This window comes from Myotis daubentonii, chromosome 3, assembly GCF_963259705.1.
Source record: "Myotis daubentonii chromosome 3, mMyoDau2.1, whole genome shotgun sequence".
NCBI classification, from domain to species: domain Eukaryota; kingdom Metazoa; phylum Chordata; class Mammalia; order Chiroptera; family Vespertilionidae; genus Myotis; species Myotis daubentonii.
In genome coordinates, this window is record NC_081842.1 from 68,015,712 (window position 1) to 68,081,713 (window position 66,002).

Sequence of the window (66,002 nt, forward strand, 5' to 3'; positions counted from 1 at the left end):
CTGGGAACTTTGCAGAACTGACCTAGAGCCCTGGTATATGTGTGGATATATGGGCCTACCGAAGAAAAGACTACTTCCTCATCTTTAGAAAAGAAACTTCTGTTTTTTCATTTAAATTGATGCAATTATTTTAGAAAACTCCATTTCGAAAGTCCATTTTTATTTTTTCTATAGTTGACATTTCAGTATCATAAACTCCCATTGCAGATGTCTCTTTCATGGGGGCCCTTGCTGTAAAAGTGCCTGGCAACAAATTTGACATGACATTATAAAGGCCATAATAGAAGACATGAGATGATAAACTTTCAATAGTTTTTCTTTCTTTCTTTTTTAAATTTAGGTTCACATACAAATTTTGCACTGCAAGAATAGCCACAAATACAGAAATTTCTACAAAAGATTATGTGTGATGTCAGTTTTGGATCACATTTTGAGAGTAATGGTTTTATCCAAAGACAATTAGATGTTGCTAATCTGCCATGTTTTTAAAAGCTTTCTTTAAGCACATAACACAATGATAGAAACATGCTGTCGCTACCACGCAGGGCTCATGGGAATGGTAATAGAACACAGAGCTTTGGTCTTAAGGTCTTTTGTTTTGATGTAATTCACTGTGTGAATTACAGGCTTACCAGTAGTTTAGTAATTGAGATCTGCACAAAAACAAAGAAAGACACATTGTACTTAAAGGCAGAGTAAATATTAAAGATGCAAATTAGTTAAAGGGTAGTAAAGGTAGATTAACAGAGATTTGTAACATTTAAATAAACTGAACTTCCTCTTAAAAATCAAGGTAGTTGAAACACAGTACCTTTCAAAAGAAGTGTTTCAGACTTGGCTTCCCAAATGTATGCTGAAAAGAAGTAAAGGAAATATGTTAATCTCGTGACAAAAGGAAAACGAACATATTATATTATAAGAATAATATTTAGAGACTATTTAATTCTTATTTTTGCATGCTTGTGCTAACCAAACACAAATTTCAAGCTTAATGACTTGACCCCATTATTAAAAACACTATGAAAGAAGACTCAGAATCTAAAGTTTCTCCTTTTAACTTTGGAAATAAAAAATGTTAAACCAGAAAAAAAATATTGCACCAAATTCCAAATAAAGAAAAAGCAGATTTGTACAATTCAATGATAAATTAAAATTTAATTTTAATAGATATCAAAATAAATCATGCTTAGAAATAAAAGCAATGATGTCTTCCCTTGTAAAATAAATATGATAATAATTCCTGCCTTATCAGATGATTCACTTAAAGTCCTGGCATGAAGAGATTGCTCAATATATGTTTGTTTCCTCTCTTCAAAGACAATGACCAAAATTTAACTATAAATATTCTGAAGTGTGGTAGTAATCATCTCAGGTAGAAACTGCAGTTTAACGTTAGCCCTGCTGTTTGGCTTCTGTACTTATTTGCTTTTTTTAACAATAAAAAAGTTACTTTGATTTTCTGAACTTATGTATGCTATCCCATTGATTGTGATCTTACTGGTTTTAGAAAGCACATTCTTCTGTACCTGGGAACCAGGACAGCACAATTACTCTAAATTGCCTCAGTGGCTATAGATAATGCGTTCCAGTGGACTCAGTGGTCCCAAGACCAGGACTGCACAATTACTCTAAATTGCCTCAGTGGCTCCAGGTAATGTGTTTCTGTTGATTCAGTGATGTGGAGACACAAAATTATAATTTAACTAACTTGCTCAATTCCGCTTCTGTAACTGCTTTGTGCAAATCAGGTTCCTCATTCCAAACCCAAAGATGTAATCGATACCTTTGCAATATTTGCCTATTTAAGTGTGAGGTTGACACCGTTTTGGGACTGGGAGATTCGGAGCCATAACTCCCTCTCAGTCGCCGGCTTGTTAAATGACTCATTAATCTGGTCTTGCATCCTGAGTATTTACTCTCGGGGTACATTACAACAATTCCTCCTGGTCACTTAGGACAAAATAAATTATGATGGGAATTTATTTTTTAGTCTTAGATCAAAAGCAGAGAACTGCAGTAGAGATACAGAAATCTTTAGAAAATTACTTCCTGCCTTCCAAGAATGCACTCCCATCTCCTCTCACAAAATGACACTATTGGACTTGGCAATAGTGACTAATATCCTACCCACTATTTTGATACTTTGATGTCAATAATTAACAGAGTTAAATATTTAAAATTTATAGTAACTCTTGAAAATTTCATTATTTTTACAGAATTATAAATCAATTAAGGGTGAAAAAAACAACAACAAAAGAAAGATAACATAAAGGCACTTCATGGGAAGCTAATCATGTGATGTAAAACACAAGATCTCTATAATTATAAGATCTGGGTTTCAATTCCAGCCACACACATAAGTGCTGTGTGTCCTTACCTGTGAAATGGAGATGATACCTGCTGCGATTACAACAGTGAATGCAGTACATTCACGGCTTGTCTCTCAGTATTCACTCATTTATTCATTCATTTAGCAAATATTTCATGAGATTTTACACTATGTCTGGCAATGAGTTAGGCACTGGAAACAACAGTGAACAAGTAGACATGGTTTCTGAGCTCCAGCTTAACATGGCAGAAGAGGCAGACTTGTAGAATGACATAAACAATAGCTTGATAAATAGATGAAAGTTATTTCTGACTAAAAATTAGTTCCCTTTCTCTTCTCCTCAGTTGTAATAAAGGGAACACCTGTTCTTTCTACTTCCACTAATGAGAATTATTAATGAATGTGAATCCACTTTGGAAATTCTGAAGCTCTCTACGAATGTCCATTGCTGTATCTGTAACACAAATTTATCAAGTATGTGCTAATTGCAAGGCCCTAGGCCTAGGGAATGTACACAAATGAGTTGGACACAAGTTCTGCCTGCCCCTGCTGGGGAAGGTAGGGCAACTGGGCACTGTGAGCTATTATTCCAGGCAGAAAGTACTGAGAGGTGCTTTAAGAGAGAGCGAGAAAGTAATTGCTTATTTGGAGGAGGCAGAAACAGGCTCAGGTGGGAGTGCTCAGGGAAGACTTTATGAAGCAGGTGCGTAAGAACTGGCCTTGACAAATGGAGCTTTTGGACTTGAGATCAGGAAACAGAAGAGCCAAAGTACAGAAGTCGAGGAACAAGGGGCAACAAAGAAACAATATGTGGTGCATTTTGGTTAAATTAAACGAGGCATTAATGGCAGTATTGGGCGATAAGACTGTGGCCGAAAGGGGCCACATGCTAACCTGACAAGCTCAGGGAAGGCCTGTATGGCAGTCTTGCAAACTCAGAGACCTAAAGTAACCACAAAGGATGGTCTGAAGTTAAACTTTAAAAGCAGTTATGGTGGGTAGTTACATCCTAAGCCGGTATCTTCCCTGACAAGGTCAACCTTTACCTTAATTGAGCCTATCTGTCCTTTTGTATCTACATACACTTGAAATGTCTGGGTAACTTGTAACTTCCCTATTTTTGGACCCCTAGGAGCACAGCCTAATGTGCCTGGGTGCCAGGACAGATACCACAAATTCCTTCATTATTATCATGTTAATTGTTCCTGCACCCACCTACATCCCTTCCTTTGATTGCAATATATAAATATAGATGTAACCCACCATTCTCCAGAGCATTATCTCAATTCATTGAGGTTCTGTTTCCTGGCATATGTAGACAGTTTGGCTCAAATAAAGTCACAAAAATTCTTTACAGGTTTCAATGTTTTTTTTTTACCTTAACAAGAGCTTGGACAAGTAGTTTGAGATCAAATCCTAAAGGACTTTGAATACCAGGTTAAAGCGTATGACCTGTCTTTTTGACAGCTGAAAGCCACATAAGAAATTTGAGCAAGGGAGTCAGGAGAGGAGCAATCATCCTACAACAGTGTGTCGAATGGATCATTGTGACTATTGATATAACCTTGCTGAAGGGTACCAGAGAGATCTTTTGAAGTTTTGTATTTTGGTCATCTTAAAATCCAGGGTCCTGAAGCTCTCAGAGTTGGAATGGTCTTGGGAACTTGAAGTATTTTTATATTTGGTAGAAAATTAACCAAATATAAAATTATATTGATGCAGGTAGAAAATTAACTTCTTCTTTGAATACTACGAATTTCATAATATAGGTCCAAAGAAATCACAGTTCTTTGGTGAATCTAAAGCACTCTTTGTAAACACATCTTTCTTTTGTCTTCGTAGGGGTCACATTTTCTACAATCTCATATCATAGAAATAGGGGAGACACCAGGAGATAAAAACAATTGTTTGAAAAACTAAGCTGCTATGACTCACCATTCTCAAAGGTACATGCCAGACTGCCTGCCTGCCTCATATCCCTCATATCAGGGCTATAACTAGCCGTCAGTAATAACAGATCTGAGCCGCTTAATGAAATATCCCTGCTTCTGGAACTCCCATAGGCCATGTGCACAGAACAAGCTGACCCTGACCGCCTCCCTCCACACCCATGAGCCTCTCAGAGCCAAAACAGATGTGAGCGGTGAGTGGTACACCCATGAGCCTCTCCCAGCCAGAACAACTGTGGGAGGTGAGTAGTGGCTGGTCAGCCAATCAATACGCAGCTGACAGAGACAGGCTCCATTTGTGACTCTACAGAAGTGGTGGAGGAAGCCAAGTTGCCCTGCCCAGTTGGGTTCAGACACTTTGGACCGAAAGAGAATAACAGATGTTCATTTAAGGAAAAAACACACACCAAAAACAAAACCCAAATACAAACCCCAAACATAATTTTACTACACAATCACATGCCAGTGAATAGTTGAAGAATAAGAACATTTTTTGCCAGCCCTCACAGGGCGTCTGGAAGACAGACACAGAGAAGGGTCTGCATATTTCTCATCTCTGTCACATTTCCATGATGAACTCCAGAGAGTGTGAGACACTGTCTTGGTATGCTCCGCAGAGGAGCTCTCAAGGCTTGTACTGGGTTTGTTCAGAGCCAGAGGCAAATATGGGACTGGCCTTCCTATTCCCAAGGCAAGGAGAACTAATTATGTAGGAGCAAGATAGGTAGCTAAAGATTTTGTCAATATTACTTCATGAAAAAGTCATCATGTTAAATAAACACATTTGGCATGAATTTACCAACATAGAGGAAAGTGATATCAAGTCATCCAGATAAGCTGTTAAAGAATTCAAAGTCCAGAACTTAAAATTCTCTTCATCCAAATAAGCAACCAGCAACTAGGGTTGGGCCCTCAGTCCTGAGCTGATTGTGTAAGAAGAGGAGGCAGCCAGAGGCTAAGCTCTTTCTCCAAATGATGATCAAGTAAGTGAGAAACTCCCATAGAGAGGGGTCTATCTCAGGGCCTGTGCTTTAGAAGCGTCACCTTGCTGCCTTGGTTCAAAGGCCAGCATACTCCTTGCTGAGGTGTGACATGAGCTCTGTAAGGCCACGGAAGGTGCCAGAAAGGTCTTGAAAGGCTGTTTGGGCTGGTCTTTGGGCTCTAGTCTATACTTGTGACTCTCTCTTATCTGAAACTGCCTCCAAAGCCTTCCTAGTTCAATTCTGAGAAGACCTAAATTTCTACCTCAGTGCCAGGATTTCCTGACCACCCAAATCTCCCCTGGAACATTACTCTGTACTGAGGAAAGGGCCAAATTGGGTTCCAGAGTAAGCTGGAGGTTATGCCTGTCCAAGGCAGACTTTCTTAGTAATTCACTGTTAAGGTAGAAGAACCATGGGGTAGATTCTTAAATTTACTTTAAGAATCTTAGGTGATACCTGTGAGGATATAGGAATAGTAATGGACTCCAATAGGCACTCAGACTGATGTGCTGGACCTTAAAACACTAGCGGTAGGTCAAGAGGCCCAGGGTTCATAAAACAGGGGTCATAGGCAGAGCTAGGACAGATCTAGTTTAGGCATAGATACCTGAGTCTAGGTATATTGAATCGCCTAAAACTATGATCCATGGGTACCCTTAATTACTTTCAGTGACTGCCATCCCAGGGGATGCTTCCCACTTTGTGATACACTGTGTTCAGTATAATTAATTAATGAAATTATCTTGGATTTCTGAAGATGCTTCTTGACACAACAGACTTAGACTTTTCCCTTTGAGGTAGACATACATACACGTGTTGTTTCTGCTGCCAATTTGCACAGGGTGGGAAAGATTAAATTTTTTAAATTATTGATACAATGCATCTTACTTTACATGTCTCTTTTCAGATTGTTTTAAGGACCTCCCCTTGAAGGTTTTTGTTATTCAATAAAAATTTAATCCTGAGAGAAGGCCACCAAAATTAATCTATCTCAACAGGTACTAAATGTCACAACAAATCATTTAAATTTTGTTTGCAACATTATTTTGAAATCTGAGAGGAAAAATGTGAAGTTTATTTTATTTTAAACTTGGAAAATTTAGTTGTAATGACAAGTGTACACTAAATTCTTAGAATGATGAAAGAGAGTCAGCTATTGATTTGAGAGGTAATTAAATTTTTCCAACAAATCCCAACAAAATTGCATAACATAATCTAGTATCCATCACTTCACAGTTAGACTTTTACAGCACAGTCCCAATAAGGATCACGTTTTTAAGCCTATTCAATGGATTTTCAATGGCTTAATTGATTTTCTGAGAGACTTATTTTAATCTATTGATATCCAAATAATTTTCATTTGAAGTACCCATCATTTTTTTTTTTATTTTTGTTGGCCTTCTCTTCTGTCAGCTTATTTTTTAATACCTTTGCATGTAATTTCAATATTTCTTCACCATTTCTTGCTAAAGGTACTAATTGATGGACAACATTGTTATACAGAGAAGAATGTTTGGTAATCAACATTGTTAGTGGACAACTCCACTATTTTTGTGTTATGATGACATGTGATTCCTATGCTGTACCATTATATGACAACTCTGACATCTCTGGTTTTTCATATAAATTTTTCTTTGCTCAAAAGGAGTAAAAATTTATTGCATCAACTCATGCATAGTAATTATAAAAACCATAGACTCCTAGGATTTTCAAGGCAAAACATTCAACTGGATTAACCACTCACCTAATGCTTAAATTCTCTGCTAAGGAATACCTATTTTAACATTTAATCCAACAAGGGGCTTACTGCCTTTCCAGGCATCTCTCTTCATCTTTGAACAGCTCTTACATTTATAACATTTTCTTTATTAGTAAACTGAAACGTTATCTAGTATTTGGACATAAGAAAGAATATGCTGGAAAAGCACAGTGAGGAAAAGCGAGGGGAAAAAATCAACCGGATTGTTTTTCCCATTGAGGTAAATTGAGTTTGAATAGTTGGGAGAACATTTAACTAGCACTATTACACAGGAAAGAAATTGGTTCTTTTAAATATGTCAGGTTGTCACACACTAAACATCTATAGAACAATTAGTTTCAAATTTCTCTCTAAGCACTTGTGATATTTCAATAAACTGGGTGAATATTATTCATTTACACATGATAAAGTATGTTTTTAAAAAAACACTTTAAACATAATCTCTGGATTTAAAATATTGTTTTATGTTATATTTCTATCTATAATCACTCACTCATAAAGAAATCTTGATAATTTAGACATACTAGCTCAGTATGAATAGGTGGGCATGGGTCATGTTTTAATGTTCATCTATTTTGAGACAACATTCAATTAAAAACTAAAATTAAAGCCACACTCTTTTAAAAATAAAATAAGTTATTTTATTTCTAAAAATATAATTAAAACCACAATCTTCTTCCTGCCTTATTCTTTATTTTAAGTTTTAAACTTTGGCCAAGTTAATTTAGGTCCAACATGGTAAAAACAAATTCTTTCCATCTAATTCCAAATTTATATGTAGGAAAAAGTTTCTTTAACCAAGTTGTTAAAATCCTTAATGAAATCACTGCTCCTCAATTTCTAAATTACGCAATTCTGCTGTTCTTTAATTGGAAGCAGAGGCTCCAAGCCTCTGATTTCCTCTCATATATGATTCATTGTTCCATGTACAGTGTGAGATGTACCTAGGGTGTCTCATAGTTCCAGTGCATTTTGTGCAACTCGAACTCAAACCATCAAGTGGTTTTCTCCTGAAGACCATAGCCTTGAGAACATGTATTTCTTTTGCTCCTCTAGGGCATCTTCTATATCAAACTCATCTCTGTTGGTTTGGTTAGAGTTCAAAACCTTTGCGGGAGGCGATTTCAGGGTGCCAAGCTCCACTCAGGTATTATGTTGCAGGCATGCATTCTCATTACACCTTTCAGCTTGTTCTAACTTTAATCATCACCAGGTTTCCGTAGTTACCACTGGGATCAGTGTCTGTTTCCTAGCTCACTTCTAGGCCACGGGAGCCTTGAGTTTTCTCTTGGAAATTCTCTGCTCCCTGTTGAGGAATTTGAAGCAGGAATGAAACATTGATGCTTTAGGAAAAATACAATAATGGCCATTCGGGGGATGGATTGGAGAGGGTGAGTCTGGTGGTGAGATGACCAGTTGGAAGACTTTCACAGCCATGGAGGTGAGAGCCAACTGGAGATATAAAGTGTAAACACAGTTCTGGCTTCTGATTTCATGACAGGAAATACTTCATAGGTACATCTCCTTCCAATGTTTGACCATTTATCTTTGTACTTGGTGTTTAGCTCCTCTATCTGACCCTTTAGTTCCTTCCCAAGTTGTCTCACTAGCCTTAGGCTGAGAGTCTTAGTTTATGACTGCTCTTGTGCAGGCACCATTTCCACCACAATTAGCTGAGTATTAGCTTTGTGGTTGGAAAATTTCATAAATTAAAAATAACCATTCACACCCCAGTTTATAGAAACAAATATAATATAGTAATTACCAGGATCAGAGGAAAGGGGGAAACAGGGAGTTATTGTTTCACAGGTACATAGTTTCAATATGAGAAGATAAAGAATTTCTGGAGATGGACAGTGGTGATGGTTGCATAACAATGTGAATGCACTTAATGCTGCTGAACTACACATTTAAAAATTGTTAAAATGGTAAATGTCATGTTATGTATATTTTACAATAACAACAAAAGATTGAGAACTTCTCGACAAAATCAACCCAGAAGCTTGGCCCACTTTGGCACATTTTATTTGTGTGAGATGACAAATTCTCTGTTGTTTATAGTAGTTAGCTGTGAATTTTCTGTTATTTGTAATTAACCTTATTATTTATATAAAAAAAATTAACCATTCCAATTTTTATAGATGAAGAAACTGAGGCTAGGGGAAGTTAACAGCTTGCCAAAGTCACACAACTAGTGAGCAACAAACCTGGGATTTCAATCTAAGTTTTGTTTGTGAATTTCATGCTGCCTTCTTATAGGCAAACCAAATCTTATTCAATGAATGAATGAAATGTCCAAATATGGGATTGTTCTCCAACCAGGATTTTTTCCCCTCAATCTAAATTGTTTCTCTCATGTTTGATGCAGTTACTTACTAATATTTATTTGTACTGCGTCTGAATTTTCCCAAAGGCTTTTGCCAAAATCCAACATCACAAATTATTTGTAAAGGGACCACATGTCTTTATTTTCCATACTTAACTTTTATATAAAAATAACATTTAGGACTTTGGAATGTTACTTTTTAACATATTGAGAGTGAATTCTGCTTTGAACTTTTTAACTCACTTTGAAATCCACATTGTATTTGATCTTTAGTCTGGAATATTTGCAACAGACTTTGGTTAAAAACATGTAAGTTATAACAATATAGTTTTTTAAACAGAGCTTTCTAATAAGATGTGATTACAAACCAATGTGACTGTTTTTTTAAAAAAACCCAGCAGGGTTCAAACTAATATCATTGACTTCAAAGCAGATTTCTTAAGACTTCTTAAGAAACTAGATAGTGATGGTTCAATTATTCAAACATAGGATGAGTACTTATTCTATGCCAGACACTCAGAGAATTTTTGAAATTTCTTTTTCATATTTCCCCAAAAACCAGTTAATGAACCTTGCAGGAAATATACTTTGTAGTCATCTATTATTTTGGCCTCACCAGAATTATACAATTGATCATCTACCTCATTCAATAAACTTGGCTCCTAGAGACATCAGACTATGACTAAAACACAACTCCAACTTCAAAGGTTGAAAAATTGACAAAATTTAAGATATGCCAAAAGTTTCTTAAATGCAGCATATAACTACTTTGACAAGGCTAGCCCTTGGTAATATCTGATCACCGCATCTTAAATAGTGAGATTTTTCCTTCATTTACTATTACTTTTTTCTACATTGATTTTCTTTAGGGTACATATCTCTAACTAATAGAATGTGAATTCCATAAGAGCACAGATTTTTATCTGTTGCTTTATGCCCAACACCCAAAAGGTGCTCCATAAACAGTTTTATAATAAATAAATTAATAAGATTCTTAATTCTTTATATAAAACTAGAGGCCCAGCCCACTCTCACCACTCCTGTTCGACATAGTACTGGAAGTATTAGCCATTGCAATTAGATAAGAAGAAGAAATAAAAGGCATCCAAATTGGAAAAGAAGAAGTAAAACTGTCCCTATTCACAGATGACATGATATTGTACATAAAAAACCCTAAAGACTCCATCAAAAAACTATTAGACTTAATAAATGAATTTGGCAATGTAGCAGGATACAAAATTAACGCCAAGAAATCTATGGCATTTCTATACACCAATAGTGAACTTAAAAAAAGAGACTAAAAAAGCAATCCCATTTACCATCACACCAAAAAAATTAAGATACCTAGGAATAAACTTAACTAAAGAGGTAAAAGACCTCTACTCAGAAAACTATAGGACATTTAAAAAAGAGATAGCGGAGGACATAAACAGATGGAAGAACATACCATGTTCATGGATTGGTAGAATCAACATCATTAAAATGTCCATACTACCCAAAGCAATCTATAAATTCAATGCACTCCCCATTAAAATACCAATGGCATATTTCACAGATCTAGAACGAACTCTCCAAAAATTCATCTGGAATAAAAAAAAGACCCCGAATAGCTGCAGCAATCCTGAGAAAGAAGAACAAAGTAGGTGGGATCTCAATATCAGATATCAAGATGTATTACAAAGCCACTGTTCTCAAAACTGCCTGGTACTGACACAAGAACAGACATATAGATCAATGGAATAGAATAGAGAACCCAGAAATCGACCCGAGCCAATATGCTCAATTAATATTTGACAAAGGAGGCAAGAACATACAATGGAGTCAAGAGAGTCTCTTCAAAAAATGGTGTTGGGAAAATTGGACAGATACATGCAAAAAAAATGAAACTAGACCACCAACTTACACCATATACAAAAATAAACTCAAAACGAATAAAGGACTTAAATGTAAGACTGGAAACCATAAAAATACTAGAGGAATCCAAAGGCAACAAAATCTCAGACATATGTCAAAGCAATTTCTTTACTGATACTGCTCCTAGGACATTGAAAACTAAAGAGAAAATAAACAAATGGGACTACATCAAAATAAAAAGCTTCTGCACAGCAAAAGAAACCATCAACAAAACAACAAAAAAGCCCACTGCATGGGAGAACATATTTGCCAATGTTATCACCAATAAGGGTTTAATCTCCAAAATTTATAGGGAACTCATATAACTTAACAAAAGGAAGATAAACAATCCAATCAAAAAATGGGCAAAGGACCTAAATAGATACTTTTCAAAAGAGGACATTCAGAAAGCCAAGAGACATATAAAAACATGCCCAAAGTCACTAATCATCTGAGAGATGCAAATCAAAACAACAATGAGGTACCATCTCACACCTATCAGAATGGCTATCATCAACAAATCAACAAACGACAAGTGCTGGAGAGGATGTGGAGAAAAGGGAACACTCGTGCACTGCTGTGGGAATGCAGACTGGTGCAGCCACAATGGAAGACAGTATGGAGTTTCCTCAAAAAGTTAAAAATGGAACTCCCATTTGACCCATGATCCCACTTCTAGGACTATATCCCAAGAAACCAGAAACACCAATCAGAAAGGATATATGTATCCCTATGTTCATAGCAGCACAATTCACCATAGCCAAGATTTGGAAACAGCCTAAGTGCCCATCAGCAGGTGAGTGGATTAGAAAACTGTGGTACATCTACACAATGGAACACTATGTTGCTGTAAAAAAGAAGGAATTCTTACCATTTGCAACAGCATGGATGGAACTGGAGAGCATTATGCTAAGTGAAATAAGCCAATCAATGAAAGAAAAATACCACATGATCTCAGTCATTTCTGGATAATTAAGACCATTATAAACTGATGAACAAAAATAGATACAGAGGCAGAGCAGCATTGAACAGACTGTCAAACTTCAGCAAGAAGGCCTGGGATGGTTCGTGGGTGGGGGGTAAGAGATCAACTGAAGGACTTGTATGCATGCATATAAGCATAACCAATGGACACAAAACACTGGGGGGTAGGTGAGGCCAGGGGAATGTCAAGGGGTGGGAGGAAAGAAAAGGAGACATATGTAATACTCTTTGTAATAGTTTAAGCAATAAAACAATTTTTTTTTTTAAAAAAGAACTTGAATGCATATATGCATAACCCAAGGATACAGACAATAGTTTGGTGAAGGCCTGGGGAGATGGGTGCAGGGAAGGGTTGGAAAGAGTCAATGGGGGAAAAATAGGGTACATCTGTATTACTTTCAACAATAAAGATAATATTTAAAAAAACAAACTAGAGGCCCAGTGCATGAAATTCGTGCATGGGTAAGGTCTCTAGAAGCTGTCAGCTGCCGGCTGGGGCCTCCCTTCCCCAGCTGCTGGCTGCCAGCCAGGGTCTTCCTTTGTTCCGTGCCACCCCTTGGTGGTCAGCGCACGTCATAGTGAGCAATCGAACTCCCGGTTGGTCGAACTCCCAAGGAGACACTTTGCATATTAGGCTTTTATATATAGAGATAGATACTTTGCTTCAATTTCACAATTCCATAATTCAATGCAAGTATAAGATTCAATTTTTATGATTTATAGTGCTATTTCTTCTGTTGCTACTATTAGTATTTAATGAATAGAGATTAAGTGACCCTCTAGTGCTAATAGAAGTGTAGATATTTTTCCTTCTGTCTTTCTTTCTTTAAAGTGATAAGTTATAGTTGAGTTGTCTTCTGGGGTTTTGCTGACTCTTCTAACTGTATTTGATTGGTACACACTTAAAAGTTTTTTGCTTTCACTACATGCAGGGTGCAAAGAAAAAGGCAAACCAAATGTTCTTATCAGCTTAAAGATTTTGGAAGAACAAGAACCCATATTTGAAGGTCAAAACAATCAGAAGAGTGATGCTCTACAAAATATCTTCTCAGAGAGAGGTGAGCGGTTTATGTTGGAGCTTCAGGGGAAATCCTGTGACATAGATAGTACAGGGCCCAGATATTAAAGAATGAACTGCACATTCATATGTGTGGTAAGAACCTGTGGAGAAAGGGTCAGAGGTGACATGTTGTTCAAGCTGTGGGCAAGTGAAAACCACCATGTGCTCCTTCCTTTCTCCCACCACAGCAGTCACTCCTCCTCCACATCCTTTACTCTTCTCATCTTCTAAAGGTTGTTCCCCAGCTGGGAGGACTCTTCATCTTTGCCTGTACTCACTCCTTAAGTAACTTTTTTCCAGCCTCACGTTTTAAATAGCCTTTCAATGTTATAATTCCAGCCCTAGTCTTTCTTGAAATCCAGACTCGTGTACCAACTGGCTGCTCAAGCTCTGTGCCAGAATGTCTGACAGGATTTTCAGACAAAACAGTTGATTATCTCTGCCCCAAACGACTCCCATCAGCTCTGGCTTCAACACATATACCAAAGAGGATGACTTTTCTGCACCTACCCTGCTACTGGCACCCTAAATCAAGCTACTGTGCCTTTCACTTGACTAGTACATTCTCTCCCTAACTGGTCTTCCCATGGCCATTCTGGCCCCATACTCTATTCCCCATGTAGCACCTATAGTGATCCCTTTAACTTATATATCAAGTCTTGCTATGTCCTTTCTTAAAATCCTTCAGCATCACTCTCCTGGGACACGCTTGTGAAGCAATCCCTGCTTCAATGCCTGTGTATTTGCTGTTCCCTCTACTTAGAATGTTCTTTGCCTCCTCACTACTTGAATGACTGGCTTCCCTAGCTTCGCTTAGGACAATTATACTTGACCCTCATCTAAAATGGCTTCCTTCTCTTCATCACCATTCACTCCCTTCCCTTTTAAAAAGTGCCTCCCAGGCATGTATCTAGGTGTAGGCATATATAGTTTTTGTTTATATTCTATTGCTTGTTTTCTACCACTGGAATATAAGCTCCATGAGGTCAGGAGCTCATTCATATTATATTCCTCATAATAAGAGCAATGCCTGGCATTGAATACATGTTTGTTCAGTGAACGTATTGGGATCTTGTTGGTTAACCCCTCCTTATGACAGGTGATGTTCTGAGTGATGCAATCAAAACCTCAATAAAAGGCCAATATGGAAAAACAAGAAGTGAAAGCCAAGGCAATCCTAGCAGGGCCGGTGCATGATGGGAACTGGGAAATGAGAATGAGAGGACTGTCAGACAATCTGGCACATCCTGCCAGACAGAGTGAGTGTCTTGGGCTCTTATGGACAAGTGAGCTCTGAGGCCAGGGGAACAGCCATGCAAGATTTTCCAGGCACCACACAGTGGCTGCCATGGGAAACCTCTTTCTGGGTAAAACCTGCTCCAACAATCAAAGAAGCGAACCCGTCGGACAGAAGTAAATTCTGTGCACATTGGCTACAGCCATGTCAGCACCGACTTTTACATAATGAAAAGTCAGCAGTGCTGCTGCAGAGAGTACAATTAACTAGTATTTGTTTATCTTTTCTACTGGACTGTGATCTTCTAAAGGGAAGAGGCTGTCTGATTCTCTATCATTCCTGGTACAAAGTCTGCACTCTTGGAGAACTTTTGAGAGAAAGGCTGAAAGAAGGGAGAAGGAAAATGGGTCACGACTCTTCTTGGCTATCCCTAAGAGAATGGAGAGCAGCATAATAAAAATTGTCCCTTCAAATCTGATTGATATAAATCTTTTTTATACATTAAATGACCAACGGTTAAGACTTTGAACCCCGTACTGTCCATCTCTTCCCAGCCTAGAACCAACTCTCCCAAGCAGCAAATCGATACACCCATAAGTTTACACTGCTCACACAGAATGGCAACCAATAAAAATAGGAACTTTAAATCACTGATGTAAACATTTTTAAAGGAGCCATTAGTTCCTTTAAATAGCTCCTTAATCTCTGCTAAGGCAAGATCCTTCAATTTGTTCTAATTAGGAGTTTGACAACTTCTTAATTAAATAACTTTCCACCTAGAAAAAAAGTGCCTCCAAGATTTTTCCAATAAACTCTAAAGTAATTAAAAACAAATGAATAAAACAGAATATTAAAACTGTTCTTCCAAATAGTTTTGGTCACTGTCCTTTCGGGTAACTTTTGTTTTTATTTATTTATTTATTTATTTATTTATTTATTTATTTATTTATTTATTTATTTATTTATAGTATATATAAATATATATATTTTTTGGATTAAATGCGACCTGTTGACATTTCAAAGCCATTTCAGAGGAGGTTACCCTCTCTCAGAGCTTCTCTGGGCTGTGGCAGCATCCTGAAGTAATAAATAGTCATTGTGGGCTTTCCCCTTGACCTTGCAGTTTATCTCTTCAGTGTGTCCTACTCTGTGAATACTGAGAAAGAGAATTATTTTTTATTCTGAAAGACAAGTGTGGCTTAAGACTGGACATCGAGTAAAGCCTGCAAATGGAAAGAAAAAGCATGTAGCACTATCCTCAACTTGAATATTGTTTGTGTCTCTGCCACAGAAGTGTGGTAAAATGGCTCTTCTGGGGGAAACAGAGCAGGAGAGGTGGTTTCCCTCCAAGACCACACTGAAGAGCGTGTATTTTGCTTCCTTTTCTTTCCCCCCATTCCCCTCTTAAGCAAAGAGATTCCTCAGGCAATAGAACAATGTTTTGATTCCAGTTCAGTGTCACCCACCAAGAGTTACTCTGTGCAAGTGAATAAACTCTGTGTGACAGAAACCATGGTTTCTCTTGGGTGCCTGGGACATAGTTCCCTGAGTCTTGGTCCCAGGTTGCTGAGGACTTAGGTCAGTGTGGGTCTGATCAGTCAGCACACCCCCTTCTGGATGCCACCTTACATTTACTCTGATTTTCATCAAAATTGCTGTATCTCTAAAGCAATTTTGTTTCGCACATTCTGGCCTTTCTTCCCTTCAAATTACTATGTAACCAATGTCAGGTAGTTTCTTGTCAATGAATTCCAAAATTAGCACTTCTAAAATCTACTTTTGAATTTTATTTCTTTTACCTTTCTTTGACAGCACAAAAGTCTCTCTCTCTCTCTCTCTCTCTCTCTCTCTCTCTCTCTCTCTCTCTCTCTCTTTCTCTCTATCTCTCCCTCTCTCTTCTTGCTCATCTCTGCTAATTAGTTAATGTTTCTTTTTTAGGTTACAGAAAAGATGGAAAGGTCTAAGTAGGGGACTTTTTAATACATGGCTTTTAAATAATGGACTATAAGTCCCATTTTGAAGCCCCACTGAGAAGCCCCACTTTGCCAGTGTGTCTGTGTGTGGGGTGGGAAAGCATTAGGGAGACACCAAGATGGCAGTATTAGGTCCTCTCCCATAAATGTGTTGAGCGCGCCATCTGGTGGCTGAGAATTACAGAAAGGAAGAAAACCTGAAGCTCCCAGGAAGACACACAGCTCAGGGTTGGACTGGCTTCCCCTCTTAATGAAATTCTGGTCACTGAAGTGTCTGTATTTGAACTTTACTAGTGCACAGGTGACAAATGTGGTGCACACTGTTAGGAGGCTGGTGGAAGACTTGTGATATTTAAGAAAAAGGACAAGGCTTTAAGGACCTATTAAGAAAGGTAAAAACTACTACTACAAAATTACTCTGGAAAGTAGGATTCTAAAAGTATAATAAGTGCTGTGGTTGAGTAAACAAATGAGATTCGTCTATGAATATGGGAAATATAAAAAGGTATTAAAGGAAGAGAAATAAGAGAAAGTGTGGAAAGAAAATAAAAGGGAGAGGCAAGAGAACACATGTTTTGTAGGTGGGTCAATTTTACCACTACCACTTACATTTGTGTGAGAGTAGGGAATGTATTTAAACTCCCTAGGCCTCTGTTTGTCCAATGGGAATAATTCTACCTATCTCCCAGGGATATTAGGAAGATTAGATAAAAGAATATATGAAAGTGCCAAGCCCAGAGCCTCACCTAAAAATGCTCAATAAATGATAGTTGTTATTAGTAAGGAGAATAGAAAGAAGAGGAAAGACCTTGAAAGGGATAGTATAGAACACACTATGCTTTGAGAAAGGATATAACATCAGGACTGTATAACAAGCATGCCAAACTCAAAGGCTCACACGGGCCAAATAAACAAGGTTTAATTTTATGTGGGCCACGAAAAAAACAAAAGCTCCAATTTTCATAGAAACATAGGTTTATTTTGATAGAGACATGCTGAATACAAAGGGCTGAAATAAATGAGTAATCATCAACATAGAATAATAGAACATTTTAATAAAAAGTTATATTTTTTCTTGAACATTAACTTACCAGACACTGAATAACTGCACAAATGAATAAGTGTAACGCAAATAAACCTATTTTTCTTGTTCTCCGAAAGTGAAATATTTCCTGTTGCGCGCACCAAACAAGTCAGTCCAAGATAATGACATGGCAATTGGCTGCTAAAATATTCATTACTAGTACTGGTGGAGAAAAATGGTGCGCCTCCACGGAAGGTGTGTAAAGGAAATGAAAGCAACATGATTATAGTAATCAGTCATTAGCAAATGTTGTAGTTTGTTATTAATGATTATGTATAACAGGATATTGTAAAAATTAAGTTACAAAATTTTTATTAAAATGTTCTTACATATCATTATATTGGCTGGGCCGCAAAAATATTCATTGTGGGCCGCATGCGGCCTGCGGGCCACAAGTTTGACATGCCTGCTGTATAACTTAGCACAGGCATTTGATCAACGTAAGGGGTGAAGCCCATGAAAGGAAACACCTTCTCTGATTGGACAAAGGGTCTGTGTCTGAAGCCCACCTTCGTTGCTGCTGTCACAAGAGTCTGTGAGGGCTCCATAGCAGGGCCTTCCCTCTGGGCACCCCTTGGTCCTCAAGCTGTGGGCTGAGTGCCTTCCCCTCAACCCACTACAGGTCTTCAATTCCGTGCTGGGAGCTTATGTGAAGGAAAGGCATATGACCCCTTGGAGATGGGCTGATCAAGGGGTAGCCACAAAGGACCAGGCTTTATTCTGTGAGAGTCGCCACTGGCATGGCCTAGTTTGCAAAGGGCATTCTGAGAACCCTGGCTCACCACGGTCTCTGGTAATTCATACCAATGGAATTCTCTTAGAAAAGCTGGACAAAATGTTTGTATAACTTGAGGCACCTTTCCACCCATCTAAAAGCTGAATCCCTATGACAGACTCAGGAGATGGACACAGCAACCTCAGTCTCTGTAGAACCTGATATGGCTATTTCGAAGGATTGTCGAAAGCCCTATAGATACCTGAAGCTTTTGGAAAGCAACACACACACACACACACACACACACACACACACACACACACACACACTCATGCCTCTGAGGAAGGTCTTAGCCTACCATTCTAGGCAGAACCCAGAACTGTGCCCCTCCCATGATGCAATGGCCGACTGGTCTCAGGGGAACAACAGCTATTGCCTGCATTTCTAACCTTTTACCAGCTTCCTTCTATGCCAAGGAGAAAACTAGGAGCAAGAATACAGTAATATGATCTCCAATTAGCATAAAATAAAAACAACCCAGTCATGTTTTCCACGGGCTTTTCCAACCTCAAACTAAATGCATGAAGCAGGGAGAAAAAGATAAAAATATACTCATGGAACTATAAATATATATATGCTATCTCTGTGTGTGCAGCCAAGCACCCCGACCCAAATGATTATCTGTCTCTAGGAAAACCAAGCAGAAATCTGAGAATTTTCTCGTCCTGAAGTGCAGTGTGAGTACAGACGGGGAGGGAGAATATCCTGATTACTCGGTATGGAAGGGGTTAAGTCCTCAGCCATCCTATTCTAAAGTGATTTATGATGATGGGTAGTGTTTCAAAACTTTCCCCCACCCAAAGAACAGCCTCTCCCTCCTCACCGAGTCCACTCTGGACGTGCTGAAATGGGAAGGAGGCGGTGTTTTGCTGATCTGTTAAATTCTTAGTGAAGTTCCCTTGATTTCCAGTGGCTGCTGTTGTTTGAGTTTGGTTTGGATAGAAACTGAGGTTGTCCTGGCATTCCTGGGACTGAATCCAGGCAAGAGGAAGAAGAAAACGAAGGAGAAGGAAACGAGGAGGGGAAAAAAGGTGGGGAGAAAGAAAGGGAGGAGAGAGGCACAGGGAAAGAGAAAAAGCCTATTTTCAACATCACATTCCTGTGTTTTCCCTCAGCCTGGAAAACATATCAATCCCAGTGCCTTTCTGCTCGGAAACAAAGGGACTAAGCCAGACTGTGGGGGAAAGGGTGATAAGAAGGATCCTGGAACTCTAAAGAGAGCAAAGAGGGAGACGCAGGGGCTTCCTGTCTGTCCGCACAGGGATTGGCACACACAGACACAAGACCCAGCAGAAACGACAGAAAAATGGAGATGCAAAGACGTAAAAGGACAGCTCCTGTCACCTCATCCTACTTGTCAAGAAGGTAAAGAGACAGCCTGAGAGAAAAGAAGAGAGCCGCTGAGCCCTCAGGTCAGGACAGGCGACCGGAGCTGGAGCTGCAGCGTGCCCCAGCCTCGCAAAGGAGACAGAGGGTTGGGAGGAAAGGCATTTCATCTAGGAAACTGTCCTGGGACCACACTTCAGATTGCGCTTTAAACCCCCGGCATTCCATCTCCATGAGCCACAGTGTAAGTGTACAATCCTTTCTGTCTTTGGTGTGATTGTTTCTTTGTTGCTTGTTTGAAGAAATGAAATGAGACTTGTCATAATTAATATGCTCGGTGTGCATTTTCTCTGGAGGATCAGAGAGTCAGATGAAAGGGTGCGAGCACGCTGAATGGGGCACTGAGTTGGGTTTCCTGCTCAATGTCACTGTCTCTGCTCAGTGCTGACAAATTATAGGGGCTTACAAGTAACAGGATCTCAATCCTATTTTCCATTCCCTGACCTCCCTCCTTATTCTTCTCTAACCACCCCTTCCCGTCCCCCAGTCTTTGGCCAAATTGGAGAAAGGGAAAATGCCCAGCTGTTTGCAATTAAATAATTTTCTTTCTTTTCTCCCCTTCCTCTCCCCTGTTGTCTTTGACCTCGCTGCCTCTCAAAGTGGATTGCACAATGACATGGAGAATGGGACCCAGTTTCACCATGCTGGTGGCCATGTGGCTGGTGTGTGGGTCAGAACCCCACCCCCAGGCGATGAATGGAGGGGGCCATGGAGGACAGAAAGCGCCTCTGGTCCCCGCAGTCCACAGAAGGCCCGCTCGGCTGCTGAGGCACACGGGGAGGTCTCAGGGAATGGAGAGAACCGCGCCGGGAGAAGGACACCTGCAGCCTCTCCAAAGAAGGCGCAGTGTGCCGGTGCTGAATATAGCTCACGAGAAGGCCCCGCCGGCCCCGCTGGACATCCATGGGGCCCAGGGGAGACCTGAGCGGAGACCAGCAGCCCGGGCTTCTCCCCGCGAGATGGTCCGGGATGAGGGGTCCTCGGCTCGGTCCAGAATGCTGCGCTTCCCCTCGGGGTCCAGCTCGCCCAACATCCTGGCCAGCTTCGCGGGGAAGAACCGCGTGTGGGTCATCTCGGCCCCCCACGCCTCGGAGGGCTACTACCGCCTGATGATGAGCCTCCTGAAGGACGACGTGTACTGCGAGCTGGCGGAGCGGCACATCCAGCAGATCGTGCTGTTCCACCAGGCGGGCGAGGAGGGCGGCAAGGTGCGCAGGATCACCAGCGAGGGCCGCGTGCTGGAGCAGCCGCTGGACCCCGGCCTCATCCCCAAGCTCATGAGCTTCCTGAAGCTGGAGAGGGGCAAGTTCGGCATGGTGCTGCTGAAGAAGACGCTGCAGGTGGAGGAGCGCTACCCCTACCCCGTCCGGCTGGAGGCCATGTACGAGGTCATCGACCAGGGCCCCATCCGCAGGATCGAGAAGGTCCGGCAGAAGGGCTTCGTGCAGAAGTGCAAGGCCTCGGGGGTGGAGGGCCAGGTGGTGGAGGAGGGGACGGGCGGCGGGGGCGCGGGGCGGCCGGGCCCGAGCAGCGAGAAGAGGAAGGAGGACCTGAGGAGGGCGCACGTGCCACCCACCAGGGACACTCGCGTGAAGGTGCCCAGGAAGCCGGCCGCCACGATGGCCGCGCCTCCGCCGCCGCCCCCGACCCCCAGGGCCACCACCCTGCCTCCCGCTCCCGTCCCCACGGCGACTCGGGCCACCGCGCGGGTGGTGACGGCGGCGGCGAGACCCACGACCACCACGGCGTTTCCCACCACGCAGAGGCCCTGGACGCCCCGGCCGCACCCCTTCTCGGATGCCCACAGGCCCCCAGCCACGGCCGAGGTGACCACCGCCAGGGGGGCCGTAGCCTCGGAGCATCCCTACCCGCCCCCCCGGAGGGAGCCGCCGCGGGAGAGGCCGCAGAGCACCCGGAGGCCCGGCAAGGCCAGCAGCGCCGAGAGCCTCCCGGCCTCGCCCGCGCCCACCTGGGCGCACAGCACCAGGGCGGCCCCGGGCCGCACCCGGGACAACCGCACCGACCGGCGGGAGCACGGCCACCGGGAGCCCCCCGTGGGGCCGGGTCCTCACAAGCCAGCCAAGGGGAAGCCCCCCAAAAAGAAAGCCCAAGACAAAATCCTCAGCAACGAGTACGAGGACAAGTACGACCCCAGCCGGCCCACGGCCTCGCAGCTGGAGGAGGAGTTGCAGGTGGGGAACGTCCCCCCGCAGAGGGCGAAGGACTCCAAGAAGCACGAGAAGCTGGAGAAACCCGAGAAGGAGAAGAAGAAAAAGGCCAAGAGTGAGAAGGCAGACAAGTTGCTCAAGAGTGAAAAGCCAGCGAAGAAGGACAAGGCGGAGAAGAAGAGCCGGCCCGAGAAGGAGAAGAGCAAGAAGAAGAAGGCGGGCCCCGCCGAGCAGGACGGCTCCCTGAAACCCACCACCAAGGACTTCCCGCCGAGCCCCAAGAAGCTGGTGGCCGACCTGCTGGGCTCCTTCGAGGGCAAGCGAAGGCTCCTGGTAAGTAACCTTCTCCTTGGCCTTGCTCTGGGGGCTGCGTGGGGCGTGTTCACGGTTGGTGTGTTGCTTTCCTGAAATCGCACTGCCGGAGGGCAGTCCCTGGCTGACCCTGTGCGGTGTGGAGATATAACTGATCGGGACGTGTGTCAGGGGAGGGCTGTGAACCTTTCTCACACAGACTCAGAGTCATCGGCCAGGGGACCTTAGACATGAATCCAGGGAAGCACCTGTGGCCAGCTTCCCCCAAGCCCCTCAGTCCCCATCCCCCATCTCTACTCCTCTCTTCCAGGGGATAGTTCTGGATACAGCTCCATTTTACTAAGTTCAATGAATAACAACAGAATGGAGAAGTTCCTAAAATGGTATGCACTGACTCTGGTCACAACTTAGGAAAAGGGTTTCTCTCTTCATGATCTGAGAAACCAGAAGCATGTGTATGGGGAAATAAACAAGGTTTCTCCACCCCACCCCACCCCTGCCACTCTCCACCCCCCCCCCCCTTATTAGGTCTATATCAAGAATTGGAAAACTCAAAGGGGAAAGTAAGGCAGCCTTGGTGGAGAGTAGGTGTGACTGGAGTGGGGAGGGGCCCTTTTTGGTGGGACCCTCATGAATGCTTTTAAATCAGCTGTCTGAAATGTTCATCCCTTAAAGGCTGTCTCTTCCATCACTGCCCAACCAGTACGAGGCCAAAAGGATGGAGTGTGAGGAGCTGGATTAATTGTTCTAATTTCCAATACCCTAAAGACACATCTGAACGTGGAGTCCAGATGTCAGTTGCTGAGACTCTATAAAATGAGCATGAGCGTGTGTGTGTAAGAAAGGAGACAAGAAGTCCTTGCTTTTACTTTGTCTCTTTTTCTGAGTGTCATTAGGATTGAGTGAGTCACAGTTATATCTCAGTAGCTATCTAGTTGACCATTACTTGCCACCATCCAAAGAATAACAACCGCATTTTGTCAAACCCCAGAAAAAGGGCGTCGGACAGGAATTAGCCCCATCCTAAAGGTAAGGGCATTTCTCATCAGCAAAGGGAACAGATTTCTTCTCCTCTCCAAGTTTCCTTACCCACTCTTCTAGTGCCCTTCTAGGATTTTACCCCTAGCTTCTTAATGCTGTCATTCTACTCCAGGCTGTCAAAGAGGAAAAGAGTACTATACAATTACTTTAGAGAAAAAGATCAGGAATTAATGCTGGGTGTTATGCATCAAGAATGATTCCCTCAGATACCTGGGTGTCAGGGCACCAACTCATGGCACAGAGAACACCATCTATCCTACTGAAGGCACAAAGTGACTCCACACCCTGCATTTTCCACACCAAACAAGCTAGGCATCCTTCTCTCAGGGCATTGCTCAGAGGGCTTTTAAGGGTTTTTTTCCAATCTGGCCTAAATTGTGATTAATGATCTGAGCCAGAGAGACTCTGGCACCCATCTATCTTTAGTGGTTTCAAAAGTTTCAATGTGCATTTGAAGTGTAATTTAGAGCAGAGTCCCTTGTGGTATTTATCATGGGCGGGGCCTGCCCCTGAATCCTCTTAGCTGTCCCATCAATAGTGTATTTATGTGTTAGAACAAAACGCAAGTTTTTATTGATTCTACAGGTTTTGTGTGTGTGTGTGTGTGTGTGTGTGTGTGTGTGTTATTTTTTTGTATGCATGTTGTTACTCGTTTTAACCAGAGACTTAAAGTAACTATGTAAACTAAGGGTAGCAGAGGATAGGTTGCCACAATAGTTTAACAGCTACTTGGTTATTCCCAGAGTATATAAATTTAAATGGGAATGTTCCAGTGGAAGCATGAGAATCACTGATTTCAGAGTAGAACCCTATCTGGTACTTGAATGTTTGCTAGAGAACCCGTGGGGGAAAAACTACTCTCTTTGGGTTGGGAGAAAGCATTAGTGGTGTGCTCTGTTGCCCTCGTCCTGAGTACCTGGGACTTTGTCCAGCCTGCTAAAGCACATCACCCAATCCTGCCATTTAGCCAACAGGGCAGGCAAAGTGTTCCTCATGGTCGGGTTTTAACCAGGCGAAAATAATCATGGGTAAACTGTCAGGATTGCAATTGTGCACCTATGGGTAAATACTTCCATTACCACTAGTTTATGAGTCAAAAGAAAGGGGTTTTTATACATATCCCTAGTATTAGTCATGCCTTTTATTTCCCTCCCTTTCTCTCCACTCCCTTAGTCAGAGATTTGAAAGCCCAGCTGGGTCTTTTCTGCTTTTAACGGTATCCCTGATCATAAATTTCTAGCAAATGAAACTCAGATGACAGCTTCTGCTGATGTCATCTGAGGCAAAACAGAAACCAGCTGGGATTGCTCATGGCAACGTTGCTGTTGGTGGCTGGTGAGAGGACTGGGTTTATTATTACACAGAAAGCCCCAATAAGAGGCATTTTAGTCTTGCAATCCCCGTGTGCTCAGCTGATGACTGTACCAGAACTGTGTTTTCTAAATAGCTAATGACATCTAAAATAAGAACGGATTAGAAAAGATAAGATGAAATAAACACGATGCAATATCAAAAGATGGAGAGAAAAGACTGTTTGACTAGACAGAGAGGAGACTTGTGTTTCTGGGTGAAAGACCTAGTTGGTGCCATTGACTGTTTTCCCACCCATTTTCCCCACCTAACATGGCTGATGTCATTCAGGAAGCTGGGGATTCAATTAATATTCATTAAGGCTTTGCATTTTGTTCAAGTACAGCTGACAACATATACCTCTAACTGGCCTCAGTCTCACAAGTGAGCTCAAACTTAAATGAGGTTTGAATTCTAAGAAACTGTGCTGGTCTTTGAACTTATCTTCCCAACGTTTCAGTACCCTGGCACCCTGTTACAATTTATCACAAACCTCCAATGCTTTGCATTTATTAATACCATTCTTTCGATGTGAGAACATCACATAACCTCCACTTAAGCGATTAGTTAGGGAAACACTGGCAGCAATGGTGTAGGTTGTGGCTGGGTGAACAGCATCCTAGAAGCCTTCAAAGGAGCTACAGGGGGACCCAGGTGTCCTCTTCTTGGGCACGAGGTCATTTCTTCAACCCCCTGCCTCTCAGTCTGTCAGAGAAAAAGGGCGCATCCTGCCAGGAGCTATTTGAGACTGTGTGGTTTAATTTTCACAACAACCCCTTGAAGAAAGACTTAACTCCATTTATAGACAATGAAACAGAAGCTTAGAGAGGTTGAGACTCCCAAGGTGAACAGTTAATATACTGCAAAGCCAGAATTAGAACTCAGGTATGTCTGATTTTAAAGCTCATGCTCAAGCCACTCCCCCATTCCTGTGGAGTGAATATGGGCATATGCCATAAAGTGAAGGGGAAACTTCCCTGTTAATTAGTCAACACAGATATTTAAAAATTCATTTAACACTTTAAATTACTCAGATAAATGGTAAGACATACCAGTTGTCAACATTTGTGCGAAGCACCAATGTAGAGTTTCTGCCTGGAATACCCAGCTGATTCTCTGCACTTCAACTCGCTGGCTTCCCGGCAGTCAGTCAAGAACAATCGATTGAATCCCAGTTAACCTAATCCCTCAGACTGGCTGGTGTCTGTGTGGGGGTGACAATGGTGAGAATATAGATAAGCTGTTTATCACTTAAACATTGGACTATGTAGAGCAGGGGTCCTCAAACTTTTTAAACAGGGGGCCAGTTCACTGTCCCTCAGACCGTTGGAGGGCCGGACTATTGTTTTTTAAAAAAAAACTATGAACAAATTCCTATGCACACTGCACATATCTTATTTTGAAGTAAAAAACAAAATGGGAACAAATACAATATTTGTATTTGCATGTGGCCCGTGGGCCATAGTTTGAGGACCCCTGATGTAGAGAATAGTTGACAAACCATCATTTTGTGCCAAGAATCTACCTACTTGTCAATTAACAAGAGGCCTCATGGTGCTGAATTGCAGAAATTCAAGTTCAAGTTTAAGCATTCTTTGAAGCTTTGGTAATTCAAGTGGGTTAATACTTTCAACCTTACTTCAGAAATCTGGATATTGGAATAGCAATATACTTAATTGATTTTATTTTAGAAAAGGATATAAAGCTCTGGTTTACTAAGGCAGACGACTACCGTGTTACTTTCCAGAATTTTATAAAAGTCTAGCGTTTTTAGCCTAACACAATATGTAGAATAATCTGAGACTTAAAATGCTTTCCCCCTAGCATTTCCCATTCCTGTTTGCCCCCTTTATTAATGTAAACTGGCTTCATTATACTCTGAGGCTCCTTGTGCCAACACACTGTTGGAACAGAAACATGAAAAAGAGCCATAACACAGTTCTAAATTTATGAGACATGCCCTGATTTATTGCCAACAAACTGGAAAGAGGCCAAGTACCAGACAATAATGTTTACTGAGAAGTCCTAGGATGCTCTCTTTAGGAAGAAGGGGTTGGAAATGGTTACCATTTTAAGTACTGCTTGAAATGCTGCCAAACTAGAAAATTAATTGGATGGAGATGTCAAAACACAGAAAAAGAAACCTTAAAATATATTCAGATGATCAGCCTCTTCTACTTTCCCTGATGTGAACTTGAGGAACAGATTAAGCCAACTGGTTTGTGGGCTGCAGCTAGACACTCATAGGCAGGGGGCCACTGTGTTTCTGAGGGGCTCCCCTCTCCTGGCTGTAATGATCCATGTATCCTGGGGGACGTGGGCCAGAGTTTGCTTTCCTACCAACCATGGGCACAGCAGTGGTAGGGGCTGGGGCTTCAATGCCATAAGCATAAAATATAATAGTAAACCAAGGTAATTCATAAATTCCAAGTGGACAGGGCAGACTCTAAGAACAGTAATTAAAAGGAAGAAGTGATCATCGAGAGATAGAAAAGACTTTAGGGAGAATGCTGCATTTGAAGAATGTCTCAGCATCAGATAAGTTGGAGGGGACCAGAGGGTTTTCTGGGTGGGAGGAGCAATATAGGCCAAGGCAGAGGAAAGAATGTGGGTGAACTATTCAGAGGCGACATACATGTATGGTACTTGGGCATACACAGCCTTACACACATATTTTTATTTATTTTTGCTCAGTCTTCTCACTATTTTGTGAGGTTGGCAGGGAAGTTGTTACACTGTAAAGATGAGAAAATTAAGTAATGTTCAAAAGGTTAAATGACCGTATGAAGGCTACATGGAAGCCACAGGTTGAATAAGGATTAAAATGCAGACCCTCCAACTTTGACTTATAATCACCATTTCTCTGTGTCACTCTGCCAAGATTTCTTTCATGTCATAATTTAGAACGGTCTGGCTATGGGTGAAGAGGGCACATAAAGGAGAGTAGGAAGAAAGGTTAGCAAGAGAGAGCCTAGGGCAAGATCACCGAGTGCCAGAAACTGGGAAATGAGTCATGAAAGATGAATGTCACCTCAAGGTGGGTTAAAGCACCCTTGGGCAAAGGTCCCAACTTGAAAATAAACATTATTAGAGCTCCTGGTTTATTATAGTGTGATTCTCACTGGGTATCCATTGGCCTAAGACTACAGTGTTCACAGATCCTTGGGAGAAACTTCCAGATGGAGGATGAGGTTCTGTGTATGTTGTGTGAAATTCTTACTTAGGTACAAGGGGGAGAAGAACAGAGGGCGTTTTGAGGGCTCTTGAAATTCTGTCATATCATGGTCTGCCCGTGGACTTTAAAGCTTCATGACAAAGTGTGAGATGAGTAAACTGGAGTCTGTGTGTGGATTTGAAATTATAGAGGCAGGTAATTATCAGTCATTTAGCTTCTGGGCAACTGTGCCCTAGAGACTCCTCTAAACATATTCTAAACATGGGCTGATCCTTCATTTAGAGTAGGGAGTCCAAAATCATGACCAGTAAATCTTACCTTTGTTTTGACTATTTTGTGTTCTCACTTAAACATTCATTTTATTTATCTCAAAATAGTGTATTTGTGAGCAAAGAATAACCAGCAAGAAAAACATAAAACATCCCAACTGAAAATAAAACTCCCAAGATTTGAGCTACCATAAACACCAAAGCAAATATTTTCAGATGTCATATAGCTAATTAAAAACTAACAAACAAACCCAAAATGCCATTACTGTCTCTTTTTATAGCCACCTTAAGTCTGTTTTAAGGCTAAGTATGAATCAATGAATAAATTTGATTATTTTTCCTTTTGGGAAATTACATTTTTTAAACAAGCATATGTTACCCAACACATCCAATTGAACGAACATGCTTATAAACACAAAATAAAAAATAAATGAAATCATGTCTACTTAAAATAAATAACAATCTGAGAAAATGATATAAGTTTACCCTAGAAAACCTTTGTTAATGTTCCACTCTAAAGTTATTGAACACATCTTGATTTCCATGAGGGATAGTATTTTGTCAAGCATAGACAATTCTTAGAAGGGAAGGTGTACAGGAAACAATAAACATCTCACAGAGAAAAATAAACAGCAGGATCAAGTTGGGACCAGATATTAACCATTTTGAGAAAGAATTTGAAAAAGGTTGCAGTATGGTAACTTCTCCCCTGAGAAATGCCACATGACAGACTTCAGAATTATTTTATAAGGTTAGATGGGTAAGTAGAGAAATGGCTGATATATTTGAATGTCGTCAAATGGGAGAACATGTATAGAGGCTGACTTCTGAGCTGAGTGATGAGTTAGCAAAGGATGAATGGACAGTGTTCATAGCAGACATCAGCCGTCGATTGTTCCAGAGTGCCTAAGGCCTGGCTATGAAACTCTCTCAACCCTGTGAGACATGAAATAATAGTAGTAACCACTCAATTCACAAATGCCAGAGCAGCCAATTAGGATAAGGGAGATTTGCCAAGCAGTTTTTACATGCCAAGTATTTATGCAGTGCCCACAACAGCCTTGCACAATAAGTTCTGCTGTGCGGAGTTCACAAGTGAGAAAACCAAGACACATGGACACTAATAAGGAATGTAAATAGTAGAAATGAGGAGAAAAATCTAAGCTTCCTGGAGCCATTTAAAAATAAAAGCCCTTTACAAACAGTCTTTTGGCCCTAATTATGCTAACTGTCCAACAAAACCATGTACTCTAGTTTAGTTTAGCTTAGCTTAGCTTAACTTAATTAAATTTAGTTTTGGTGTCAGTCACTACCAGCCCTGTATTCCAAGTCATCCCTTTGGATTTTGCCTCAGTGTAAAACTATCAGTATGAATTAATATTTGCTTGCCTTCGCCCACCTCCAGCTGATCACCGCTCCTAAGGTTGAGAACAACATGTATGTGCAACAGCGAGATGAATATCTGGAAAGTTTCTGCAAGATGGCCACCAGGAAAATCTCTGTGATCACCATCTTTGGCCCTGTCAACAACAGCACCATGAAAATCGACCACTTCCAGCTAGGTTCTCTTAACCATTTTAATTATATTTTTGTTTCTCTCTTAGCTAAGGTGGGACAAATTGTATGGGAGAGGTCGGTGGGGAATCACAGGAAACTTCAGATGTTCAGAGGGCTCTTTCCTTGAGGCAACAAAGTTTAGTTGTGCCTCACGTTTATTTGCATAACCATTTTCTATGGTTCTGGTTTAAATTTTTGGCACTTTAAAATGAAAAATACCCAGTGCTCTATGGTTTGAAAGCCAGTAAGGTGGAGAAAAAAGAGAGAAGTATACAGCAGGGGGAGAACCAGAAAGGTATTCAGAAATTTTCTTCTGGATTCTGAATCTTCTTGCCTGTGAATAACGCGTCATCTGATCTTCCTGCGGCCTTCATGCTGCAGGCAACTCATTCACAGATAGGGACCTGCCAGACCCTTGAACTACTTAAGTCTGGCAAGGCTGGGGAGGGAATTAACCAGGGCTCAAAGAAGCTGTTAAGATAAATGAAAAGTCACTGAAATATGGACTGAACTCTGCCCAAGTCCTTTGGAAAGCAGAAGAATTTGGCTGAATGTAGAGTTTTCGCAATTTTTCATATTAATCATGCATGTGGGACTCTTGAAGTGTCATTGGGCAGCTGAGATCTAACTCATTGCAGTTCCCCTGAACGTTGAAAGACTTAATGTAAGTAGTTAAGCCTCAGTCAGAAGTCCCAAATCTGCCCCACCCATTTATTCTCTAATTATTACATCTCTAGGGCTTTATTGAGTTAGTTAGTTAGTTAGTTAGTTAGTTAGTTAGTTAGTTAATCCTCACTTGAGGATATTTTTCCATTGAGTTTTTTTAGAGAGAGTGGAAGGGAGGGGGAGAGACACAGAGAGAAACATCAATGTGAGAAAGACACATCAATTAGTTACCTAGCGGGCCAGTGATCGAGCAACAAAGGTATATGCCCTTGACCAGAATCCAACCCTGGAACCTTCAGTCCAAGGACCGACAATCTATTCACTGAGCCAAACCAGCTAGGGCAGGGGGTTTATTTTTAAAAACCTTTTTCTTACATGCATTCTCTACTTTTTTATTTTCATTTAACTATAAAGAAAATCCTTCCTATTCTACCATTTGTATATTCTGTATGTTTTTCATAAAATACATTAGATCTGAAAACATCTGAAAGGATGTAAAACAGACTTTCCCCATTAGTTAACATTTAACTTCAATACATATAACGCATTAGCTCACAGATTTTTCTGTCATGTGATCTTAGTATAATTGTATACTTCTTAGTATACTTACTTAGTATAATTGTATACTTAGTATAATTGAACACATAGTCGTAATTATGTCATGATAATGTCAATTTGGTTTTTAATATGGTCTAGCTTTCTAAGTCATATTTTATTGTGGTAAAAACAGGACCTGATTTTTAAGTTCATAGTACAGTATTGCTAACCTTAGGCACATGTTGTACAGTAGATCTCTAGAATGTATTCAGGTAGGAAGTTTCAGTTATACATTCTCTTTCATTAGCTCACCTTCCCCTCTTGACATAGATTCAAAGGAAAATTAAAAGCATCCTTCCCAATGTCCCACCCTAAACCATTGTGGATCAGTGATTTATCTGTGGATGTGCTGTGTGTGTGTGTTTGGCAGGGGGAACAACAACAACTCAATGTCCTTATCTTAACTGAAACAACAGGCATACAAACAGAAGACACAAAAGAAGTTGTGGAGTCAAACAAACCATTTCAAAAACACAGTCATTACCTCTTTGTTGTGTGAACATCTTTGGCCAAGCTACTTCCTAATTCTCAGCTTAGAACATAGTTATCTGTATTTCCAGGCATGGTAAGATTTTAATAAGGTAATGTATGTAAATAGTGGTCACATAATGAGCACTATTACTGTGGTCATCATCACCACCATTGGTTCTGGCAGGCATCTGGAGATCAGTGAGCTGTCATAGGGAGTAGAGCACCTATAATTGAAAAATGCTTATAATCGTTTTCTGCTAATTACAGAATGTTGATAGTGAACCCTCACAACTGCTCTGCAAGGTTAGGCTGTATTACTACTCCTGGTGATAATACCTCAAAGGCACATGTTCTGTGGTTAACAGGATTCAACCATTTGCTTCCTGGATTTTCAAATAGTAGCATGAGCCAGCGAGCTCAATTATGATCCAGATGTCTAGAGAGGAAGTAGGTATTCAATCCAATGCAGGAACGGGTTCTGGCTGGTGATGAAAATTCTTCCCCAGGTGTTCCCAATGTCAAATGCGTTAACCACGAACTCTCACACAAAGAATTCTCATGCCTTATTTGAGGGATGTTTGGGAAAATCATTATGTCCCCTACCTCATCCTCTATATGGTGCTGTTATAAGCATCTGGTGCTGCCTTGGCAAAATGTTAGCATTAATCCTGCTATTTTCTAGACATCTGGATTGAATATGAACTGTAGAGGGACTGAGGTTTTCTTTTTTGCCCTAGTAAAAGTCGGGTATTGTGATTTGGGTGTTTGCCTGTCACTGAATGGCAGCTTGGACGTGGTTTTGGGTGCTTTTATCTTGTTCCTCACTTAATTCCTGGAAGGCCTTTCTGTCTTTGTGTCATGTCCCAGGTTACCCTTATAGGAAAGGCCATAGTACTTTCAGCCAAGACTGGGAGTCAGCCATGGGAAAGTAGGAACTGGCGTGCTTCATGGTCTCAGTGAACCAAACTCCAGCCTTGACCAATTTTCAGCTGGAAATCTATCAGATGGCCTTACTTTCCTTAAAAATGAATCAAGCACTCTGGACTCTTCCAGGCCTTTACTGGACCTAAAAAACAGAGGCCCACATACAATTCCAGTGTGAGCTGTCCTCCCACCTGCCCCATCTTCTTAAATGTATGTGAACTATAGATGATAGACCTACAAATACCAGGAAACTTCCCTGAAGATTTCAGGCATCAGCTTAACAAAGGTTATTCAGGCTTGAGCAAATTCCAGTGCAGCATAAACCCATCTGTTTTTGCCAGCCCAGAGTGTTATATGGGAGGGTTTAGAACAGGGGTGGGCAAACTTTTTGACTCGAGGGCCACAATGGGTTCTTAAACTGGACCGGAGGGCCGGAACAAAAGCATGGATGGAGTGTTTGTGTGAACTAATACATGTTAACACTGCTGCTGGTGAAGGAGCGGAGGAGAGAGCAAGAGAACCCTCCGCTATTTCAGCTCCGCTGGCCGGATAGAACAGCCGAACGGGCTGGATCCGGCCTGCAGGCTGTAGTTTGCCCACGGCTGGTTTAGAATGACCTAACACATAAAAGCATTCTTAATTGCTAGTGGCATTTAAAATGTCGATGTAGGCCCTAGCTAGTTTGGCTCAGTGAATTGGCCAGGGGACTGAAGGGTCTTGGGTTTGATTCTGGTCAAGGGCACATGCCTGGGTTGTGGGCTCAATTCCAGTAAGGGGTGTGTAGGAAGCAGCCATCAATGATTCTCTCTCATCATTGATGTTTCTATCTCTCTCTCCTTCTCTCTCTCCCTTCCTCTCTGAAATCAATAAAAATATATTTAAAAAATAAAATAAAATGTCCATCTAGGATGGAATATGGAATTCATAGGAGAATTTCTAAAAAAAAAAAAAAATCCCAAACTTTTATAAGTGAGTGTAAAAGAATACATTTCAGCATAAAATACTCTCTGATTTTGATCCTGTTGAAGAGGATTGTTCTTTAAGGACAAGTTTCACAACCATCAGGATCCATAAAAATGCAGAAATGCTGCTTTCCCTCAGGAGTACCTGAAAAAAATTGACCCTTTGCCCCAACTCCTCCTTTCATCCCTGGTGACACTGTCTGGCAGCTGCCTTCTTTAGACTCTGTCACCCTGTGCTGGGAGGCAAGGCTGGGTGAGTGAGCAGATTTCCAGACACTGGCTGCCCTGTCCTTCTCTGTTTATTCAGTCTTTGATTATCAATCACTCTGTGCCCTAGAGGCTAGAGAGGCTGTCTCCTAACTTGTTTAGTCATCCCATCCCATTGCCCTCAGCTGCTTCTAGCATCCAGTGTATCAGTGTCAAGATCAACCCCTGATAATCAAGAAGTATAAAGTGCCCATAAGTCAAATGCTTGAAGTGTTTGAAGAATGTGGTGTCACCATCAGAGAAGGTATTATAAATACCAGAATTTTAAAAAGTGGGTGGATTTAAGAGAGGTGCCTTGAAACTAAGTAAATTTTTTTGGTACCTGATGACTCTATCAAGGTTCTTTTGGTTTTTATTAAGTTGTTTTAATGATACATTTTTTTTATTCCAAACTCAGAGATCATAAAAAGATATACACAGATAAGTCTTACACCAATTTCTGGCCCCTTTACTCTGTACGCCTGCCCCCATAGGTATTTTTTTATTTCTTATTTGTTCATTTAGAATGTCTTTGTGCAAATACAAATAAATATAAATACCTATATTCCCCTTCTTTTGATACAAAATATAGTATATTATATATGCTGTTCTGCTTTTTTTCAATTAAATATATTTCCTGGAGATCTTTCCCTTTGAATTTACAGAGATCTTTCACTTTCTTTATTAAGCCATTGTGAGATTTATTATACCATAGTTTATTTTAGTCCCCTTGTTGATAAATACTTGGATTTTTTCAGTATTTTTTATAAACAATTTCACAGTTAATAGCCTCATACATTTGTCATTCTATGTATATGTGTGTATCTTTACAGTAGATTTGTAGAAGTAGAATTGTTGGACCAAATGGAAAATGTATTTCATTTTGGTAGATAAGAACAGATTTCTCTCTATACAAGTATATCTTTTTGCAGTCCCATCAGCAATGTATAACTGTCTGTTTCTCCAAAACTGTCCATGGAGTATATAATCAAACTTGTGAATGATTTTAGCCAATGTGGTATATGGAAAATGGTGTTGTAGTATAGTGTTGGGTGGCATTTCTCTGTTTTTGAATATGACTGAACACCTTTTCATATAATTAAGCAGCATTTATATTTTGTTTTTAGTGTCCTTCACCCATTTTTCTATTAGATTGGTACTCTTTATAAATTAGAATAAAAACCTCAGACACTCAGGCCCCTTCCTCACTCCAAGATACTGACTCAGTTGGGAAATGGGGTCCAGGAGGAATTTCTTTTTTAAAATGTTGTTCAAGTGATTCTGATTTTGCAGCTAGGTTTGGTCTAGAGCAGAAGATTGTATGTAGAAGGGAAGAGAGGGCTGGAAATGTAGGTTGGTGCCACATTTAGAGGATTTCAAATATCAGGGCAAAGAATTCCAACTTTATTTGGTAAACTACATGAAATCACTAAAGATGTTGGAATATATTTTTCAAATAAATTATAAATAACTTTTAAGGTTTGGTAGAGTTAGTGTGCAGGATAGAAATGTACCTGGCAGGACCCATTCTTCATATATAGGACAGGTTACTCTATCCAGGGACCAAGTGAGAGCACCAGCTTTGTGATCAAGAATGGCCAGGCTAGTCCCATCCATCAGTGTAACCCAGTCACTCCTCCTACAATGACTGATGGTAAGCAGGCAAACAACCACTCACGGAGTAAAATAGGAGCAAGCAGATCAACTACAAAGTCATTTGAATGGATCTGTTTCCAGTTAAAAGGAAGTAAATCCCATAAAAACCTGGAGGCCAAGGTTATCCGAACTGAAATAACCTACCACTGACTGCTCGGCGATCCTGGCAATGCTCTTGAGATAAAAGCAGTTTAGCATCTGCTGGAGTGTTGCTCTCCAGACTTATCCAAAGTACAACAGAGAGGCCTTTGGCTCCCACTGACTTCTTGAATAAAATAGTCGTATTTTAAATGCAGTGTAAGTGTGTTTCATTTATGTTATATGTTGCCCCGGGACATTATTAAGGTCTGATGGTGAATAGTGCAGCATACTGAATGACATTTAAGAGACTGGAATGTCAAAGAAAAATAGATTTTACTACTCACAGGTTCCAGACAGGAAGCTGCAGCATGCCTCTCAGGGCCACAGGAGAAACACTAGGTTTTGGTGGGGAAGCAGAAGCAAGAGTGAGGAGAGAGTCCAGGCCACGGTCTTTATTGGGGTTTCCATGGGAAAAAGCAAGGCAGGAAAGGGTGAAATAGTTTTACGTCGGTTAGTGTGAATGATTTTAGTGGGCTTTGGACTGTAGGGTTGGTCCCTAGTTGCCTAGCACCTGGTCCTGGAATGATTAAGGCAGATAAATATTGTCTCTTGGGTTCCATGGGCCAGAGAAAGGGGTTAGGGCTCTGGATTGGTTAGTTTCCATTTCAAAGACCGGCTCCCTGGTTGGCCCTTTGCTATCTCTAAGAATTTGTTAGCCCAGAGAGGGACGGTTGCTCTCCAGGCTTTTTAAGGTGTCAAAACATGATAATATACAGAAAATTTAAATTTAAGTATATATATGATTAATACAATTTTAAGACCTCATACATGAAAACCCAAATTTTTAAAAAAATGAATATATATATATATATGTATATATATATATATATATATTCTTAAATTGCACTGGATTGGCTGTGTTTGGGGCTCAAAAGATAAAGGAAAGTGTAAGGGTTTGATGGTGGGTTTTGTACACAGACCAGAATTGCTCATTTCTTTACTCTATCCCTCACTACCCTCTTTCTTCATGTGATATCTTTTTTAGGGGACGTTTTTATGATTACCAAATCTGTGTCAAGTGCCTGTGTGTGCCAGGCTACAAAACTTAGAAGATGAGCTATGATCAAGACTCAGTTCCTCTTGTTGAGGTGCTCCTATCTAGTAGGATGATACATGTGTAAATAATTGGTTACAATGAAAGGTGATAGGCATCATTACAGAGGAATGTAAAAATGTGATGAGTGCGCAGGTAAAGTAAAGACAAGTTACCCAGCTAACCAGGAGTTCCCATGTGAACAAGGGCAGGGTTAGCATGCCAGAAAGGGAAGGCATGTTTCTGGACACTGAAAATAGGGAGCTAGAGCATAATGTATGGAAGAAGAGTTAAGAGATAGCTAATTAAGACAGGCTGAGTCCAGGATTTAAATGGCCTGTATGCTATGCCAAGGATATGAATTTTATCTCTGCTGCTAGTGTGTGTAACAATCACCCAGGAAACTTGTCAAAATGCAGTTTCCTGGGTCTCCCTACTAGTGATTCTGAACCCAGTGGTCTGGATCCAAGGATTGTAATTTTAATATGAACTCAAGGTGATTGTGATGAAGGTAGACAGTAGGTCATACTTTGAAAAAGTGCTAGAGGAGATAGGGAACTTCCAAAGCAATGGCAGAAACTAAAGTAGTCCAGAGACATTGATGGCATGGCCTGCACTTAGGGGTGGGAGGGTGGGAGGAGGAGAAACCATGGATATTTCAGAGAAGAAACAGTCACAGTTGAAAACTTCAAACATAATGGCTGGGACAATTGGTGTTTAACAAGTTGTAATTGAAGCTGATTTTTTCTGCATGTCGTTGCTACCTATGGTTAGACATAGAAGAGCAAATCCATAAAGAACTTTGCTATTACCTGAATTTGACCCTGACTTTTTGGAGTTGGAATTGTTAAGAGATGGAAAACCAGACAAATGTCCCACATGCAGGGCCAGTCCTTACCAGGACACAGCAGAGTTCACCCTCCCCCTGTCCTTCCTCAGTGCTCTTAAGTCTGGGGCAGGCTGTGTGGAATGACCAAATTCCACCAAATGGGCTTGAATCTGTGAATCATTTCAACTGGATCAGAAGCAGATGGACAGTTCATGGGATGCTTCCCGACCAAATGTTTGCTTCTAAGCCATGCAACCCTTGACAAGGACTACAGAGCTTTGGCAAAACAAGAAGCTGCCAAATTGATGTTGCTTTCCCAGAGAACCTCTTGTTCACCCAGCCCTGATTTAGACGGAATTCAGACCATAGCAGAGAGCAGGCAGCTGGAGACAGGAGCTGGCCTCACATGTACCTTACTCAGAATTCAGCCAGCAGTGGACTCTGTTTTGCCACAGAGTTGCCACCACCCTAGTTGGATCCAGTGTCAATCAGTGCTTTTATTGCTTTTTGTTGGCATGTTCCCCTGCTCAACCTTAACATTCATTTGGGATGTAGATAGTTCTGTAGTCTGGAAGAGCAGAATGGTTTATTTCTCATGTTCAGTCAAAACACTTCAGAAAATATTTTAGTTGAAAGGAGAAACCAGACCATGAAATTAGTTTCTTGCCACATCCTAGTAGAACAAAGTTTGCCTTAACGGTCCTGGGTCCTTTCCATCCTGAGTGTGACATATTTTGGTAAAGTAGAAAGAGCACTGGAAAGGAATGAGGTCATTTTATTTGAGTCCTAACTCTCACTCTGTTATTAACTAGTTTTGTGAATTTGAGCAAGTTGCTCCCTCCCTGGGATCTGTGACAGGTTGGTTCCCTGGGAAACAGATTGTGAGACTTTGAAATTTGCATGCAGGAAGTTAATGAGGAATATACCCAGGAACAATACCAATGAGGGATGGGGGATACTAGATGACAAAGGGAGAATTTGAATTGTAATGAGGTTGGCCCCTCAGAGTCGTTCACTTTAAGGTAAAAAGAACAGCTTTTTTATCTACAGTCTCCTCCCGCCCCTCTCCTCGCCACACACACACTGCATCAACCATTGAATTGAATATGGGCTGTCCCCTAGTATGGGTGTAACTTAGAGCAAGGCAGCTATTTTTTAAGACGAGCATGTTTTAGGACTCAGCTATTAACATTCACAGCAGACTTAGTCTGAAAGTAGGATCTGGACTGCACACTACAGCATGCACTACATACTGTTCCTTAGTTTCAACCTCAATAATGTGTCTGGGTTGAAAATGTCCATATCAGTTATCTAGTGCCACAATAAGGCTACATAATAAAGACCCACACACCTCTCTGGCATACACCATTAAATATTCATTTAGTTACAAGTTTGTAGGGTTTAGCTGACCTGGGCTTGGCTTGGCTAGGCTTGCTCATGTATTTTCAGTCAGCTACAAGTTGGTTAGGTGGTTCTGCTGATCTTGGCTGGGCTTGCATAAAGGCTAGGTGTCATGCCAGCTGATCTGGGATAGCCCTGGCTGGGATGAGACCAGAGTAACTTGACTTATTCTCTAGAAGTCTGGTGAGGATATGTAATCATGGCAATGGTCAAGGCAAGAGCAATTCCAAATGTGCAAACTCACTTCTAGCTTCTACTTGTGTTACTTGTGCTAACAAAGCAAGTCAGATGAGTTCAAATTCAAAAGGCAGGAGAGTTCAACCCATTCACCATAACAGGGAGCTGCAGTTACTGGGCAGAGTGTAGTAGGTACAGGGAGGGGTGGAGAATTGGGACCATTTTTAAAATCTGCTATAATCTCCAACTTCCTTCTGTCTCAGCCACTCAATGGTTTTTGTGATTTTATCTGTTAGGTAGATGCTAATAGTCTACTTTTTATTCTGATTAGGAACTTGAACTCTGTCCAAGAATACTTATTTCTGAATCCAGCACCCAAAACAGAATCAGTTCAGGACACTAGAGACAAATATTTTGTTTAATGAACAAAAACAAAAATGAATGTGTGTTGGGAATTAAAAGTAGTAATTCCTAAGTTTGAGATAAAATCTAGTTTGTAAAATCTTAGAATCAGAAAAGAAATTGTTAAGGGCATTTTGAAAATCAGTTTTTTAATGATATTTTTCTAGTTATTAATTATTTCTAATCACAAAGTAAAATATGTTCCATGTTAAAATGTAAATAATATAGACATGCATAGAGTAAAGAATGAAAGTTTCTACCCTTCCTCTCCCCACTCTCCAGAGGCAACTGTAGGAGCAGAAAAATAATTTTTCTTCTATCCTTCTAAGTTCTTAAGTCCTGATAATCAAAGTAATTAGAGACTTATTAACAGATAAAATGACCAAACTTATTACTTATGTACATACAAGGGTTCCATATGAAGGGTCCCAGGGACAAATTGAGCAGGTGTGGTTTGAGACTTCAAAGTGCAGGAAGGCAATTTACATGAAGATGGTAAAGCAAACTTTTGACAAACAAACTTTTGTTGGGCCACTTTAACAAGGGGACCCAGAAAAGACTGATCAAACAGGCCTAACTCGGTTCCTTCATTTCCATCACACCTAGTTTATATTAAACTATATTTATCTATGATGATATCTCCCTTCCTGGAACAGGCCCTCTGTCTAAATTCTACAGGGAGAAGGTAAAAACTTCTTCCTGAGTCTCATTTCTTAAAAATAACCAGTTTAAAATAGTCAATATCCCCAAAAAAAGGCATATTTTGGGATGACAAATTCAGCTTCTCTTCACAGCCATTGTTAACAGCTGTATGTCCTGCTGGACCTTTTCCTGTGCATATTCACATGTGGATGTATTATCTTTTGTCTTGTTTCCTTTCAATGAAGAATAAAGTCATACTATACATTTTATTCTGCAACTAGGTTTTGTTACTCAATGAGGTATACCAATAATAAATAAAAAACAATAACACAAATCTAGCAATTCTTTTAAATTGATTTATGTTTTATGCGTGAGAGCAAAATGTGCATCTAAAATAGTTTATATGTATGAGGTCTATTATTTTTCATTTTGTAGACAGTGCTTGGCCCTCATGTAGGTTCCATGCCTTTGAACCACCTCCATGAAGAACTGTTATGATTTGGGAAGGAAAAGAGATTATTTCCTCTCTCATTTTGATCTACTTGGGAGAAATCAAGTTTCTTGTTTATATACTTTCAATGAAACTAATCAAATAAACAAAAGTAATAGTTAAATTATAATTGTCCCTTTAAAAAAATAAATACAAGAGTGATGGTCAATTGTACTCAAGCTATATAATTTCAGTATCTGCAAAATTATGGTTGTTTCTACTGCACTACAATTCATTGGGTAGCAATGTTAATAATAACTGATAGATTATCTTCACCAATGTATCTATTAATCACATATTTGTTAAGTTTAATATTTTACATTTTAAAAAAATACAGGGGATTATTTTGCAGATAAAAATTCTAGTAGAGTTGAAGGAAACACTGTGACTTGTATGGGAGAGAAGAAATAAATAAAGCTGTCCTATCATTTACAAAAGGCTTTGCAAACATAGGAGTTGCCATGTTCATACTTCCTATTAACCCAGTGGCACCTTCAGGAACCATTCTGAATTATAATAATTTATTTTTAAGACTTAATATTTAAAAAAAATAGATAATGGTTAAAACTCCCATAAGTTCAGTAACACTCTTCTTAAAATTATATTCACTTGCAAAATTTGGATTATGAATAGCTTGACTTTTTTCTGGAGCCAAAATGAACTTGATACTAGGTTTGAACATAGACTTTTCCTTTTTCTCTATAGCAATGACCTGGTTCACTGATTCCCAAAGTGATTCTATAATAAAAGGGAGAAACAGACCCAGATTTTAGACTTAAATAAATAGCTAAAACTAAAATAAATTTTAAAATTAAATAAAACTTAAAAGTACCTGGTTTACTTCCCTGGTGAGTTAGGGTAATGACTCATTCTGGGTGAGGTGGCAGTCTTCTTGCAGGGATGGCTCAGCAGTCTCTCATTTTGCTCCTAATGATTTACTTTAACCAAGGTGGGCAGAGATGGAGCTTGGTCATCTTTAGAAGAGTGATTTTCAAAATGAGTTTATTTATTCATTCATTTCTGATTTATTTATTCACTTTGTAAACTTTTATTTAAACCAAATGTTAGTCAAATATGTGCAACTAATGAAAGATGTTCTAATTAACTCTGGATGGAGGCCCAGAGCTTCTACCCATTTGTTCCTATTGGTTTCTATCTTGTCACACCATATTTATTTACATTTCCTTTGCTTTAAGATAATGAGAAACCCATGCAAGTGGTGGATGATGAGGACTTGGTAGACCAGCATCTCATCAGTGAGCTGAGGAGAGAGTATGGAATGACCTATGATGACTTCTTCATGGTGCTAACAGACGTGGACCTCAGAGTCAAGGTATGGGTTCCTGATTTGGATAATGTGGAGCCATTCCTTACAACAGCAACTCTGAATTTTTTTGTCACTGAGTCTAATAGATATGAGTGAACACAAATCCTATATAATAAAAACCTAATATGCTAAGTGTCCAGTCAACAAGTGGGCCATTCAACCAATCAAAGCATAATATGCTAATGATATGCTAAGGCTGCTCAACCACTTGCTATGATGTGCACTGACCACCAGGGGGAAGATGCTCCAATCAGTAGGTGAGCTTGCTGCTGGAGTTGGGCCGATCAGGACTAAGCGAGATGGGCAGGACACACCCTGGAGCCCTCCCACAGTCCCTCCCCAGCCCCAATAATGCACTGGTGGGGTCCCTTGGCCTGGCCTGCACCCTGTCACAAGCCAGGACTCCTCGGGGGATGTCAAAGAGCCGGTTTTGGCCCGATCCCACAGGCCAGGCTAAGGGACCCCACTGGTGCATGAGTTTGTGCACTGGGCCTCTAGTTATTTTATAAATGGGAAAATTTTGAAATGGTCCAAATATTCCATTGTTGGTCTATAGAATTTGTGTCCAGAAATGTGGTCTCTGAGAAAGACTGGGTTGGATGACCCCCTATGCCCCACATATTTCACTCAGACTAAATTCTTCTGTAACATCAATGTCTTGCATTCATTAGACACTTGTTGAATAGCCATGGTGTACCAGGCCCTGGGGATAAAGATAAAGAGTATTTGGCCTCTGCCTTCAAGACAACCAGATTTGACATAGGTCTACTTAGGAAGGACCTACAAGTTTAACTCCTGATTGAATATGGACAAGACAGTCAGATTTTAGATAAATCTTTTTTTTTAAATATATTTTATTGATTTCTTACAGAGAGGAAGGGAGAGAGAGAGAGAGAGAGAGTTAGAAACATCGATCAGCTGCCTCCTGCACACCCCCCACTGGGGATATGCGCAACCCAGGTACATGCCCTTGACTGGAATCGAACCTGGGACCTTTCAGTCCGCAGGCCGACGCTCTATCCACTGAGCCAAACCGGTTTCGGCGACAAGACAGTCAGATTTTATACCTACTTTGTTCATACGCTTGAAGACAAAGGTTCTGAACTATGAAGAATCATTTTAAAAAAATAACAAAAATAGCTAACTTTGTTGAGTGCTTTCCTTATGCCAGGCTCTCACCTTAACTATTGATAACCTTTATCTTACATATCTAAGATAAATAACAAGAATTACTTTTATTTCACAGAGGAATAAACAGAGGTCTAGGTTGGTTAAGTATCTTGCACAAGTCACCCGGTTAGCATTGGACTTCATATCCATAAAGACTTGCTCCAGAGTCCACTGTTCTAGCCATTCAAGTGTACTGAGAGTATATCATGCTTATGTGAAAATCATCAGGAAAAAGTCTGCCTGGGCTATCCGTAGAGCTGATTCAGCCTGCAGTATTTTTCTGGATCTAGAAAGAGGTCCCTTCATTAATTCTTCTTGTACTTGTGCAGCTGACCTCTAATCTTAGATAATCCCTAAGGTTTCTGCCAGCTTTCACATCCTCTGGTTGACTTAATTTCCCACTGGGAGCCTATGTAACTCCAGGCCATGTCCTTAATGTATGCTGCTTATGCTCAGCCAGCCTCCAAATCCATCTTAGGTTGCTGTTGTAAGTCCAGACAAGAATGATCCAGCAAATTTAATTTTATTATCCTTGAATTCTATCCCAATTCTTTTCTGAGAATACATAAGAAAACGACCTAATTTTAAATGATGGTCACTCAATAAAATAATCTCTGGGAATCATAAAGAGTTTATGCAGATTCCTAATGGCCAAATAACAGTTCCACTTCTGGTAGACAATTACCCTTATTGCTCAGGTAGACTATTCTAACATGTTATTCCATTCCTGTGTTAGATATAGCATTTCTCACTTCCTCGCCAGTTGTGTAGTGAACAGGAACCAGTTTAGTCCCAGAAGTAGGGAAGTGAACTTAGGATATGTGTGGTGAAGGAGGCATGGACCCTTTCCAATAAAAGGAGTGCAGTTGAGAAGCAATCCCCATAAAAGGTAAGCGGCGGTTGTCTCATAGATTCTGAAGTTCATAACATCAGCAGAGGTACTATTACAGGAGAGAGTTTCTAAGGCACTGACCCCTCCAGGCTCTGATTTTTTCAGAGGTCCATTGAGTTCTCCTATTCTCTGAGCAGCAGGAAGAAACACGCTTATACATAATATACTTTCTATTCTTTCTTAAACAGCAATATTATGAGGTGCCTATAGCAATGAAGTCTGTGTTTGATCTGATCGATACTTTCCAGTCCCGAATCAAAGACATGGAAAAACAGAAGAAGGAGGGCATTGTTTGCAAGGAAGACAAGAAGCAGTCACTGGAGAACTTCCTATCCAGGTACATCACCTTTGGAGTCTTCGAGGAGGCGGGCGGGAATGTGTTCTGGGTGAGCTAATGAAAACGCCCAGGAAGCCCAGAGCAGACATGTGCGGAGAGCGACCTTCCCTGGTGAAAGGTCTGTCTGCTTCGCAGCCCTCTGGCTACTGGGCTTAGTCTTTGCCTTGTCGGAAGTAGCTCTGCTCACAAGGCTGGCTGGGGTCAGCTGCAAGCTTGAATGTTGATTTAATGGCTTTGGATAAATCTTTTCTGCTCCTTTTTTGGGCACAAAATACAGAATTCTGCCCTGTGAGGGTTACTTTATTCAGTCAGTGAATTTGGAGGGCTTTGTATACAACAATTGTATTTTACGTATTTATTTATTAGGCCCCTTCTAGTTTCAAACAGGATTTGGAACACTGTGCTTGATTTTCTGCTTCCTTCCAACTCTGCAGAGAAAACAAAAGCCCTACCAGGACCTCAGAAGGAGCAATCTTCTTGACTCAGCTCCCTGGTTCCGTGAGGAGGGTGGTTTATTGCAAACCGTTGTAGGGAAGCTCTTTTCTGTACACACAGAAAAGAATGTAAAAAAAAAATCTCTTCATGTCATTCCTTCCCTACCCGTCCTTCCTGCATGTTGCATAAAAATTCTGTAGGGCCTTTGGGCACAAAGCTGCACTAATTCCACCTACAACAAGTAGGCGCACCCAAACTGAATCGTGTGGCCGAGGGGCTCCTGAAATGGAGCAAGCCTTTGCTTGGAGGCTCAGCGTTAACTGTGTATCACTCCAGGCAGAACTTCTGAACTTGTATCTATAAAGCACATTCTCCATAAGCAAGTCAGAGAGTCAAGAATTCTATGATGTGTAAATGATAATCTGACTTTCTCTAGATTCAGGAAGCATGGGCCTCTTAGGAGATAACCTCATGATGTGTAAAGAGCATAGGACTTAACATTCATCTAAGTTTTGGATCTGCAGTTTACTAGCTATTTTGCCCCTATGTTTCTTAATTAAATATCTCTCAGGGACAAATGAGAATAAAGATAGTAAGTAGTCCTACATCGATCCCAAGCTTGCTGTGATCACTTCCTATATGCTCACCTCTGTGTCAAGTACTTCACCTTCTTTTGTGAGTTTAGTCTTCGCAATGATCCAGTGATCTAAATACTATAACTATTGTCATGTTGCAGATTAAACATCATGGAGAGTAAGTAACTTTCTCTCATCACTCAGCTAGTGTCAGCTCTAGGACTCCGTGGCCCCAGGATAACCTGGCTACCAAAATCCACATTCTTATCTGATACGCCTTTTGAAAATATGAAATGAATGATATTTAGTCTTGAACCCAGAGGCCCAGAGTTTGAAGTGAAAGAAGATCATCCTAAAACCACAGGATTTCAAAGCAAAAAGGAATCTGAGGTTCTTCCTTCACCCAGATTTTCAGTGCAGTGAAAGGACCTGGAATGGAGATGGCAAGTGCATGCCTCCACAGGACTAGACACTCAATTCAGCCTTCATGCCACTCTCTTGGCTGAGAGAGGGCTCTAGGACTCCACAGGCAAATGGCTTCTTGTTCAGTCCTGGGGCCACTGAAACATCAACTTCTGATCCCAGGTCATCCCTGTAGATGGCATTGACTTAGAAGAAGAAGAAGAAGAGCTTATGGTTGTTCTCAAGGAGTTTTTTAAAAAGTATATTTTCCTTTTCTTTCAATTTCTCCTTCCTTCCTTCTTTCCTTCCTTCCTTCTTTCCTTCTTTCCTTGTAGAAAAGATTCTTTAAAAGTTTGCTTTTAATCTTAGTTTTCCCTGAAACATTTAAATTAGACTTTTAAGTCTTATAATCCTATCTAATAATAGACAAACATGGTAATTAACCGTACCTCTGCTACACTTCACATTGGCTAATCAGGGTGATATGCAAATTAACTGCCAACCAAGATGGCGGCCAGCAGCCACGCAGCTGAAGCGAACATGAGGCTTGGTTGCCCCGGCAATGGAGGAAGCCAAGGTTCCCCGCCTGCCTCGGCCCAGCTCTGAGCTCCGGATGCAACAATGTTGCAATTATAGAAACTAAACAAACCCCAGGTACCTGCTTTCAGCCAGCTGGCCTCAGAGCTGGAGCCCGGCCTCAGAGCTGGAGCCGGCTCTCAGCTCCAGTGACAGCTATACAAGGTAAATAAATCCCAGAATAAAAAAAAATAAAAAAGGAGAGACTGGGAGCTTTAGTTGCAGGCTTGGCCCCCCTGAAAACAGCCCTCAGCCCCTCATCCAGGCTGGCCAGGCACCCCAGTGGGGACCCCCACCCTGAGGGGGTGTGGGCAGCCTGAAAACAGCCATCAGCCCTCACTCAGGCTGGGCAGACACCCAAGCGGGATCCCCACCCTGATCTGGGACACCATTCAGGGCAAACCAGCCGGCCCCAACCCGTGCACCAGGCCTCTATCCTATATAATAAAAGGGTAATATGCAAACTGACCCTAACAGCAGCAAGACTGGGAATGACTGGTCACTATGACACACACTGACCACCAGGGGGTAGACCCTCAATGCAGGAGTTGCCCTTTGGTGGTCAGAGCACTCCCACATGGAGGAGCTCTGCTCAGCCACAAGTCAGGATGAAGTCTGCCAGTACAGTAGTGGTGGTGGGAGCCTCTCCTGCCTCCTCAGCAGCGCTAAGGATGTCCGACTGCAGCTTAGGCCTGCTCCCCACTGGCAAGTGGACATCCCCCAATGGCTGCTGGGCTGCCAGAGGGATGTCTGATTGCCAGCTTAGGCCAAATCCCCTGGGAGCAGGCCTCAGTCAGCAGATAGTCATCCCCCGAGGGGTCCCAGACTGTGAGAGGGCACAGGCCGGGCTGAGGGAACACCTCCACCCCCAGTGCACAAATTTTTGTGCACTGGGCCTCTAGTCTATATACATAAAAACCTAATATGCAAATTGTCCCCTCGGGAGTTCAACCGGGAGACTGAGAGTTCATTCACTCTCTATGACGTGTGCTGACCACTAGGGGGTGGCTTGGAATGATGGAAGGCCCCAGCTGGCAGCCAGAAGGTCCCGATTGGCCCTGATCACTGGCCAGGATTAGGACTCTACCCATGTACAAATTTCGTGCATTAGGCATTTAGTTCTTTTTATAACTTAGGAAATTTTACCTACAGTTATAAAGGTCTTTGATAATGTTTGACCTTGCTTAAAAACTCAGTTATTAAACAACTTCATTATTTCAGATATTTCACATTTAATACTAGAGGCCCGGTGCACAAAAATTTGTGAACTCAGGGAGGAGGGGGGTCCCTCAGACCGGCCTGCGCCCTCTCGCAGTCAGGGACCCCTTGGGAGATAACGACCTGCTGGCTTAGGCCCAATCCCGGGTGGCAGAGGGCAGGCCCAATCCCTAGGTGCAGCCCCTGGTTGGGCTCAGAGCAGGGTCGATTGGGGAGTTGGGGCGCAGCCCCCTATCATGCACAGAGCAGGGCGGATCAGGAGGTTGCAATGCCACCCTCAATCATGCTCAGGGTAGGGCCGATTGGGGGGTTGGGAAACTGCCCCCGTCACACTCAAGGTAGGGTCGATGGGGAGACTGGGGTGCTGCCCCCTGTCATGCACAGAGCAGGGCCAATCAGGGGGTTGGGGTGCTGCCCCCTGTCACTCACAGAGCAGGGTCCATCAGGGGGGTTGGGGCTCCATACCCTGTCACGCACAGAGCAGGGCCCATCAGGGGGTTAGGGAGCTCCCCCCTGTCATGCACAGAGCAGGGCCAATCAGGGGGTTGAGGAGCTCCACCTTGTCACTCACAGAGTAGGGTCGATAGGGGAGTTGGGGCACCGCCCCCAGTCACACACAGAGCAGGGCGGATCAGGGGATTGGGGCGCCCCGCCCTGTCACACTCAGGGCAGGGCCGATGGGGAGATTATGCTTCTACCCTGTCACACACAGAGCAGGGCCGATCAGGGGGTTGGGGAGCTCCCCCCTATTAGGCACAGAGCAGGGCTGATCAGGGGGTTGGGGTGCCTTCCCCTGTCACGAACAGAACAGGGCGGATAGGGAGGTTGTGGCCCCGCCCCCTGTCACACACAGAGCCACAGGGCGATTAGGGGGTTTGGGCGCTGCCCCCTGTCATGCTGATCCTGGTGCCGGGAAGCCTTGAGGCTCTGCTGATCCTGGTGCTGGGAGGCATATTACCCTTTTACTATATAGGATAGAGGCCTGGTGCATGGGTGGGGGCTGGCTGGTTTGCCCTGAAGGGTGTCCTGGATCAGGGTGGGGGTCCCCACTGGGGTGCCTGGCCAGCCTGGATGAGGGGATGATGGTTGTTTGCAGCTGGTCACACACCCTTCAGGGTGGGGGTCCCCACTGGGGTGCCTAGCCAGTCTGGGTGAGGGGCTGAGGGCTGTTTTCAGGCTGACGGGTGACTGAAACTCCCAACTGCTCCTTTTTTTCTTTTTCTTTTTTTATTCTGGGCCAGCTTTAGCTCTGAGGCTTGGCTCCAGCTCTTAGGCCTCGGCTGCTGAAAGCAGGTATCTGGTTTGTTTGGGTTCTATAACCGAAACACTGTTTCAACTCCAGCTCTGAGATCCCAGCTGGCTGAAAGCCAGTTTCTGGGGTTTTGTTTAGCTTCTATATTTGTAACAATGTTTCAATCTGGAAGCTCAGAGGCCGGCAAGGCAGGCGGGGAATGTTGGAGTCCTCCGTCACTGAAACAAGCAAACCTCATGTTCACTTTAAGCTGCCTGGCTACCGGCGCCATCTTGGCTGGCAGTTAATTTGCATATCGCCCTGATTAGCCAATGGGAAGGGTAGCGGACGTATGGCTAATTACCATGTTTCTCTTTTATTAGATAGGATATTTATTTTAATTGCTTGAAATAAACAAAGAATTTCTGAGAACTTAAATGACCCATAAGTTTAATAAGTTAGTCTTGTAAACACAGTGAATCTAAAGTTCTCTCATATGTTCCAATAACTGTGTACACTTAGTGAGATTTCCACTTAAAACCATACATTTACAACTATTACTCAATTACACATTCTACTTTTGAATTTTAAGGATGTCATTTTATTAAATCAAATTATCTTAAGTTTCACAAGAACATAAATTATATAAAGAAAACCAGGATCTTCTTAGAAATATACATTATTACTATGACTTTGATTCTTTGACAACATTCTCTTTTTAATTCTAAATCAGGACTAAAAGATGCATACTTTCTGAACCATCCTAGTAAACTCAGGTTGCCCAACCTCTAAAACAGACAGTTATCACTGATGTTATTTATAACCAAGGATTTGGGCCAGCCATGACACTCTCAGCCGCAGATATCATGAGGTCTTCTTTTTACCATCTCCAAGCAGAATGTTTTTTTATAAGCACAATGTCATGGGTTTTAAACCTGAAAAGGAAATCTGACATTATCTCAATTTTTTTCACTCACAATCTTGCAATGCTCATCCACATTGGTCACCTATTTGAATTAGTTTTGTCTTTGATTCTTAAGACTTATACATACATTTTGTATCTAAAGTCTTTTGAGCTGGATGGGGCCCTACAGTATGTAATTATATTTTCTTTATAATGTAAGAGCCCCTGTAGGCTCTTATATTTATTACTATTTCAGGAACGTACATTTCTTATGGATATTCAGAATGGTATATAATCATAATTTGAATATTCTATGGGTGTACATGACCGTGGTCACAACTTAGAAATCATTGTGCTGATCATTATCATTGGTCCTAAAAATTAAAGTTCAATAGTATATTACTTAAAGGCTTGAGAAAGACAGCCCAGAGTTTAATTTTTGGTTTCTCCACTTATTAGTTGAGTGATCTTGGGCTGATTGTTTAACCTCTTGTGTTTTAGTCTTCTCATTTAAAAATGAGGGTAATAAGTGTATCTATTCTTAAGGTTGTTATAAAAGGTAAAATCAATACTAAAGGTAATGATGGCCCAGAATCTAGCACAAAGTGAACAATCAATAAATGCAAGCTATTAGTAGTATTAGGACCAGTTAGTTAGCTCCTAGTAAGAGAATTTTGTCATCAAGAAAGAGGTGAGGAGAGGTGAGAAAAGGAGATTTAGCAAATACCTCAGTATTAAAACCCAGGCAAAGAGAACTGAAAAAAAAATTTAAACTAAAAGTTATATAAATAAATCAGTATCCAAATGGGAATTTTCCTTCAGATTTGCTGAGTTGTCGGTGGGTCTATAAAGCCTGGTTTCAGCTGACCAGACTCTAAGCCAGTCTAACCTTTAGTGACACTAATTTGGTTCAGTCTATAATTACTTTTCTCTGACACAGAAGCCCCAAAGAGTGGGCAAATGCACACTAATTTTGGTTCAGAGAAGCAAACACATCCATAGCTCATATAATTTTTATTTACTGAGAAGCTAAAGTGACAGAAAAAAGCAAGTTGTCCAGAATAAGGGTGTGGATCACGCACACACATCTCTTGTTACATCCTATGGGCGCTATTTTCTTCAGTGTCGAGAGTTGGGGGCTTTTATCTTCCTGTGAAGGGCTATGGGAGAAGAAAAATCATTCCTTAGGGGAAATGACCTTCTCTTGGTGTGTCTGGGACACGGAGTCTCAGACCCCATCCCTCTGCAATCAGGACAGCCGACAGCAGGGCCCACAGGTAAACAAGTCAAAATATACCTCACCCAAAATAGCTCCCTGCAGGACACCTTAGGCTCTGTGTGAGGCCAGGGTGGCTGGCCTGGTTTGGATGCTGGCTGAGGGGTGGGGGGGCAGCGCTGATCTGGCATGTCTCCTAAGGAAGCAGGGAGTGTGCAGGAGACCACGTTTGTGATCCGACAGCAGTCACTTGTCCTTTTCCCAGGAAACCTTGGACCGTCTCAGATGCTCCTCTCTGCTCTTCCATGCCAAACACATTCATCTCCCTATCCTCAGCGGAGATTTTAGTTTTTCTTTCCCTTTGAAGAAAAACAAGCAGAGGAAGCGAATGTAATGTCACAGCAAGCAATTCTTGGCGAGCCTTGCTCCAGGCATCTATTCAGAGGTTGTATTTCATCAGACTATCATTTTCTCCCATTCACCCAAACCACTATTCCCCCAAGAGGCCATTTTCTTTGGGTTGAAAACTCTCATGTTCACTCTGAGGCTAGAAGGGGCACAGGGAGAGAAGCAATGAATAAAATAAGCTGGCTTCCAGCTCCGTGAGTACACTCACAGCCCACAGTTGCCTACGCTGGAGGCAGAAAGCAAAACCCCTTCTCCGGTGAAGGCGGAATTTGAGACAACTCCGTACCGTTGCCGCTTGGCTGCATGCCCTCTGCTCCCGCTCTCTCCCTCCTCCCCTCTCAGGGACCCTGGCAGCACCAGCCAAGCATCGGAATCACCGGAGGGTGGGAGGTGAGGGATACCGAGGCCTGGGAGCCAGATAAATCCGTATTTTTCTACCACCTCTTAGATTTACTAGCTAGGCAAGTTACTTCACTTCTCTAAGCTTCATTTTGTCATCTATAAAATGGAGACAATACGTTGTGTGCTCACTGACTAAGGAGGAACACATATGGTGTAGATGCAAGTGAGCTGTAAAATGATACGAACACAAGGGTTAGATCAGTTATCGTATGGCAGTGTGACAGACAATGTCCAAGGCCTGTTAATGGACACACTTCGACATATAGGAGCGGCAGGTGAAGACACCATCTGTATCCATGTCATCACATGGGTAACTTACATTCCTGAGCTCTGGTTTAATTCTTATAACACCTCTTTGAAGTAGATGCTATTTTTGATTCTAGAGATAAGGAAAAACTGAGACTTAGATGAATTGAGAGATGTGCTTCAGGAACCCCAAAAGTAGCAGTGACAAAGGTTTCCTGGCTTTTCCCACTATCTACTGTGTTGGAGCTATAATAGCAAAAACAAGTTTACTATCTTAATATATAAAGAGCCAGGATCTGTCACAACCTAAACATCTGGACGAACGACCGAACACCAGATTAGGGTCCCAGCTGGCACGGCGGGAGTCGGTCCTGGGTCCTGGACGCCTGTGGCATGGAAGCAGGAGGGAGCTGTGGGCCCTGGCCACCCACAGTGTGGTGGTGTGAGGGAGCTGTGGGAACGTAGCCATGCTGCCATTAAACTGGCCTCTGGGTCCCTCCCCCCACCCGCAGGCTTTGGGGAATCAGAGCCATGCTGCCATCAGACTGGTCTCTTGGTCCCTACCCCCGGTCCTCAGGCTCTAGGAACCGGAGCCATGCTGCGATCGGATTGACCTCTTGGTCCCTTCCGCCACCTGCAGACTTTAGGGAGCCAGAGCCATGCTGTGATCTGGGAATCTTGGTCCCTCCCCCCGCCCGCAGGCTCCGGGGAACTGGAGCCATGTTGCGATGGGACTGGACCCTACCTGAGGGGTCCCAGTTTGTGAGAGCGTGCAGGCTGGGCTGAGAGATGCCCCCCGAGTGCACGAATTTTCATGCACCATGCCTCTAGTCCTATATAATAAAAAGGTAATATGCAAATTGACCCTAACAGCAGAATGACCAGGAATGACCGGTTGCTATAACACACACTGACCACCAGGGGGCAGAAGCTCAACACAGTTGCTGCCCGTTCATCGTCAGTGCGCTTCCACAGGGGGAGCACGGCTAAGTCGAAGCCGGCTCATGGCTGGCCAGTGCATCAGTGGTGGCGGGAGCCTTTCCCGCGTCAGCTGCAGCACTAAGGATGTCTGAGTAACAGCTTCCCATAGGGAGCAGGCCTAAGCTGTTACTTGGACATCCCCCGAAGGCTCCCGGGCTGCCAGAGAGATGTCTGTCCATCAGTCAGACATCCCCTGAGGGGCCCCGGACTGCAAGAGGTTGCAGGCCGGGCTGAGGGACCCCCCGAATGCACTAATTTTCATGCCTCTAGTACATTCTAAAATCCTATGGCTATAGGTTAAATTCCATTCTAGTTCATAGGGGTACTTTATAAGTGTTTGTTCTTACTAATGGGATAGGGTACATTTTAGAACTTGTGCTTGCTTCTGGAGAAACCATTAGATACTGAGGAAGGTAAATAAAGCTTTGTTTTGCCAGGAATCCTCCTTGACCCTTTGAGCCACTTTCCTATTTTCCTTCTTCCTGTCACCTACTTAAAATTCAGTTCTCTTTTCCTATTCTATTTCCCTTTCATATAATTATTTCTTAACCCCCTCCAAGCCCTAGGGAACTCTACTTGAACCTGAATTTTCCTCAGCCGCCTTCTGATTCCTTTCTAAAAAACAGTTTTTACTGAGAGTATTACAGATGTCCCAACTTACCCCCAGTGCCCCCCTCTACCCAATTCCTGCCCCACCCCAATCCTTCATCACCCTGTTCTCTGTGTCCATGGGCAATGTATATATGCAATGTAAGGTCTTCGATTAATCTCTTCCCGCTCCCCTTCGCTGCTTCCCTCTGAGATTCGTCAGTCTTTTCCGTGTTTCCATGCCACTGGTCCTATTTTATTTGTCAGTTTATTTTGTTCATTAGATTCCACATAGAAGTGAGATCAGATTCCTTATTTCTGTTGCTACAATAGGACATACAATTTTGGTCAGTCCTCATTGCATCTGAGAGCTGTGTCTCTTCCTGAGTGACCTCATGAGGCATAGTGGCCAAACTCATGCCTGACATACCATGCAAATGCCACAGTAGGCAGACTGTGAAGTTACAACAGAAATAGTGCAAGAAATGTGGAAATGCAGTAGAATGGCTTTGAGGAGCTATGAGATGTTTCTGAGAGCCAGTGCTTTTTATTTTGGGCATCGGAAAATACCAACAGCCAAAGTGACCCTGCTTCCTAACACTATAGCCTCTATTGTTCGAAGCAGTCATTGTGGCCTTCTGCTTCTTTTCCAGATTCCGATGGAGGAGGCGGTTGCTGGTGATCTCTGCTCCTAATGATGAAGACTGGGCCTATTCACAGCAGCTCTCAGCCCTCAGTGGTCAGGCATGCAATTTTGGTGAGTGGGAAGCCTCGTCATCTCTGCCTTCCCACACCACTCTCTTCCTGCTCAACTCTAAAATGAAACATAGAAGCTTAGCTCATTCAAATGTTCCCCAGTCCAGACTGTAGATTCCCAGACACTTACTCAGTTATACTGAGTATAAAGTTGCTTTCAGACTGGAGCCTTAGTCAACTGGGATCTATTTTTTTCTCTCTCAATATTCTCCCCTCTCGGGTTCTTCATTAAAGTGTTTGAAAATACCTGCTGCTTTACTTGCAGTGATCTGTATTATGTCATATATACGTCTCAAGACCATATCTGTCATCATTTGCCTAAGTTATGATACTCATCAAGTACTTAGGTAATTCTGAATACTTCATGAATTACATGTCTTTTGTACAACAGGAATGGTGCTGGGAATGAATGTATTAATTGAAGCACATTATACTAATTTGCCATTCCTTTAAAAGGGCACCAAGAGATCTGTTAAACAGAACCTTATTTTTAAGACAAGCAGGTAATAGAGAACTTTTTTTTTGTAGTGAATTGCCCAGTGTTTTGAAAATTAATGCGTGTGTGTGTGTGTGTGTTTTACCAAACATTATTATTCTAGTGATCTGATACAGCTAATATCATTTTGAATGTGGATATTTAGAAAGGAAAATGCATAGTACATAGAACCATGGAGATAATGGCAATTCCAAAAGTGGAAATCACAACTGAAGGCTCATTTAAGATATACCTCTGCAGAGGAAGAATTTTTGAGTTCTGGGTGTGGGGAAGTAGCAGGAGCCACTGTTTTTTAAAAAAATTATTATTGGAATCAGCATTATTTTTAGACTTCTGTTAGGAAGGGAAATCATTTGTTATACAACTGTACTTGATTTATTAAAGGGGCTGGGGGTGAGTTTTATAAAGCACTAACAGAGCCTGGATCCTTGCTATGTACCAGTTAACTGTAAATTAACTGGTAATTATAAGTACATTTCAGTTTTTATTTATGCTCCTGTTATCACAGTTAAAATTTAAGACTTTATATCAACATATATAAGATTTGACTGTGACACTATTCTTAAGCATATTTTAAATTATTTGTAACTACCACTGGTGCTAGAAAACAGAAGTTCCTAGAGTAGTTAGTGACCCTTCACAATAAGAATATAAATAAAATCATGACTTGTTAATTTTCTAAAGACATCTTTGCTGCAGCTATTAGGTGATGTTGGTTGTTTTTGTTGTTGTTGTTTGTTTGTTTGTTAATCCTCCACCCTAGGAGATTTTATATATATATATATATATATATATATATATATATATATATATATATATATATATCTTTTATTGATTTTTTTTTTACAGAGAGGAAGGGAGAGTGATAGTTAGAAACATTGATGAGAGAGAAACATCGGTCAGCTGCCTCCTGTACACCTCCTACTGAGGATGTGCCTGCAACCAAGGTACATGCCCTTGACCGGAATCAAACCTGGGACCTTTCAGTCCACAGGCCGATGCTCTATCCACTGAGCCAAACCAGTTAGGGCCGTAGGATATTTTTTCATTGATTTTTAGAGAGTGGAAGGGAGGGGAAGAGAGAGAGAAACATCGATGTGTGAGAGACATATCAATTGGTTGCCTCCTGCACGCGCCCTGACCGGGTGGCGCCAGGGATGGAGCCTGCAACCAAGGTACGTGCCCTTGAATGAAATCACACCCAGGACCCTTCAGTCCAAAGGCCAATGCTCTATCCACTGAGCCAAACTGGCTGGTGTTCTTAATCTCTGCACACAGAGCCTATGTCACATTACTGTAGGCAAACTCTTGTTTATAATATACAGGAAATGTGAACAAGTCATGTGTTTCAGGAATAAATTCATGATCTTCCCTTCTGGAAACACAAGTCAACAACACGTAGAACATAATGTTTTACTTCTCTGAGAAGAGTAAAGACCACAAAAACTTTTTTGAAATAATACTTTGCTTTAAGCTCCTTCTTAAAAGAGACCTCCCCAAAATTGCTTTCCATTTTCTCCCCTGGACAATAATCACCAACAGTATTCGTATTATTAGTCCCAAGTTATTACCCTGACTAGGCTGGAATCTTGTCTAAGCCATGAGATCTTGAGAGAACGAATTGGCAGCTGCCTCGCCCTCCTGTTTCTTTCTCCTGAGTCCCTCCATGTGTGCTTCATCTTCAAAAGAATTCCAGTGAGCTGCCTAGGCATGACCTCTCCTTCCTGAAACTTTAGCTGAGGGTGGGAAGCAGGCTGTGCTTGCCTAAGTGTGACCTACGCTTTGAATCCTCTAAGTAAGTGGTAAGAACCTGCCTTTTAAGCCACAAACTTTATTCAGGGAAGCCAGAACTATTTCTTTAACAATCACAATGGATAAGGTCTCCAGTCTTTTTTCTGAAAGCAATCCATGTAAGTTTATGTGACTTTTTTTTCAGAACACTAATCAGTTTAGATGATCTTAGATATTGTAATGTTCCGATGACTTCATTTTCGTTTTGTCATTTAATAAAGTCAGAGTCACAGTTTTAGAGCAAATTCTTCCATTTTAATATAAAAAAAAAAACACACACCCCAAAGCAAACAACATCTGATGCTGTTAATTTTCAAAATCTACAATTGTAGAAGTATGTAAGTATTTTCGTATGGAATAATTTAAAAATAGATTATTCTACCTAATCAGGTTATGTTCTATATTCTTTTTAAACTTAGAGATTTTAATGGTCAGACATTGGTGTTTGGAATTAAAAGATGATTTAGAGTCCTTTTCCCTAATTCTATGGCTTTCTTTTTTTCTCTCAGGTCTGCGCCACATAACCATTCTGAAGCTTTTAGGCACTGGAGAGGAAATTGGGGGCGTCTTAGAACTATTCCCGATTAATGGTATAGTGTTGTTCTTTTATAGCAATTAAATTATATTGAATTTTATGCAAACAGTGCACATAAGGATGTGTGTGTGTGTGTGTGTGTGTGTGTGTGTGTGTGTGTGTGTATGCGTGGGAGGAAGGGGAAGTGGAGTGAAAAAACTAACATTGTTTTCAATGTAAAATTACTCATAAATGATAGTAAAACTATTTACTTTAACTAGTGATATTTGACTGGTTTTCAAAGCATTTTCATCTATGTTATCTCATTTAATCCTCCCAATGGTACTATGAGGCCCATAGTTTGTATCTTATTGATTCCCTTTCAACAGATGAAGACATATTCGAAAAGGCTCCCAGAAGCTGAAAGAAAATGACTAGTGACTAAAGAAGGCATAGCCAGGCTTCCTTCCAAGATCATGCTCTTTACACGAGAAAATGTGTATGAAATCCAGGCACAGTGCTGGATGGTGTCAATCACAATAGTTCAAATTCATGTACCCAAGGCTTACATGATTGGTGTTTCTCACCTTTGACAATAAAATAAGCTTTTTTAAAATACAGACAACAGCATCAAAAGAAAAACTATAATTGCAAAGAACTAACTGAGCTAATTGGAAATAAACTTAGAAATGCAAACAATATAATCTTCGTTAATCACAAGTCTTAAATAAATTGATCTTGCAAGGATTAAATTAAGGGACTGGTTTTATATTTTTAACATTCCTATAAAGGGGACATCATGTGCACAGCAGGGACATTTAATTTCCCTGGAAAAAAACCCAGCAAACTTCTTTAATTGAATCTTGAGCTAAAGAGAATAGATCATGGGTCCTTTCTTCATTCTCACTGTGATTTCTTCTCACTTTGTTTTCCTGAGTGCTCTCTTTAATCCACTAATCATTTTTCTAATTCTATTCTAGGGAGCTCTGTTGTTGAGCGAGAAGATGTACCAGCCCATTTGGTGAAAGACATACGTAACTATTTTCAAGTGAGCCCTGAATACTTCTCCATGCTTCTAGTTGGAAAAGATGGAAATGTAAAATCCTGGTATCCTTCCCCAATGTGGTCCATGGTGATCGTGTATGATTTAATTGATTCAATGCAACTCCGGAGACAGGAAATGGCCATTCAGCAGTCACTGGGGATGCGCTGCCCGGAAGATGAGTATGCAGGCTATGGTTACCATAGTTACCACCAAGGATACCAGGATGGTTACCAGGACGACTACCGTCACCATGAGAGTTACCACCATGGATACCCTTATTGAACAGAAATATGTAACCTTAACCCCAGTCAGTTTCCCCTTCATCTGTTAAAGCCACATGTGGCCAGCTACATAAAGGAGTTCTGCCTACATTCCACACTGCCCACTACATTCCCTTCTTTTTCCTTTCTGTGTTCTTCCAAGATTAAATAATAGCAAACCTTGGCCTACTCATGAGTTGTTATTGAAGCCTTAAGTCATAAAGACATTTGATAAGAATTTGTTTCTCTAACTGGAGGGGATCTGGTGCTGAATAATGGTTACTGAAAACTGATATTTTACTTCTCTTACATGATGGACATGATTTGGAATACAAAATTCTATAGAATAAGTATTTATGTCTGTCTTTTACTTTTTTAGTATTCATTGATAAGTGAAAACTATGATCAAAAAAATTAAAGATCACAGCACATATTTTCAGGACACATCTGACCAACTGGGGCAGTCAGAGAGATAGTTTCTTAACCTTTTTTGAAATGTTCATCTAGAAATGACTAAGATGTTGTTTTCTTTCATGAAGCTTGATACCACAGGGGTCCATTGATACTGGCTACCAAACCAGAGAAGGCACCTAAACCAGCCTTTCTATTATAGCCACTTCCCACTCTGTTGACATTATCTTGAGTGTGAGATGGGGCAGGGAAGAGGAATCCCTAAATCATCAGTGGACTCTGACCCTGCTGCTAGAGGGGACACCTACAGAGTTCCAGCAGGTACCATGGACTTCCTGGCATGGAACACCTTGACCCCTCACCGGTGACCCCTGTACTTACTTGCTAATGGGCCTGTTACCGCACAGGACCTTGTAAAATAAAATTACAAAAAAGGAGATTCTACCCAGGAGTTCTTTTGTGCTGTCAAAGGCAAATGTTACTATATCACAGTGGATAATATTGTAGCTGGAGAACAAAAATATAATCTTTTTCTTTGAAAAATAACATTTGTTTTTTACATATGGCACATAAACTAAATACTTTCCTTTCCCCCTTCCTTCCTTCTTTCCTACTTTTCTTTTTACAACAAACAAATAAGTACTATTACCAACTAATATCTACGAGCTGGCTTTGAGGCAGTCAGTCAGATTCCCAGGATGACAGTGCCAGCGTCTATCAATAATGGGATGCTTATTTTTTGCCACTGCTAGTAATAACTAATTCTCCAAATAATGTTTGTTTTGGTTATTAACTCTAATGAGCAAAGATGTCGATAACTGCATTTCGAGGCACATGTGAATGTTCCCTATTAACTCACCTGTGCCTATTTGTACAAATCTGCCTTCACATCGTCTGAACTTTGTTACAATTAAGGTAAAAATGGAAATTGTGACTACATGAGTTTGAGAAAATCTCTTGTTTTGCCCCTCATTCTCCATGAAGACCATTCATTCTTACCTGTTATACAGGCAACTAAACTGATTAGTGTTCTGAAAAAATTCACATAAACTTACATGGATTGCTTTCAGAAAAAAGACTGGAGACCTTGTCCATTGTGATTCTTAAAGAAATAATTCTGGCTTCCCAGAATAAAGTTTGTGGCTTAAAAGGTCCAGAAAGTTCAAGTGACTTTAGAACACAGTTCTCTTATTCTGTAAATTATGCTCCCGTCACACCCCTCTCGCATGCTGGAGAGCTTTCCTCCTTCCCCCTTCCAGAACAGCCTGTACCAGCTGCTAGAGACGTGCAAGGGAAAGAACCAGGTTGATGTATGTTACTCTTAAATTTATGCCAGGGGGAAGCACAGCTTAAAATTGCCAATAAAAATGAATTTCTTTACCATCACTTCTGAAATAATGTAGGGACAATGCTTAAGTAAGAGGCCAGATAGTCTCAGTTTTAGGAAATATGATAATGAGGAGTTTCATCGCCCAAAGAAATGAATTTAGATAGAAATAGAAAACTTACTTCTAAAATAATATAAAATAAGGTTATAGCTCCTACAATCAAAGAACAACAAGCATTTTTCATAAGCTCAGATTACTTTTTCAATCATTCCTCTGGTTTTGGTTGCAGCCTGAGATTAGTAATTAGCAATGTGTCTGACTCTCCTTTCTCTAATGAGAGGGGCCTAAAAACTATGGGTCATCACTTGGAGCACTGTAGAATTAGCCATAGCTCAGCAAAAACCCTGAAATACCATCAGAGGAAAGTGCTATTGGTAAAAGTCATCAAACTCTACAATCTGGTAAAATACAAAGTATTCTCCAGCAGATGAGAAAATTGGATATTTAGGTAACATGAATCTCTCTGTCTTCTGGGGGTATAGATCACAGAGTTTGAAATCTGGGTATTGTTTTTCTGTAAAAGCATTTCTTTCAAAACCAGAGCAACAGAAAAAATGATAAGGAACAAACAATTTATCATGTTTTAGAAAGACTGTGGAATTACGGTACTTAAAAAGAAAAGAACCTGGTTGAGTTAGGGAAATCTGGATGATCCTGAAAAGGACACAGCCTTGCCAAAGTCACTGGTTGTCACAGTTCCCTTCCACGAATTTCAATAGTTGTTTTTTTTTTACCAGAGAAATCCCAGGCTCTGAGGTGAATACTAACTCAGCAGAGTTCCTTCCCCTGCTACAGAGGCAGGCGGCTGAGGTGCAGTGGAGTCCGTGGCACCCAAATGGTCTCATTTTCTGGAGGTTAGCTAATAATGAAACTCACACCTTCTCAACTTCTAGAGCATCGAGAATAAAAATAGCTCAAGACCAGAGAGGATGGTAACCTCAGTGGGCCCTGATTGTTGATCTCAGGACTCAGTCATGTATGGAGATTACAGATAGAGAGGCCTCTTGAAAAGAAACTTTGTCCATTGCTCTGCCACCACGAATTCTTCTTTCCCTGTTGATTGCTTTCCTTTTTTCCTCTCTCCTTGGCTGCTCTCTACTTAATGGGTTGGGGTGTGTAGAGAGTGCGGTGTAGTTGATGAATATTCTTCATGGCAAAAATGAAGCACAGTTAAAATGCTAACTACTTCTCTTCAGTTCTCTCAGAGTTGGTGCAAAGCTCCCAATGCCAGACTTTCTCTGAGTTTTGTACATGTGATCATGAGCTCAAGAATCAAGGTTATGGAGGTGTTTTGTGTTGGTCTCAGCCTATGATAGTGCTGCTGTCAGCTGGGAATGCCTGAGGCACTCACCTGGATCCATACTGCGGTGGCAGCCCCCACAGACATTTCCCTGAGCAGAGCCAATGTTGTGGCCTTGTCCTTATTATGATTGCAAGATGCACTTCAGCAACACCCTCAGGAGCTTTGAAAAAAGCTAGTTTATTACTCACAGGTCCTGGAACTAGGTCACAGGAAGAATGGGAACCAGAGGTTTTGAATTTATTGGGGTCAAAGATAGGGTTTCATGGGTTCACACCTTATTGGTGAATTTAAAACGTAAGAGCAGCAGTTAAAGTGCAGGAAGAAAAAAGCAGGGTGACTCAAGTGATCAGTTATCTAGGTCATCGCGGGCTTTCTACAAGGGGGACTTCAGCCCTGGCCAGGGGACTCCGTGAGTTGGAGTGTTTTCCTGTACACCAGAAGGTGGTGGGCTCCATCCTGGTCGGGACCCATATAGGAGGCAATGGATTGATGTTTCTCTCTTGCCACCTTTCTCTCCGAAATCAATACTAAAAAAAAAAATCCTTGGATATTTTTAAAAAATAAAAATAAATAGGAACTTCATGGGTAGGCAGCTGGCTCTTTATTTAGTTATGTAGTTGACAATATGTGTATTCAAGATGGATGTCTTCGAAATGAATGCCTTGGTAAGCCAAAGTTGTTATCAAATAAGTACATTACAAACATAAAAAGCTAATTGTCAGGCACTTTCACTACAGGTAGTGAGGGGCAAAGAGCCAATTGTAACAGATTCAATGGGTGTCCTAGAAAGGCCACTCGTCTTGGGAAAACTGCTGGTCCTTGCTCTGCCATGTACTTACCTGTGACCCGAGATGAGTCACTTTACCTCTGGGGCTCAGTTTCTCATCTCCAAATAAGAGAGTAGGACTAGATATGTAAGTTTCTGACCTTTAAAGAGTAGGCTGCTAAGTTCAGAGGTTTCCTGTGGTCAAAATGAATTGAATTCCCAGAGAATCCAGACTTCGTAGTTCAGAAATTCAGTTCCAGATGTTTAGAGGTTTGGGGAAAAAGTATTAAATAACTTCCCTGAGTTCTTCCCACCATAGTGCACTGCTGCAGCTGAATCAAGGAGGTCATACATCTAACAACAGAACCCCTCATCCTCTCCTTAGAGCCAGACTGGCATTTCCAAGGACATTCAGGTTGGCAAAGGCTATGAGCATCCTGAACGCTTAAGAAGTTCCTCCTTCAAGGCACAGAGTTTCCTAACTTGGTGACCACAGGCATCATCTGTTGTCCTGAAGCTTTGACAAACTGGGAAGTCCCTTGCTGACTGCAGAGGCCTTAAATATTAGTGCTTTCTTCCTAGAAAGCAAAAGAATGGTCCTCCGTCCTTCAATCTACAGGTGGATACATGTGATAAGGAGGCTGGGTGAAAAGATGGGGTGATAGATAACACTGATCCTGGGAAAAATTTTATTTGGCTTTCCTCTTCCCCCATAAGCACCCTTTTCCTCTCTCCTGGCCCTTTCCCTCTTTCCCAGGCCCCTCTGTCATGACCCATTCTGACCCATGGATGGCTATAACTGTTTAGGTGTAAATGAGAGCCTGAAGGTGCCACCCTTTCCAAGGATATCGGCAATGCAAAAAAGAGATCCTTGAAGGTGGGAGGGAGAGACCAGCTTGGCAAACCCTTTTTAGAAGATTGACAACCCCTGGAAACAAGCCTCACTTTTTTTCCTCCAAAACTTAGAGAAAGAGTAAATTCCACCTGCAGACATCACCTTCACTCCATTTGTCTCCAGTCCTCTTTTCCATCCTTGGCTTGCTTCTGGTCAGGAACACTTTTTAGAGAACCAAATTGGAACAGGGTAGGCAGAGGTAGGTATATGCCCACATTTGGCAAGACCTGATCAGGAATAGCTGAAAGCCTTGACGTGTGCAAAGAACCATCTGGTCATTTCATTTCTTACTCCAAGTTACTAACTTGAAGGTTAGACCCAAGTTGTATGGTGATTCAAACATTTATTGTATTTATACTATTTTCTATGTAGTTTGCTAGAAACCAGGAATAAAAACTGAAACAGACATTTCCCTGTACAGACTAGCAAGAACAGTCAAGTACACAATTAATTATAAGATAGTATCTATAATCAATGGTGTGAGTGGGACTGGTTGGGAGGGACCAGGGAGAGATGAGTGATGATAGTTCTTCAGTCTTCTGGAGGCTAAGATGATTACATTGCTCTTCCTGTCAGGCTCCACATGATTTGAGCAAGTCCCTCATATTGACTCCATCATCACCATGGTCAGTGGCTCTTGGATACTCATAGTGCAGGCACTTCTTCCCCTGGGAACTTCCTCTCTCTCAAAGATTTAGGATGTCCATAGAAAATGATGGCACTATTAACTTATTCATAAGCACCACCCCTCCCTGAAATAAACCAAAATGAACAATAATTGATAGAAGAAAACTTCATTATGATGGAAACTAGGGAATGCCCTTAATCCTACAGCATAAACTTCAAGTCATGTGTGCCTGCCTATTCACCATCCCCGACTTGGGAAAACTGGGCACTAAGAAAGATAATACATCTGTAATCTATTGCCCATGCAAGGAGCAGCTGTGTCCGAGAGGCCAAAGAGAGGAAACATGGCTATAGTCTGTCTTTTTATCCTCCTCTTGACCCACTTAGCTTCCTAATCGAAGGAAGGAGGTTGGAAGGTAAGGAGGTTGGAAGGTTAGAGTTGGCTTACAACTAGACTGGAAAAGCTCTGGCTTCACCTCCATGGACATGAATATGTCTAGTTTTTGACTCTTGGCCAAGATAAGGGCAGTGGGATTTATGATGTGCCATTTAGGCTCTGAAACTACCCTGTTAATCCTCAGTACCTGGCCTGATAATGGAAGTAAACCTGGCTAATTACATGGCCAGAGAGGCATAACTATCCTGGGAAGTTCCACTTTGGGCTTTCCCAAAGTCAAGTTTCCTCATACAGCTCTTGGTCGTGTGAGCTGGAGGCCATGGCGAGACCATGATCTGTGTAGAAACAAAGCCCTGGGGAGCTTAGGCATGCAGCCTCCTCGGACCCCATTATCTGCACTGCTGCACTATATCCTTCCCCTCTAAATAACAGTCTTTGTGAGTGTGCTCTGTGGAGTCTGGTGAGCCTTTTCAACATATGAACTTGGGAAATCCTTTCAGGGTGACATGTATAAACTTTACAAAATTTTACAAAATAAGAACTATTAAAATGTTTTATACAGTGGATTAAATGTATATGAGAATACATAAAATATATAAGTACATAGAGTATGCAAAGTATACATAGAGTATAGAAATTCTAGTAGCAAATTTCACAGCTATAGAGAAAGCTCGTGTGCTTTTATGGGATTTTACGTAACCTAACTTCTCACCAAAGCAGGGGTTTGATCTAAAACAGAAAAACATACTAAATCTCCAGTGATGACCTGGCTTCACCAGGAGGAGGCAGTACCCCTATCTTTATGGAACTCGCCCTCAGAGCAGGAGTTTCAACCAATGTAGAAGAAAAGTACACATCTAGAAAATGTCCTCATTACAATTTTTGTGGTTCCTGCTTCCCTTCCACTTCCTTGAAGCAACTTCCATATGTTTAGCAGAACTTCAAAGATGGCACTTGGGGTCCAGGTAAAGAATGATTAGGTAAGGAAGATTCTACCTGCAGCGTTTTGTGGCAAACGTTGGGCCTAATGGGATTATTACATTTTGTTTAAAGATGAGAACACAGAAATCTTAAAAGAAGACCTTCACAAAAGGCATCCATGCACCCAGGATTAAAAACAGCTTACACTACAAAGGGAGGAAAAAACTATATCTACATATAGATATACACACATATGCACACACTCTCACACATACACACATATATTACACAGCAGGAAAACATTTAATTTCTTGGCATCGCTAAAAAATAAAAAAGAGATTTCTGGTGGGGGAAAAAAGGGTAACTTGAGAATTATTTTCCAGACAAGCTGTCATTTATATTAAGTGGCTATAGAAAGTAATAAAAAATGCAAAACCTCTTTGAGCAGTATGACTAGAAAAAAATTGACAGTAAATAGTTATTAGATACTAGAAAATATGCAAAACCTTAGAAAGTGCATTGGCCAAAACCATTTTAGGAGAAAATATTTATTTATTTATTTACTAGTGTCCCAGTGCACAGATTCATGCACATTGAAAGGAAATTAATTAAATATTTTAATATCCCTATTCGTGTCTTGCTAATGAAAAGAAAATAGGTTTCTACCAAGTCTCCTACCTACCTACTCCAGGACTTCTGTGAGGATCAAATGAGATGAGGCACGGGAAAACATTCCACAAACATTTGGTTAAACTGTAAAATGTTTGCATCTGGCTATAAAGCAAGTCAGATTCTGGGGTTTAAGAAACTTCAAGGATGCTAGTTGCCAGGGAGAGGAAGCCGGGCGTTGCCATGTGACATCATTACCTGGTGCCCACAGCCACCATTTCCGGGTGGGCTGGGCTGTGGGCCGCATTTTGTGTCATGGGGTCTTGGCAGCATTGGCTGCTATTTGATGGGGTGTTGCTCCAGGGTGGTGGCGGAGCCTGTGCCCACTTGGGGGAACCCGAGTGTTGGTTTGTCGGCGCCAGGTCTGTGGTGCCATTTATTTTTTTAAAAAATATATTTTATTGATTTTTTACAGAGAGGAAGGGAGAGAGAGAGAGAGTTAGAAACATCGATGAGAGAGAAACATCGATCAGCTGCCTCCTGCACATCTCCTACTGGGGATATGCCCGCAACCCAGGTACATGCCCTTGACCGGAATCGAACCTGGGACCTTTCAGTCCGCAGGCCGACGCTCTATCCACTGAGCCAAACCGGTTTTGGCGTGGTGC

General features: G+C 41.5%; 1 protein-coding gene across 2 annotated transcripts; it reads left to right on the forward strand.

The window, feature by feature from the left end:
• Nucleotides 1–19,156: 19,156 nt before the first annotated feature.
• CCDC80 (coiled-coil domain containing 80) lies at nt 19,157–58,206 on the forward strand. 2 transcript variants are annotated; one of them, XM_059687851.1, is made up of 9 exons: nt 19,157–19,383; nt 19,468–19,922; nt 20,339–22,239; nt 29,459–29,615; nt 41,444–41,580; nt 43,825–43,973; nt 53,809–53,912; nt 56,708–56,788; nt 57,693–58,206. In XM_059687851.1, the coding sequence occupies exons 3-9, from the start codon at nt 20,350–20,352 to the stop codon at nt 58,037–58,039; spliced, it is 2,865 nt and encodes a 954-aa protein (XP_059543834.1). In that variant the 5' UTR covers nt 19,157–19,383; nt 19,468–19,922; nt 20,339–20,349; the 3' UTR covers nt 58,040–58,206. The 2 variants fall into 2 exon arrangements, with proteins under 2 accessions (XP_059543834.1, XP_059543833.1); XM_059687850.1 differs by having other exon boundaries at nt 19,157–19,922.
• Nucleotides 58,207–66,002: the final 7,796 nt, after the last annotated feature.

Excerpts from the sequence above, each read along its gene's own strand:
- CCDC80 (XM_059687850.1), top strand. The coding sequence starts at position 20,350 with ATGACATGGAGAATGGGACCCAGTTTCACCATGCTGGTGGCCATGTGG. Across the intron at positions 22,240-29,458 it reads AGGGCAAGCGAAGGCTCCTG|CTGATCACCGCTCCTAAGGT; the intron begins GTAAGTAACCTT and ends GCCCACCTCCAG. Across the intron at positions 41,581-43,824 it reads ACGTGGACCTCAGAGTCAAG|CAATATTATGAGGTGCCTAT; the intron begins GTATGGGTTCCT and ends TTTCTTAAACAG.